At 42.0% G+C, this 72,089-nt stretch overlaps 2 protein-coding genes and 1 long non-coding RNA gene across 4 annotated transcripts in view; 1 reads left to right on the top strand and 2 right to left on the bottom strand.

Annotated features, from left to right (window-relative positions):
* The window catches only part of LOC120791071, a 1,644-nt gene extending 431 nt beyond the window's left edge, over positions 1-1,213 (bottom strand). Inside the window, exons 1-2 of the long non-coding RNA XR_005707600.1 lie at positions 1,166-1,213; positions 848-1,073 (exon numbers count right to left, since the gene is read on the bottom strand). This is a non-coding gene — a long non-coding RNA (uncharacterized LOC120791071). The remainder of the gene's footprint in view (positions 1-847; positions 1,074-1,165) is intronic.
* Positions 1,214-16,367: 15,154 nt separating this feature from the next.
* On the bottom strand, positions 16,368-47,034 carry plpp3 (phospholipid phosphatase 3). Of its 2 annotated transcripts, none has more exons than XM_040128591.1 (7): positions 46,401-47,034; positions 32,493-32,647; positions 29,325-29,417; positions 28,103-28,290; positions 27,930-27,987; positions 23,920-24,096; positions 16,368-18,734 (listed from the first exon to the last, which is right to left on the bottom strand). In XM_040128591.1, the coding sequence occupies exons 1-7, from the start codon at positions 46,537-46,539 to the stop codon at positions 18,606-18,608; spliced, it is 939 nt and encodes a 312-aa protein (XP_039984525.1). In that variant the 5' UTR covers positions 46,540-47,034; the 3' UTR covers positions 16,368-18,605. The 2 variants fall into 2 exon arrangements, with proteins under 2 accessions (XP_039984525.1, XP_039984523.1); XM_040128589.1 differs by lacking the exon at positions 32,493-32,647 and adding an exon at positions 31,941-32,098.
* A 1,753-nt stretch (positions 47,035-48,787) lies between these two features.
* prkaa2 (protein kinase, AMP-activated, alpha 2 catalytic subunit) lies at positions 48,788-62,906 on the top strand. Its single transcript, XM_040128588.1, has 10 exons — positions 48,788-49,058; positions 50,296-50,437; positions 51,647-51,740; positions 52,744-52,888; positions 53,872-53,959; positions 55,346-55,570; positions 56,235-56,397; positions 57,584-57,922; positions 58,019-58,145; positions 58,838-62,906. The coding sequence occupies exons 1-10, from the start codon at positions 48,959-48,961 to the stop codon at positions 59,086-59,088; spliced, it is 1,674 nt and encodes a 557-aa protein (XP_039984522.1). The 5' UTR covers positions 48,788-48,958; the 3' UTR covers positions 59,089-62,906.
* The last annotated feature ends 9,183 nt before the right edge of the window (positions 62,907-72,089 follow it).

Below are 72,089 nucleotides of genomic sequence, written 5' to 3'. Positions count from 1 at the left end.
TGGAAGGAGCTTAAACGGACTTAACAGATGGCGTTAAGTCTGCTTTTTAAAAATGTAGCCATAAAATGAAAGCTGTGTGCTAGTCTTAGACATCTAACTGACTGAAGCAAACTGTGGTATAGAGGTTTAGCAAATTTGGGCTTTGAGTGATTCCACAGAGTTTTCCTGGTAGTTTGATACTGTTCACCAAAGACAAGGTCAGGAGAGGGGCACAGCTCTTTCACTAAAATACTTTAGATGTGAAACACACAAGAGGCTTATTAAATGTAGTGTTACAGTAGCTAAAGCTATGAGAGGATTCTGTCCTCTGTGTTTTTGCATGGGGATGATTATATGAAGATTTATATTTGTACTATTGTGCAGTGTTGCAAGAAGTACTCAGGTCCTTCACTGAAGTAAAACTAATGCTACTACTACTTCTGCAGTAGCAGTTTTGGGCCTATTTCGACCTGATTTTGTCTACCTCTATTTAAAAAATGAGTAACTTTCCATATATACATAACAGAAGCATGGTTAATGGCTTAAATTGAAAGAAACTTGTAACAAAAATATGCACAAATTCCTTATTTATTGCTATGAAAATGTTGGCTTTTTGTCTGCCAGACCTCTCCCAAATGGCTAAAATGTGTTTTTCCAATATGTCAGAAAATAATGTTTATTTTTTTTTTTTTTTTAAACATAACGGCTTGGAATAAATGACGAACATATTTACACCCCTAGATACCTCTTGAAAATAACAAAGCAAGTACCCAGGAAAGGGAACTGCTCAAGGTTGTCAGTTTCAGGATCAGCAAACACTGTGTTAGCACAGGCCAATACCTCAGAGATGACTGAAACTTTCATTTACCAATGTTTAGAAGTGACCTGGTGGATGGCTAATGCCAGAGCTGCATCCTTTAGTTCCAAGCTGAAGGTTTTTTGGCAGTAAGTTAGGAGGCACTCTACAGCATTTGTCACCTCGTTTAACTCCCCACTGAAGGTCTGCCGGGTCCATTATAGTCAGATCATAGTATCAGGGCTGGCGTTAGCAGTTCAGGCAGGGAGGACCGGAGAGCAGGCACACGGGCAGGCAGCTGCAGTGAAGGAACATTAATAGGTAAAATGAAGAGGACATAGCTTATAGACAGATGGAGAAACAGGCAGACAGGTTCAGACAATGGGTTACTTCAAACAGGTAGCAGGGATATAGCGAACCACATGAAGACATAACCATATGATCTGACAACTGACTTGGAAAAACGGCTGGCATAAATACCAGGGAGGAGATCGTGGAAATGAGGAACAGGTGTGTAAATGGGCAGCGAAGCTCAGGTGATTGAAAATAGGAGACAGGTGAGCAGGTGGATCCGGCAGTCAGGTGACTGGGATAGGGAGGAAAAATTAAGGACATCTGGTGGGCGGATGGAGGGCGGCAGGAGACGGAGGCCAAATAAACATGGCTGAGACTGAAATTGTGACAGTAGGGATGGTAGGTCCAGAGGAGGGAGTGAGAGAGCCCAAAGACGAATCATGACACCTTTGATTTGGACATGGTACACTTGATTGGCAGATACTTTTATTAATTACAATACAACAGTAGCACTTATAAACTTCTACTTTCACATATTCGTAGCTTATAAGTTGCTAATATGTTTGAGACTGGCTGAGACTGATACATGTTAATGGGCAACTTGTTTCACGTGTAAACAATTTGTAAACACCGGCGTACACACACCAGGAGGCATTGCAGAAAGGTGTTAAAAATCCTCCATTACAAGTAAAAGCCCAAATTCAAAATCTTACTTGAGTAAATATAGTGAAGTATTAAAAGCAAAATGTACTTAAAGTAACAAAAGTTAAAGTACTGGCAGAACAGCCACTTTCATTTTAATACATTTTAGGATTATTATCACTGAGACATTCATGTGTGAGCTGCATTTTTGTTGTGGTTGGTAGAAGTGGAGCTGATTTTAACTACTTTATAGTGTTGGTCCATTAAATCTTCACAAATCTGATCAAGATATTTCGGTCAAAAACTTTGTCTTAAAAATTATAATGATTTATTTTGCGGTGCAGTAAGAATATTTCAAACTGTTTTTAATTTATATCAACTTGTTTAAAAATGTTCTAGAAAAGGGTGTCTGTATCTTGAAAGGCGAGAGAATAAGACAGATTGCTGCACGAGAATTTTAAAAAACTTTATTTTAACAAAATTGTTGAAAAAAAGTTGATTTAGACTGAAAACAGGTTTTTTACTTTTTTGCCTCTTTTTGGACAGTCAGTGAGGATAGAAAAAGAAAACACAGGGAGACATGGGTATGACATGCAACTGTCAGATAAATACAGTGGAGTAAAACACAAAATTTCCCTGTAAAATGTAACAGAGTTGAAGTATAAAGTAGCATAAAATGGAAATACTAACGTTTAAGTACCTAAAAACTGTGTTAAGTACAATACTTGAGTAAATGTACAGGATAGTGATGTGTGAATTTTCAGCCTTCCAAGAGTTTGGCTTTCATTTAAATTACAAGTTTCTATTGTGTGAAAAAAGATGCAATGTCAATGACATTCCAGTGTGTGTGTGTGTGTGTGTGTGTGTGTGTGTGTGTGTGTGTGTGTTTGTGTGTGTGTGTGTGTGTGTGTGTGTGTGTGTTTTTGTGGGAGACAGAGAAACAGAGGGGTGGTTCTTTTTTTTAGTTTCAGTAGAAAACATCATAGGGTTAGTCTGCAAGTGCCAACTCCCTGAAATGCCCCCAAAATTGACCAGTCCAGCAGCTGGAATACTGTCACTGTCTGCTACACTCCTCCTCATATCTGCTTAATTTCTTGGTCCAAGCAGCTCCATGTGTTGATGAGCTGTTACTACTCACTACTCACTAAAGGGCAAAATATATCAGCATGATGACATTTGCTGTGAGTACGAGCAGCAGGCTGAACGTGTTGCTAGATAATGAAAACATGCCAGACTATAACAGTCGCTCTGCTTTTTTGGATGACCTCCATCAGACAGGAAAACTCTCAGTCCAGACAATAGCTAAAACTAACCTTGTGTGAATTTATGTTTCTGTGTTCACATTCTTATAGTCATAACTTTAGCTGAGACTCTTCCAGAAAGCTGCACAAAACATGTCTTTCTGGCCTTACTTTACCTCCTGATTTACACTTTGGGTTCACAAAATGACCAGGGCAGTACTGCTGTTGTTGCATATCCAAGTTCATCCCAGGGTGTTCATTTGCCTGTCTGGTCTTCATTAAGACGCACTTGCTTTGGCCTGTACTGTTCATTATATTGTTGTGTTCTAGACAAATCTAGAGTGGCTTTAAGTGAACTGGGAATAGCTGACATCTGTATGACTGTGTGTATGTTGGACCACAACCAGAAGCCCTTCTCTGTCCCCCGACATTCGTCTCTCAGAGCTCTCAGAGAAACCCATCTTCTCTTCATCATTAATAACGACAGACAATCCTCTGAAACTGAAGAACCACATCTCTCTCTCTCTCACTCCCTCTCCCATCTCATCTATTCTTTCTCTACCTCCTTTTAACTATGTGAAAGGGCGCCTGAGTTAAGTTTCAGTGTTGGGAAAGCATGTTTATGCCAGCTCTAATTTACCACTGAGAGAACCTAGCAAGCTCAGAGAGGGAGCAGTGAGGTGAGTGTCTGAAAATTACCATGAAAACTTAACATAATGCAAAAAGACTTACAGTAAGTGAATCCAGAGAAGCACAGAGGGGTAAACATGGACATGGTTTTCCCAGGCTCTGAGTCCTAGAAAAAACAATGTTCTGGTCTCTATCATACACACAGGCATGCACACACTAAAAGAAATACATGCACACACAAATAGCGCAAAAGAAAATAACAAGTAAAATACAGTAAATGTGTTTAATGCTGAAATATCACTTTATGTGTATTGTGTTCTGCAGAGGATTGGAGTGCAAACGTCTCCTTATGTGAAGAACCATTGGTCACAGGAATGGTGAACTCATGGGGTCCGGACACAGGGACTACAGTTTCATCTAAAGCCTGAGTGATTCGGCCTCCTGCTGAGTGAAAGATAAGAAAAGCTTGTGTGTGTTTTCTTGAGTGTACATATCAACAGGAACCATCAAGTAAGCTCTTAATGGACTAATTACAAGAACGCACCAATGCTGCATTCGAAAAAATCTCAATGAGGCAGTCCTACACAACAGCCTCACACGGTTCAGAGGAATGTGTACTGACAGCCCCTCCTACTATAATAAGGCCATAAGAAGAAGGATAACCAGACCCAATTAAGAGTAAACCTCAGTCTCTGTCCGCACATTCTCCAGCTGCTCTGTGGCAAGCCGCGATTCAGACGGGAAACACTTAGTGTACGAATACTTACAGCCAAGTGGTTTCATGTGTCAGTTACAGATGGGCACATAGATGAAGAGCTCATTTTCAAAACACTATCTACAGTGTGAAAAACGGGTTTATCACGCCATAGAAATGTCCAGGATTAATTCTATTCTGGTCTCTTTTGTCACATTATTGTTAAATTTTGGTTTATTTGTCATTTTTAAAATTTAATTGTGCAGATCTGTACAGTATTCATGCCTTTGGATTCCAGGCACAGTAATCACCCATTGTGCCTGGATCAAGGTCTGAACGTAACTTAAAGAGGAAAAGGGCTCATGAGCTCATTAATTCATCTCATCATAATGTTACGTTTGCCAAGTGACTTGCCAGACGTGGGCTGATAAGCTGGATTGTGCATAGGGAATGGGACCACTTTTAACGGTGATGTGATCACTTGCGATCTAAAACAAATGAAGCCTTCGTCATCATTTTGGGGCTCCACCTCTCAGTTAGTATCCAATGATTTCACTGGATTTGTTTTTGTGCGTTCCTACTTTCTTTCTCTCCGGGGTCCTCACCAAAGTTTTAATAAAGCATCTAAGTTCTTGTTAACTTGGGTTGTCTTTCATGATTGAAACAGAAAAGGGCACATTTTTTTACAAGGTTGGCCTGACAATGGCACCATGGAGCACAACCATGTCGGTGTGAAAAATATTCTCACATGCTAATCCAAGATGTGCAAAGACCGATGTTTTCTGTAGAAAACATTCGTAAATGCTTATTGTGAACATTGTATGATTAATATAATTGAATTTTTTTAGTTAAACAAATGATTTATTAAACATTAGTTGTGAATATATTAATCATTTGCAAAAGTTTTTTCAACTGATACTCTAAACTACCTCAGCCATGATTCAATTTATTTGTGGGCCTTAAAGTATTCTACAGAAACCCATTACAAATGATCTATGCATTTATTAATGAAGCATTTACAAAACTGTCTGTAGCCTCTTAGATTGCAACAAATAACATATGTTATTTATAAATGTAAAAAAAGTTCAAAAAGAAAATCAAAAGTTTCAAATCACAGAAAACAGTCAAGAAAACCCACAGCGTTTGTATTTGGACAAATAATTATTACTTCTACATACAACACATGTTGGGAGCGGGTATATTTTTGAAACATGTGTGCCACAATGTTCTGCCACAGCCAACAGGAAGTAACAGTAAAGAAAAATGTGATTATAAAAAACGATTTTGGATGAAGCCTTACATGGCCCGTCATACAATACACGTTGTACTCATACTACTACACTACTACACTACTACTATGTGTCACTAACACACAAACAGACACAGATGGATTTCTTCTACAGTTGAAGCATTTACAAATGTCAGTGGAACTGTCTGGAGATGCGTTCTGCTCAGACAATCCGTTGCTATCTTGTTTTATGGCAGCTGTAACAAACAGGCAGTGACACTGAGGTGTTTATAAATCACTCTGAGCCACGAGACTCAACAGGCTTACTGCAGATCACATTCCTATTTCACATCAGCAGGCATGCTGTATAAATGGTGCTTCTGTGAATGTTAAATATAAAAAAATCAAACACACACTGTCTCTCCTGGGAACTTGGCCTACATTCTACAAGAGTTTAGGGCCTCTTGGAGTCAGTGGTACATTTCCCAGCTCCACGGCCCCGTCTCAGTCTCTCCATCTCTCTCTCTCTCTCTCTCTGTCTTTGCCTCTCTCCTTTTAGGTGAGAGACATAGGAGCTTTGGCTGAGATATGCATATAGAAACTGAATGTTTGTATGTGAATGACGGACTGTGGGTTGGTGAACAAAGCTGCTGCCAGAGGGGACAGAAACAGGACAGTACCCAGCTGGACCTGAGCCCACACAGACTCTGAACCTTTCCCCCCGTCAGTGTCAGTATAAACCCTGGGACCCCTGGAAGTGGTAACATGCCCCCCTTTTTCTCTCCTTACCCGAATGAAGAGACCCTATCTCTCTGACTTCAGGGTCCACATCATTTTAACCATAACCACATTTTAATTTATTCACTTTATTTTGGCCAGGGAGATAAGCCACCAAAGCAGCATGTGCATCATGTAAACGGAAGTACCTAATATCAACATTCTTATCTGGCTACAGGGTCACACAAACATGTGCACAGGCGCACTCTGCAGACACACAATCAGTGGATATGTTGCTAGCTAGTACAGCTATAATCTCCACAGTCACTAAAATGAGCTGTTTGTGGAAAATAAAGTACTGATTCTACACATGCACCTCAGTTTATTTGTCATGGTAGGTACTACTCAACATGTGAAAACAGTTGTATAAAGTCTTCTGTGGCTCTGGAGGAGCTTTACAAAATTTGCAAAAAAAACCCCCAATGAAGTCGTCAGTCATCTTGGCTTGGGCCGGAGACATACATTTTTTACAAAATGAGGTGTGGGGTTTGAAAGGTATTTAGGAGGCAGGGAAGGTCTAATAAAAGACATTATTGAGTTGCATTATGAGACATGTAGGGTCCAGTGTTTTGGAGCTTGATCCATACTATGAATTAAAAGTCAGGATATTTGGACTCTGCTTCGATTTTCTGCTGAGATAGACACCCAAGCCCACTCCTAAATACAAGGCATAAAAAAATGTCTGTCTCTCTTCATCCATGTATCTTGAAGATACAAACACAAAGGGGGAGGCACACACAGACAAACAGACAAACAGCAGATAAAAGACAGAGACCAAAGAGGAGGAGCTGGGTCACAGCAGGAGGCTGAGACAGACAGATTACCCCTGCCAGATAGAAGGACTGCCCTTTCTGTGTCCTCCGCTGCAGCAGCAGCCATAAACAACCTTTTTACCTTTCATCCCCCAGCTCTCTGTGCTACCTGTTAACCCCGACCTCTAACTCATGACCTCCTGCATCCTGACATCTAACCTTTCACCTCTGGAGGTCATGGTCAGTGTCCTGCTGTTTTTCACCTAGAATCTTTGCTTTGTTTCTTCAACTTTTTCCTTGATGCTCAGGGGGAATACCTATAAGAAATTAATTAGTTTATGAGTCAGTTTGATTTAAAAAAAAAAAAAAAAACCCCAAGTCTCCTTTCTTACTAAACCAAATCAGTCATTCAGGATTGCTTGGAAATCAGCAACACAACGTAGTGGGGGTGGGGGGGGGGGTGAGAGAGGGGATTGTTGTTGATGCTGTGCTTACGTCTGTAATCTCAGTTTGATTGAAACCAGATGTCGGGATGACGAGAAATGGGGGGCAGGAAGAAGAGGAGTTAAAGGAACCACGTTGAAGGTAGATGAAGGGTAGGAGGAAAATAACAATGTGTAACCCCTGAGTGCCCTGCTTTAAGTCTTGAATACCATTCACATCTTTCCCTGAAGAGAGGGAAGGGGATTGAAGGAGATCTTCCACACCTCGTAAATCTGCCCATTTTCCTGCCTAAAAGTTCCATAACATGAAACTTAAGATCCTTTGAAGAGGTGATGCCACACCACCATTTGTTTACCTTTTGTCGTCCCTCCTTTTTAATATGTTCTTTCCTTCCTTTCCCTTACATCAGCTCTTCTTCCGCTTTTTTACTCTGCCCTTTCCTTTCTTCTTACCTTCTTTTCCTTCTCCAAAAAACCCGCATTACCCTCCTACTGAAGACAGCAAGCATGTAAGGGCACTGATATCCATTCAGTGATACAGCCTACTCTGATAAAATCATCATACATCCTGATCACGCAACTGCCTTTGTTTAGTTGGCTTGGATTTCCATGGAAAAAACATCTGATGAGTGAGTGCTACCTCGAGGAAATACAGCAGAATAGTTTGATGATGCATGACCAAGGGGGAGAGAGTGAGGCATTTTAATCATGGAGTAATAAGAGTATTAGCAGAATTAGAATTAGCTTACGTCGAAGTGGATTCACTGTTGGCATTCCAGTAAATGGGATTGTCTGGAGGATAAGTTGCCTCGAGCTGTTCGCCTCAGGCAGAGATGAGGAGCTGGCTACAGAGGTGTCTCCACACCTCCAGATTTTTTCATCTCCAAACTTGCAGTCTTTATCCCTGTCCTACGCTGACTCAAGTGACATCACTTGAGGCAAGTCATCAGACTTCCCACAGCTCCCTCTGGAGCCACAAAGGCTTCATACAACCTTTTTCAGATATGCAGTAGTATCCTTTAAAACTTGTAAACAGAATTTAATAAATGTAAAACTGGTGGAGTTTCCCTTCAAATTAAATGTTTGTACAAACTGCCCTCTATGCACGCTGGGTCCCTAATGTACAAACAAGGAATAGCTGTGCACGCAGGTGATGAGCAGCTCACTGAGGGAGCTTTAAGGGCAGATATTGCATGACTGGGTCTGAAAGTAATTCAATACTTAGTAAGAGAGAGTGAAAAAGAAAGAGAAAGAGAGAGATTGTTATTGCTCCAGCACAAAAAGAGCAATTAACAACATCCTGTTTGTGACAGAAAGAAACTGTCCGTTCTTATTCTTAGAAAACCACTTGAACTGCATGTGGTATTTTCAGTACATGTGGTCTTATTTGTTTACAGTAATTACTAGTATATCATCGTGTCAATCAATTTGACAGTAATTATGTTTGAAAATTAAATAAAATACATATATCTTAAACATTAATAGTTGAACACAGCAGATTTGGAAAGCATGTGTCCTGAAATAGCTAATAACATACTTGTTTTCCCCCTGCACGTAAGCATGTCAGCTGCTATGTTGTCAGAGCAGCAGACTTTCCTTCTCATTTAGGAATGAAGCTCTTCAAATGTGAGGGCAATAAAGTCATCATTGACATTGTCTTGTGGAGAAGCCGTAAAACATTAATTGAGCGTTATTGTTCAGACTCTCTAAGCAGGCATTATCTTGTTGATCTCCAGGCCTCAGAAAGACAACAAACAAGCATCTGGCTGAGGACAGTTTACAGCACTGCGCCACACCTCAGCTTCTTTAGCCATGCTCAGTCAAAGTCTTCTGCAGGGGGTTGAGTCTGCCGTGAAAATGGTCTCTGTATCCATTCTCTCCGTGTTTGACTCACTTCCTTTCACAATGTTTAGCATCTGTACACACCAGGGGGGAAATGAAAGTGTCCTGTGAGGAGTCAGTGATGAAAGGTTTGTGGTGAGAGCAATTCCTCTAACTCAAAATGTGTGAGTTGTGGTTAGATAGTTTTGTTACTGGGTCATAGATTGGAGTAAAACACATACACACATGGACACGCACATACACAGTGAGTGTGAGAATGGAATGGCCTTCCGGGGGGAACCAACAGGCAGAACAGAGACAATTGTGAAATCTACCGTGAAAGCCTTCTCTCAGTGTGTGTCACCCCATCCCCCTCTCTGTATTCCCTCATCCCTCATCCCTCACTATCTATCAATCTATCTATCCATTTTAAAGAACTGTCAATTGGGACAAATTGCAGTGTCGCTGAAGCCTCGTAGACCCCACAGTTCTGGAACTATTCAATCTCACAGCTAATGCAATCCTGGATGTATGTGCATGCATGAGCATATACATAAAAATACTATAGGTCAGAGACACTATGAGCCCCTCTGAGAACACTGTGGTGAAGATAAGACTAAGTTCAAATCACGTGTTTGGGGAAAGTCATCACAAAAATATTTCAACATCCTCCAGAGAAATTTGAGGATGAGTGTTTACTTAGGCCGGAATGGAGACATGCACATACGCAGACATACATCCACACATGATGTATATGCATATACATAAACTTGGACCAGATGTTTGTAGATGATGGATGAGTTTTGAGAAACTGCACCCTCCTCCATCGCTCTCAGTCTCCCACAGAGACAAACTGATATCAGAACTGAATCATGCCCTTCACAATCAATAATTCCTGCTTTACTGTAAATGGTCAAAGTACAGCAGATGACCTGAAGACGCACATATTCCAGTAAATTCCTCGGAGCGAACATCACAGCTTTACGAGTATGGGCAAAATTTCTGGAGGAGGTATCCAGCTCAATGTCAGCGAGGCAGATGCATGGTCCCTGAGTGCAGAGCTCAGAGCTGGCTCCCTGCAGGATGACACAAAAGATACACAAACGATGCGCAGACACACACTCACATGAATGACCAGTAAATCAGGCAGCAAACTCTGGATCACTGCCAGAAGCTCTGAGCCGTATTCTGACTCCTAATAATTACCCTGTGGCTGTGCACTGTCGGAGAATTTGTCTGTGTGTATTTGTTCTGTTTTTGCGTGCATGTGAGAGCAACATTTGTTTATATGGGTTTGAGTGCAGTGTTGCGTGAGCAGGTGGACCATGGGGGGGTTAAGCAGCTTTGGCTGTATGACCGAGTTTCCTCTGCCAGCCTTGAAGAGAAAAAAGGCAGAGAAAGCAGAGAGAGAGAGAGATGCTTGCCTAACTCTACTTTGTACGGACAGAGGATCACAGAGTCCTGCGTCTCAGTCGTCTAACCTCATTTCCTCCTCACATCTCACTGCTCTCCTTCAACCCCTCGGCCCTTTCTTCTCCCTCTCTCTCAGCCTTCATCTGCTCTAAAGGAACCAGACAGCTGATTCCCAGTAGAAATTCTCCCTCTGCATTCATTTTACCTGTCTAACTGCATCAATAGAGACGATGAGTGGAGGAGTAAGTATGTGTTTGTTTGTGTTTGTGTGTGTCATTGGGTTTTTCCCCTTGAAGTTTCTGTATTAACCACAATGTTTGGTCCAATGATCTGTGTCTCAGTGCTAAAAAATGAAAATAACCCCCAATAAAACTTTTTTTTTTTTTTGCATCTGTAAAAATCATGTCTAGTAAAACCTTCAGAGCAACCAAATCCCTGTGCTCCTTTTCTGACCTGTCAATTCCTCCATATGGACCGGGGGGGGGGGGGCGGTTTTCCATACAGGGAGTCACGGAATGAGGTGAAATGTAATGTAGGAAGCTTTTGTGTCATTCAAACTGGAAGAGGATTTAGGTTAGTGAATGAAACCAAAGTCTTAAGAACAGCTCTACAGAGAAGGTGGTAAATGGGTCTTAATTTGTAGAGCATGCTGGGGAAAAATTTGGATTAGAGGAAAACAGGGAGCAAGAGAGTATGCAGACACAGGGGCCATTTATGTGAAGATGACATAATCACCTGTTGCCCCCATGTCCAGCCAACATCTGCGAAATTCATCGACTTTCTATCCTTGACTATACTCTGCCTCTTTTTTCATCCAGCTCACCACCCGTGCACAGGCACTATGTCACACAGGGATAATGTAGTTATGTGTGAAGTGGGCAATTAATTTTTATATTCATGAAGTAGTCACATTTCAGAGAAAAAAGACTCTCCAACTGCATATCCTGCCGTTTTAGATTGCTCAACTCAATAGTTGTTAAGCTTTAAATAGAGCTATAGTTGTGGCCATGTTCCAGGGCGAGAACATGGTAACTCTCCCTAATGAGAATGCAATGTGATTGCAATGTGAGTCATTCTACAAGCAGCAGATCGATCATTTTTTATTTCCCTTTCCTCTGACAACTGCGGGATATAACTGCGGAAAACGATCGATACCAATGCTATAATTGAAACCAGCATTAGGTTTCAACCATAACCCTAACCCCCAAACCCTACCCCTAAACCCTTACCGCAAACCCTAACCCCCGTGTCTGATATGAGAAACCTGGTGTCTAGCTAGCGGTAGCTTGTCCATGTTTGGTCTTAAACTGTTGACAAGAGAAGTAGGCTATCCACCTGCTTTACAGATCTCTTCTTCCGCTTTTTTACTCTGCCCTTTCCTTTCTTCTTACCTTCTTTTCCTTCTCCAAAAGACCCGCATTACCCTCCTACTGAAGACAGCAAGCATGTAAGGGCACTGATATCCATTCAGTGATACAGCCTACTCTGATAAAATCATCATACATCCTGATCACGCAACTGCCTTTGTTTAGTTGGCTTGGATTTCCATGGAAAAAACATCTGATGAGTGAGTGCTACCTCGAGGAAATACAGCAGAATAGTTTGATGATGCATGACCATGGGGGAGAGAGTGAGGCATTTTAATCATGGAGTAATAAGAGTTTTAGCAGAATTAGAACTAGCTTACGTCGTTACCATGTTCTCAGGTACCGTGTTCTTGGCAACTGACATAACTCTTAAAATGTATAGGTACAGTAGGCTAACTGATGATGTTTTCAGCTGTTTCACTTCTTTGAAGCCCTTTGGACTGGATGTTGTTTAATCAAAACATTTCAGAAACACATTTATTAAAATTTAAATCATAAATACAAAGAGCGTACAGCATTAAATTTACGCGTCTGCGAGAACACCAATAGAAAAACAAGACCTACAGTCTACAGCCGTGCTAGCATCTCTTTAAGGCTGTACTTATGCACAGGGATGCAATGAGCTAACATCAACATGCTAGCATGTCCACAATTCTAATGCTAACTTGCAACATGCTGATATTTAAGGGTATAATGTATCATGGTATAATTTTAACCACATTTATCTATTTATCTATAATATTGGCCAATTAGCACTGAACACCAAGTACATGCTGAGGCTGATGGGAAGGTTATTAGTTTTGTAGTATTTGTCCAGTACAACTACAATATTACAGTATTTATGGGATGAGTTGATATTTTGACTGATGGCATGGCTAAAAACCTGCCAAATACTTAAAAACTGAATATTTGTCATTGCAATTACTTACTTTCATTACACCTAGTGCATATTCCTCACAGAGATATGAAACCTGGAACACAAGAAATAGGTTAATCCATTCTTCCTGTCTGTCACAGTTAACATGAGATTCATGTCTATCTCCATTTTATGCTCATTGGATTGAGGTTTCAATCATATCATAAAGTACTAAAATATCTCCCTCTGTGAGACAAAGACGTAGTGTTGTCATGCGGGATCACCAATATAAAAACAGGACATTAATCCTAGATATTAATCCTCCTGCTGCCTACACAGGTCTATTCATCCAACACCCCACCGTGTCCTTCTTTTAATCACCGATACCCATATAATAAACTAGGTTTATGAAAAACTGGGTTAATACATAACAAAATCAGTCTTCTATTCATTCTTTTAAAGGCTGCTCCATTTTCACAACATGTGTATGTTGGTGGTCAAAGAGGCTGTTGCTATTCTTTATTACTAATTTCAACCATGTATTCTCCTTTTTTGTCTAGCTGGAAAACATTTAAATCGGAAATTAGAACGTGAACTAAAACTTCTTCTTTTACTCATTTTCTTTCTTTCTTACAAACCAGTTTCCCTTTTTGCCCACTCTATGTCCTGTGGGCTGGACATATTACGACTACACAGCTCTTGTGTGCTCAATACCTGTAAAACAGACACTGACAGACTGTAAACAGTTGACTGCTGGGAGTCTCTGCTCCCATTTCCCTAAAGGAGCTGCACAGCCCTGCCCAGACTGCTCTCCTCTGGCTCTCCTCTAGCCATGCAGCCCTGTGTGCTTCCCCGAACCTAGCTGCCTCTCTGCTCCATGGACTGTGCTGCATAGAAAAGGCCCTCAGAGCTCCAGGCCTCTTGACAGCTCTCCTGGAGGTGCCGCCCACACCACAGCCCAGCTCCATCTCTTTCACACACATACTTGCAAGCCAAACCAGAGCCACCTACAGTAGCACTCTTGTTATGCAGTTACGCTTTTTATATCATGTGTGCCAGTGGGCCATTTCACATTGGGATTTTTGACTACAACCACTACATGGCAAGAAAAGACGTCTGTTAGTCAGCCTTGTTTTGGATCGCCAGCTGACAGCCACTATAACCACTTTAACACATGCTGATTCAGAGCCACCAGTTAAATATAAACTGAAACTAGCCTTCCACATGTCCATACTCTGACTTCTGCATTATTTACTATTAGTGCATTCTTGCAAGTGACATAACTGATGCAAACCTGTTGATTTCAGAGTGTGAAATTCATTTATGTCCTATTCAGTCATTCAGAATATGGCATGTGGACATATGTTATCAATCTGTCAGCCTCTCTTCTCAGAAAGGAAAGGTTTTGCATGGCAATTATACTGGAATCTCTAACAAAGTCCAGTAGAGCAGAACAGGGTTAACTTGCTGCTGACACTTACCAGCTGTCAAATTACTTCATTTTCCACAATCAAGTGAATCAAAATTTTGTGAAATTAGCTGTATTACTTAACTGTGTTTCATATTCTATTGTCATGTTTGTATAATTCCATGTATCACTGGTGTGTGGTGAAATTTGTCTGTCTCCAAAACATAAACAATTCCAATACCAAGAAAAACAGCCCGGTTTTACATGACTGTTGTGCATGTTTGAGTTTATCCAAGGGGGTTTTGAATAGGTTTTATAAGACCAAGGGTGGGGGAATGTCTCAGTCCACGGAGGAGGATGTAATCCAACCAACTTGTGTTAAAATGTCAACATCACCAACACTAGAGTGACAAGGTCTTCACATCCCAACAGTGAATATGAACTTTTGCACGTTTGGACATTAAGATCCAGGCAACATGTAAAGTAATAAATGAGAGTAAACAGGACGAGTGGATGTACTGTACACTACGTGATGATGAGGGACACACACAACCAGCACACTGAAAGAGAGGTACAGTAGTACATCATGCCTTGGCCTCCCTGTGGCGGCCTGGTGCCAGCTCTGCTCTGCTCTGCTGCTGCCAAACAAGACCACAACATGGGCCTCTCTCTGCCTCAGCAGCAGGCCCTCTACTATTACAGCCATGCATGGCTGACCCCAGGCCTACCAGCTGTTCACAGGCACCGTAAATCTCAGTTTGGTGCTGGGTTTTTTTCACAACTGACCTCAGACCAGCTGTACTGTCACTGTCAATAAAAGACTGCACTTTACAGGACACTGAGAGGAAACTTGCATGTCACTATAATGATAACATCAGTCAAATATTTGCCTTTTTACTCATTTAGCTCAAATAGCAAGTACCTGTCGTTCGCTGGTGGAGGCACTTTCTTTCTTTCTTTCTTTCTTTCTTTCTTTCTTTCTTTCTTTCTTTTTAAATTCTTCCTTTGTTTTTTCTTCGTTATGTCACACCTCTATGACAACAACTCAGAAAAAGACATCAGTTCCTTGTTGGCCATGTTACAGATCTGCTTAGAATAGTAGATTTTTATAGATTGTATTTTACGCTGTGGTGTGCTGTGCATATTTACCATGTAGCTTTAGGATTAAACACAGTAATTTTAAGGAAGCTGATAAACAGAAAACAGAAAGTGTCATTCAGGCTTTTCACTCCTTTGATAAAACATGATGTGGTGGAGAAAATGACACTTGTTTAGATCAGAGTCATGAACTATAATGGCAGTTCTGCTCTTTTTTTGGCGACGCGCGCACATGCACACTCAATGACGCCAGCTCCTCGAGTCTGGTGACTGCCAGAGTGTGAAATCACATTCACTTCTGAGGCCTTTTCTAAGCGTGAGTCATTACAGCCGTATTTTATGTGACATTTTTGACAAAAGGAACCAAGGCCATGGTGTGGCCACTGCAAAAAGAAGAAAAAGTCAGTTATAGTGTTTCTCCTGCAGCTTCTTTATGAAGTTAGTTCTCAGAACCCTTTCTCACAGCACATAAAAGCAGCAATGTCACAATATAAAAATACTAAATTACAAGTTGAAGAGCTACATTAAAGTTTTATTTAAGAAAATGTATAGATGTATTATCAGCAAAATGGAAGTATTATGCATTATTATCATATAATTTTTCATTATTATTGTTTATTTATTGTTGCGGCTGGTCCCTCTGAAATATAGTGGAGTATAAGGTTCCCCAAATTGTACTTTGGTAATGTACCTGCTTACATTCCACCACTGACTTATGGTCTTTTATTTACTGTATACATTTTTATATTTTATTGTGCAAGGGGAGAGCAAATGGGTAATGTCCAGGAATTAAAAATTACAACAAAAATCCATCCACCAAGCCACAGGACAGTAAAATTTTCAAAACCGTTTGGTCAAAATGTAAAATTAACAGTCAAGACAAACCCAATTTTGTGTTCATAATGAGCTTTTTATTTAAAAGCACATGTATTAGAGCTAAGTACATTTAGCAGAAAAAACAGCATTGCTACTATTTCTTTTGTACAAAAAAACGAGACAATACAAAAATACTAATATTGAATTTAATACAATTGTGGATGTATTTTTTTAATGAATATTACAAACAAAACTATTACAATCTACAATAGTTTAGTTGTCTAGATACAAAAATCTGTCAATTGATGCTTTTTAAGCAGCATTTTGTAAAGAACACAGGTCTGAAATCATAGTGGATATATCTAAACATGTTAAACAAATATCTTACAGAGTTAATTTTAGTGATCTATACATTATTTATATATTTATAAAAAGAGAATGAAAACGGCTTTGTGAAATGATAGGACGGACTATACGATGAGAAAGATGTGCAACATGGCGGAGTGTGTTGTTGGAGGAGGATATCTGAGTAGGCTGTAAATAAAAAAGGGCTTCTGTATCTGGTTCTGTACAACTGTTAGTGATTATACAGGACAGCTATAAACATACAAGGTTAAAGATGCTTCTTAGCAGAGAATAAAAATATTAGATCCACAGTTTTTATAACGTTCACCTGCTCTTTCATTCACAAAAACACACACACACACACACACACACACACACACACACACACACACACACACACACACACACACACACACACACACACACGCACTTGGCACAGCTGACAGTGTGTGTGTTTAATCTGACACACACATAGTTTATCAAGAGGGGGTTCCTTTTCACAGGGCACAGCGTTCATACATATGTACACACAATTACAAACACAAGATGTACATGTACATGTACAAGCACAAGCGCACCCACACAAGCACAAGAATGTACAGGACACACACACACACACACACACACACACACACACACACACACACACACACACACACACACACACACACACACACACACACACACACACACACCCACATTGAGAGACAAACATCCATTGCCAATGAGTGATTGGGTGGGTGAAAGGCCCCTCCCTGCCAGCGGAAAGAGCCCAAATCATCCCAAAATAATGTGCCAGCTTAGCTGTAAATCATCACCCTCTTTCCATGGTGACAGACCGCACCCCTTCACTCTGCCCACCCGTTCTCCTTCCTGTTTAGGAAGCTAAACAGATGGCCCCAACACCAGAGAGGGGCATGGCACAGCCACGCCTTTTGTACAGGTGCTGGGTGGCTGGGAGATCTGTCTCCCTCTTTCCACAGAAAATATCCCCTCTTTTCTACATCTAACCCTCAAGAAATGCAACATCCCGGGTTTGGGCAGCACTGACAGTCCACTACAAAAAAGCCTGACGTGCTCAATCTGGAGACAGAGGTATATGAGGTTGGAGGGCTTCGCATTCCAATGCTAAAGGTTTGAAAGACACCCAAAGGACTGCTCTGAAATCTGTTGTAGAGGCCTAAAAAGATCAGTGTATGATCCTTACAGGGGCCTACTGGTACAGGGTTATTGTTGTTAAAGCCATGCTAAGCTAACTTTATCCTGCCTGAGTATGAAGTCTTGTGAGATGACCACACCAGGCTCAGTCGGCTTCTAGGAGTCAGTATTTCTGTCTCGTGGACGTCAGCATCATCAAACTTTCTTTCAGTCAGACATCTCAGGCAGCAGTGGTGATAATGGACTTAAAAACAGTGCTATAAGTTATATTTTTCTATACTGTTAATATTTCTATGCTGCTAGTTATTGCAGTAATATCCTTCCCATAGCTAAGGAAGTTGTTGTCCTACGGCGTTCCAAGGCCACAGAGATATCAGAGAGGAAGCATCACTGAAAACCCCTCTCTCCCTAGGCAGAGGGGTTTGTCTTTTAGTTCATTTTGTCTCTTTTCTTCATTTTCTTCACAAGTGTTTTCCCTTTATGTGGTTACACTTCTATCAAACTTCTACACCCTCAGCTCTGCCTTTCAAGTCATAAATTTCTTAATTCATTTTGTCTTCTAGCTTCCAATTCTTTTCTGTTTGTGCTCAAAACGATGGGCTCAAATGTTGTTTAGTAGTTAACGTAATGGTAAATAACAAGTCTGGATAGTGCGAGTGGACTCTGCTGTGCAAATCTCAAATCTGACACCCTAGTCCACAAAGCACCTGGCTGGGCACTGCAAAAGGGGAGGAGGATGCCATTTGAGAAGCAGCTACAGTCTCTCGTCGCTACATTCTACTGTCCGATGGGAGGTGAGCAGCGCTGTGATTGGCTCCTCAGTCACAGGAAAGAGATGTGGCCTCTCTCACACCATGTTGTGGTGGTTGTTCCTCTCGATGATGTCAGATGAAGGGAGCAGCTCCTTCTTGATCGGGGAGGGCGGGGGCGTGGCTGGCTTCACCCTGGGCTTGAACAGGTCTGACACGTAGAACACCTGGTGGACACACAGACGGAGAGCAAGGTCACGAAACAGACAAGTAAAATTCAGTGTATTATACCGCGTTTGGGGATGGTTATTTGGACATTCTACTGTCCAGTTTTTTAGTTCAGTTTAAATGTAAATGCACCATAGTACCGGAAAGCCAAGGTACTGCTGTAATTTGCATAGAGCCTGTTGAACCTGTCTCATTTGATTTGCCTGTGCGAGAAACAAAAAGCAAATGGCATGTCTGAACAGGGCTAATGGGAATAGGCACCAACATGTGCCCGCCCTGGTGAGAAAGTTGGATTACTTTATAATGCCATAATGAGAAAACTCTTTAGAAACTCCCTCTGCCACATTTTGTGCAATCTCGAACTAGCAACACTGAGTAATCTGGTCGACGGAAGTGATCTTAGTATAACTCACCCTATAATGACAATCAAATTTAGTGAACCCTGTCTAATGCTTTATTAAATTATGCCAGGGGTGAATTTGCCATTTACATGAACTCTGAGGTCAGGCTGCCTGGCACTGGTGGTGAACGACGGAAAAGAGGGGAAAAAAAGGCAGAGAAGAAATCACTTCCTGAGATCCTGATGACATCATACAGTATTGCAACAGGAAAATGGGCAAGAGTGGACAGGAAGTGGGACCATGGAAACTACTGTCCACTGTAACAGTGGATTACCATTTCCACTTACAGGGGGTTGGGGTCACACATAAGCAGCAGCAGCAGCTTCAGTTGTGAACTAATACACACACAAACACACACACACACACACACACACACACACACACACACACACACACACACACACACACACACACACACACACACACACACACACACACGCACACACACACACACACACACATAATTGGTATGTGCAGCAGCTTTTCCGTCTGTTCTGCCAGCTGAGGACGAGCAGAGATGCCTGTGCCAGTGAGATGAGGAGGGAGGGCCGAGGGAATAAGCTGCCATTCCATCTCATAGAAAAATGTCCTCAGGGAAAAACATATACTACTGCGCAGCTCAGTGTTCATCTTTGGTTTTCCGGAAAAAAGTCTGACATATAGTCACTGATCTATTTATGTAACAAAGACTGTCTCAATCTGAGTGGTGGACTCAGCACAAACACAATCTCTTCTATTACAGCTTGACATTTACTGACCATAAAATGACCTTTACTGGTGACCCCTGCTGATGGATGATATCATATGTACATTGATACCTCCATAACACACAGCTGCTTGCGGACTTAAATGGGCTCTTTGTCTATACAGTCATTAGTTTGTGTAGTGTGTTCAGCGCATCATATATGGTATATTACAGTATACATGATATAATTAGGGGAGTGTAGAGAGATGTGAGATGGAGTCATATCTCTGGGAATTGCCCAAGTTGTCATGGGAAACATTCTGGGCTCATTTCCTGTCCGGATGCTTTTGTCCAATCAAAGCACACCCTGTTGCTGCGTCACCAGACCTCCAACCCATCTCCCCTGAACCTGCCATGGTGGAAAGTTTATCACAACTCACCATTTCCTGCGTGTGCTATAGACAAAACCGTCACAAATTCTCCAGGCCTATTATGTTGAGTGATGCAGACTGATGTATATATATATATATATACATACACACAAACATACATACATACATGTATATACATATACATACATACATATATATACATACACACACACACACACACACACACACACACACACACACACACACACACACACATATATATATAAATATATATATATATATATATATATGCATATATAATTTAGAGACAAACTCGCCCACGCACGCACACACACACACACACACACACACACGTTTATATATGTGTGGGTGTGTGAGTTTGTGTCTTCAATTGTTCATCCATAACCATTATTAAAATGTCATGTGTGACACAAAGAAGCTGAGTCACACGGGAAGTGGTTGTGCGAACTGTGGATGTCTATAATAACCAGCACATTACTCATCAGACCCCCTTTTGATATACCAAAAAAAAAAAAAAAAATGAAACTGTTGAAAAACCAACTATGAATATACTGTATATGCAGCCTAACCACACAATATATCGGTAACTGCATTTACACCATTTGATTTAGGTCAAAAGATGCCGCTCTTAATACATTTACATTTTTATACTACTGAGAAAATAGAGGGCTCTTCAGCTCTCACTAATCACATACTAGCACACACACCAATGTCACATTATTAATTGTCTAATTGTATATGTGCATACGTTTAAACAAAACTGTGTAAGTGTTAACTTGTGGTGTGCAAAATGGATTTCCAAATTTAGAGACTTGAGTTGTTTCTGGTGAGTGATAAAGATGACTTCCTGCTTCTACACAAGTTCACTAACCACACAGACAGTGCTTCAGTATTTGAGACCCCCACTATGTGCAGTATGTCCCTATGTGTTTAAACCTGAGAGAGGGAGAGAGCATCCTCTTGCCTCTTCCTCCTTTTAACGGATGACCCTACTCCTCTCCACTCTGAGAATGAACCTTGAAAAACAAATGAGCGCCACACCAGCTTTCTCTCTGACAGGTGCTTCCTGCAGCTTTCGACCCCCTTGAACTTTATTAAGGCACATGTTGAAAATTAGGTCAGCGTGTCTGATAGGAAGTGCCAGGTAGGACAGATGGACCGATTCCTGTTGTGGTTCTCCCAGTTCTCTGGATTACAGCCCCACAGACAAAGTCTGGAGTGTATGACCCAAAACAGACATTCATCTACATATTTTTCCAAAAAACTAATGTTTCCGACTCAGACACCATCGACCGTCAAATGTGCGGACAGACAATGGGGTTTAACGCAGCATTTACTAACAACAAAGGCTTAAAAATCTCCAGACTAACACGTCACTACATACAGTATGAAGGTGTCCATACTTGCCCCTGGCTTGTATTGTTCATTTACTGGCACTCAGTTGAGGTGCACTTGGATTAAAGAGGTAACTGTAGTCTGGAGAAACCTGGAATAGCAGACACAATATGGACCAACTCACTTCTTTACAGACAATTACTGAATTGTGTTTGGAATGGAAGATGCTTTTCCACAAGGTCATATAACTCATCGTGTGATATTCAGAGCAATTGTTCACAATCTCACACTTGGGACTGATGTGCAAATCCAGGAATTCCTCCAATGTGTTCTTTTGTTCTTTGCATCAGACTTTTTGTATCTATGACAAGTGTGTGGTCAGTGTTTGGAAACTGCTCCTTTCTTGCATACACACAAGGTCAGGCTGGATTAATGGACCACATTACCCAGGCTGCCACGGAGCTCTCGAATATCAACGGTTTCTGCTTCATGAAAACATCTTATGAGACTGACTGGTGGCGGACAACGTTTTCCCGCTGGTTAAAACTCCTGCTATAACCAGTGGAATACAGACTACGCCAAGTATCCAGTGTCCTCAAAACCCTTGTCATGTTGTCGCAGTTTTTTCTCAGTGACCTTCAAAGTCATACATAGAATATAAACAACAATCATCGCACTTCAAAAGTTCATGTAGTAGCTCTAAGCAGAGACATTTAAAGGACTGTTTTTAGTGCTTGAAACATCCCAGAGTGGCGTAAATGATTTCAAAGTGTGAACTCATGCTTTTATTCTTACATTTCAAACATTACATTTAAAAGAATAATGAACCTGTGCACTTGTTAACTTAGGATTTAAAGATGTTCACACTTTGATTTAGCACTTGCTGTTGGCAGTTCAGAGGCTTACTACCTCCTCTATCGTGCTTCCACTCATCTCCTGTCAGGTCCTATCTGCTCCGCTGCTTACTGAGAGGCTGAAACAGCTGAGTAGAAGTACTCACAGATGTGTGTTTCTACTGAGACGGAGGAAATCAGAGGGGGCGTCAAGGATTGTAAAACTAGCCTCACTACCTTGATCGGCAGGGGTTTGACTATGTATGCATGTGGATGTGAACAGTGTGACTGTGTGTGTTTAGCTGTTTCTGTGAGGGTTATGGAATAGTCGAGTGGATTAAACCCACACTTGTCTCGAGCCAAGATGCAGACAAGGCTCCTCTCTCCTGTCACTTCCCTCCGTTCACTCCTCCTGCCAGATCTGCCCATTCAGAGGTCAAGCTCATATGCTGAGCATATTTCTGAAAACATTCTTTTTCTTTCTTGTCAAAGCTGATGTCGTCCAAGACCTAGGCCCAGCTGGAGGAGTACTGATTTTGCCAGAGCATTACTGTCCTATACTATCCTGGCATTCAAGGACCCTGCTGTGCTGTGTGTGATTGTGTGTGTGAGTGTGCACACGCATTTCAGCTGTGCAAAGATCGGCCTAGGCGCCACTACTAAGGTCTTGCTGAAGTTTATGAATCTAATCCTTTCCACGTTCATGATTTGGATCCTGTAGAAAGGTAAAGGTTTCTTGTGTGTGTGTGTGTGTGTGTGTGTGTGTGTGTGTGTGTGTGTGTGCGCGCGAGTGTGTATTAGTGTGTCTTTCCATACTTTTCCCAGAGGCAGCAGAGTTTAGCCGGAGCCTGCTGAGCTGATAGAACCAGAGCCACCAAATAAAAAAACCCAAAATAATTAACAACCTCATTCCTGTTTCAAAGGGTAATCCTCTCTCTCTCTCTGTCTCTCCTACTCCCTCTCTCTCTTTTTACACTCCCTCTATTTTCCTCTCAACCCGAATTCAATTTTCCTTGGCTCCATCTAGCTTAGTGTAATGATGAGGGTTACAAAAATCATCTGGCAACTGCTGTGACCGTATGTCAGTGAAGTAGTGCAGAAGGTTGCAGTGTAAGAATTCACACTAACGCACAGTTACACAAAAACACACACACACACACACACACACACACACACACACACACACACACACACACACACACACACACACACACACACACACACACACACACACACACACTCCTGAAGGGCCTGGCTCCAAGCAATGTGTTATTCATTAAAGGGAATCAGATTCTCTTCACTTCACTGCCTGCTCCATTTCTCCATTTCACCAAAAGCAGAGAGGAAAAAAAGTGAAGAAAGAGAACTATGTGGAGGCAAACTTTATTTGAAGTTTGATCTGTAGGATCCCCAATGGTCAGTTATAGAGAAGATTAAAAGTGCAGACGGTCTGTGTGTCTAATTAAGCTACCATTTGCATGTATTGTGTGTTTTGCGCATGTATTGTGTGCACTCACTATGCAGTAGGCCACCAGGGCTCCCTGCACAAAGCCTGCAAGGACATCAGTCGGGTGGTGCTTATGGTCAGAGACACGTGATAGGCCGGTGTAAAATGCCATCATCAACAGGGTGAACTGGAGCAAGGGGCGCAGGAGTCGAGCGCCGCGCCATGTAAACCTGGACTGGAGATAGAACTGAAGAAAAAGAGGGAAGAAGAGGAGAACAGACAGATGATGTTATTTATTTTCTCCATACAGCGGTAATATGCACACTTACTTTGTAAATGCTCTGACAGGAAAACCCTTTTTGTTTCTTTTTTGGTGTAAATCACATAATCCATATTACGGTATTGATGGCAGTATCAGTGTTGATGTCACTGTCTGGAAATTTTCGTTAAAGTCATTTAGTTTAACATATGTTGTATTGACTTTTTAACCGAGCACCTGCAGTGTGTGTGTGTGTGTGTGTGTATGTGTGTGTGTGTGTGTGTGTGTGTGTGTGTGTGTGTGTGTGTGTGTGTGTGTGTGTGTGTGTGTATGTGTGTGTGTATTATTACTGTCTAAGAGGTCTAGACGGAATCAAAGTGGGCAGGCTTGCCCGATCCGCAGTGAAACACATCTTTTCTACAAACACACACACACTCCAGAGACCCGGACATGACTGATTCATGGTTCAACATCCCAGCTGTAAAAACAGAACGACCACAGAGAGCCACTGGAATATACACACACACACACACACACACATATGTATATATACATATACAGTATATACATGTAATCTGCTATGCACGTTTCAATACTTTGTTGGGATGAACTCTCTACCCTCTATTAGAATAAATAGAAGATAAAGCGAATGTACCCCCCGCTCTGGCTATAGCAAAAAAACGTATTCTGGGTCATGATGAAGACTGAGGAGAACCAAAAGAGGAACAACTAAATCCAAGGCTGCTTGAAGTCACTTGCAAAAGTGCAAATATATGCACAGGCCCCCCCGTTTTTTATCCACGCAGAGTGGTGAGGTCAGCCCAGGTTCCTCAGACATCCTGTGTTTCTGCTCCACTCATACCCTTAACTTCCTGTCTCTCACACCCAGAGGCAGAGGGCCTGGGAGGGCTGGCCTCTGCCAAGGTCTACCCAGCCCAAACCTCCAGACTTGTGTCTTATAATCAGCTAGGCTAACAATACCTACAAATGGCCGCAGCGCCTCCCAGCAACCACTACGAGCCCCTGTAGGTGTGGACGTAAAGCTTCCTGGCACTTCCTCTACGACACTCTATCATTGTTCTTCTCCTTACGGAAGCAAAGGAAGTGATCCCTCCCATCCCTTCCAGTCTTGTTCTCATCTCCCTGGCAGGGATGTTTAGACTTCAGACTTCCTCCGGAGTGGTTCTCAGGTAGCGGGCAAGGATTACTAATAAATACTTTGTCTGACGTCTTGTAGCCATGAATGCAAGATTCTAAACCTCTCAATTTTGACAAAGCTTTGATGGAGGTTGTAGTAGTGAAAATAGGCACTTGAACTTAGTCAAAACAAGGAGTTACAGTGACCTGCCAATCAACTTGGCCCTATCTAATTGTAGGGCAGTGAGTAAACCCAAATAACCTGTCTGACCCTGATTCAGCAGAGTCAAAGTCATGATAAGCAATGGAGAGGGTTAATGACCTTCTAAAATCTCAGAGTGCAACGTGTCCTCTTTAAATCTTACATAGACTCTGGCATCTTCCCCTCTGACCTGAGCCATCTTCCCTTAAATCTGCTGTGTGTTTTAAATTGTTAGATCTGAGGAAAACAACATTAAAACCCAACAACAAAAGGAGTGCCAGCAGATTCCCATGACAGAGGGAGACAAGAGTGACACAAAGTCTGGTGGTTTCTGAAGGAATCCAGCTCATTCGAGTGAAATCTTATCCATCCGTCTCTCTCACTTTGACTCAAAGTCAGTGTTAAATAAAAGAAAAAACACACAGACACAACAAAGTGAGAAAGAATGAGAACAAGGGCTCTTTTATACGCCTGCCCCCTTCCCCTCCACTCCTCTGGTTCACACCATGCCGTGAGACAAAGGCATAGCTGTGGTTAAGACAATTTATATCACAAACAAACATGTTGGTTTTTATTTCACCAACAACATGCTATCTTCCTTTGATTGTGAGCTCTGTAGAATGAATAACCCACAGAATCATCCCAGGTCTTTTCTACTGCATAGACATGTTACATGTTGTGTGGACATTAGACAAAAGACGAGGTAGTACAGTACGGCACATGAATGCACACATGTGCTTGTTCTTTGTGGCTGCAGGGTAGTTGCACAGCCTGCTGTGAGGTCTGTGCATGTTATCTGTGTGCCACCTCTGAAGGCTGTTAAGTCTCATTTCAAACCACAACAGTCACAGACACAGTGCTCAGACATGCTCTGCAGGAAATGAAGTGCTCCAAAATCACAGAGTGCCAATTAGCAGATGACTGGAGGCTGTGGGAGGGAGGACGAGGTGACAGCCACACTGTGGAAATGAAACTTTAACATTGGCGAGCAACAAGGGGAGCCAAAACACAGGCCCAGGTTGAAGGGAAGGACCTGAGGAAGAAAGGAGCCTATTTCTTTATGCTTGTTGGGACGTTTGCGGTTTTATTGAGGACAAAAAAACCTCTTAAGAACCTGTTTTTTACCAGAACTGTTCTGCATAAATGTGATGTTTAGGTGTAAGGTGATGTGTAGTGCAGAAATGAATTATTTGATTGAGAGAAAATTAATAATTTTACTGAAGACTTTGTAATTTGAAGGAATAGTTTGACATTTTGGGAAATGTAATTATTCACTTTCTTGTTGAGAGTTAGAAGAGAAGATCTCAACCACTCTTCCTTTAAATTCCTATTAAAATATAAATCTGGAGGTCTAGATGCATCGTCTTTGCATGTCATGCACCCATAGCTAGCAATTAAAGTAGCATTTTTTATCCATCTTCTGATTCTTTTGATTTTAATTTAGATTTTGAGTGTTAGTAACATCTGGAGGACACAGGAGGAAAAATAAGAATATAAGAAACATAAGAATACTTCTATGTGTGGTGGGAGGCTTTGTGAGTAAAAACATGATGTCACATGACTGGTTTTCAGCTGGTAAAAACACAACATGCCACAGTTTCCTTTTTCCACTAGGAATACCGCCACTGTGGGCTTTGTTTCAGGCTGGTTTTGTATTCCAAAACATCAGCTACAAACTGCTCCTCCTCTCCTTCACTCATTCTGCTCTCCACTCTCTTTCTGCACCAGCCTGCTCTGGCTATGGTCCGAAGCTTGCCGCAGCTGGAACACTGGTCTCTGACTAGTGTGTCACTCTGTGGTCTGGATGCAGCACATCTCCGTTCCCTCTCTGCTTTCCCCCTGCTTTTTATTCATCTCTTTTCCTTGGTCTGACCAGAGTACAGCTGTGGGTTCAACCAGAGGCTGGGAAATACCCACAGCAAGCTCTCACTGCATTACAATATAAAACAATACACCAGAACTTTAACTGTCAGCCCATTGTGAGAACCAAGACAACCTTGAAACCAAACCTGGGCTAGACATCCCAAAACACTGACTCTCTTCTCTTCTCATCCCCTGACTCTGAATGTAGCCCGCAAAGTGAGGTGAAAACTTGTGGTTTGTAAACAGAGGAGGATGGGGGAAGAGATGACTAGGGAGCTATGAGCTGGCAATTGTCTGTGTGTGTGCGTAATTAGACCGTTTGGACCCAAAACAGTTGGAGTGTATCCATCCATCTCTCCGAGGAGTAAAAAGAAGAATAAAACTCTTCATAAACTGACTGAGGAGATAGAGCAGAGGAGGAGGAGAAGGAGAAAAAGTGGATAAGAACAATGTTTTGTTTTTTCGTCAGGCAGTGAATCCCAAATTAAAGCCGAACCTTATTACCATGACTCCCTCTACAATCTGTAAACCATTGTTTCTGTGGCTCTCAGCATGTGTGCATTTGCATGAATGTGAGTGTGTTGTGATGTGTGTGCAAGAGGATTTAATGGTTACTTACAGCCAGGTAGAGCATGGCATACATTGAAAAAGAGGCATGTCCTGAGAAGAAGGATTTCCTGTGGACCGAAAGATTATCTTCAGTCAGTTTTTCAATTTAAGGAGTATTTTTTTAATACAGCATCACATTCACTATATACACAGTATAGTGTATGTAATAGTGTTTACACAAACCTGGCCTCCTGAACATCACTCTCTTCGCCAGCACAGGTATAGTTGGTGATGTATCCCAGTGAACAGTTGATGGTGGAGAAATTTGGTCTACACACATCTAAAAAGTGGGGTCTCATACGTCCCACCGACACCTTGGCAATGTCTGTGAATGACTGGCTGATGGCACAACCAAAGAGAAACACACCCATCTGCAAGATGACACACATTAAAAATTAGACATAAATTCAGTGTAGATGTCTATAATTGTCTGTTAATTAAGCCCCGTCCCCCTTATTTACTGTTGCTATGCCAGTCAAGCTTTGTGATCTTGCATGGCACAGATGTGGTTTAAAACGATAACGGTTGCAGATTTACCATTCCAAATTCTTGGTTAATTTTTCAAAACAACTGGACTTTGATTTTAGCAGCGGTAGTCAGAAGCAGGCATCTCATTTCAAGCAGTATTGCTGTGTAAAGCTAGTTATTGCTAGCGTTATTAGTACGATTAGACAAAATTTAAGACCAGAGTTTTTTAATATAACATTTTCCACTTTAGCTGCTTAGCTTACATACTTGGACAAGCAAGATAAAAGCTGGGTTTTTGCTTTATTTTCGTTTTTTCAAACAGTAGGTTACACTTTCAATGTTACAAAAGAAAAAGCATTTAGGATAAGGACTAACCGATTTGCTTGGTAAATGTAAAGCTATCTCAGATAACATACTGGACGCGTTAGAAGGAATGTAAATATCCCCAAATCCAACAGAGCAGGAGAGAGCTCCTAATGTTAGCCCACAGTAGCATGGAGGACTCGATACACACAAAACAGAAACACTACACATTGGATGTGCTACTCCTGAAGGGGGCTTTTTTTTCAACCTAACCTGTAACCCCACAAAATAATGTAGTATGAAATGCCTTTGGCCTAGGAAATAATGCAGGTTACAATTGTAGGTAGTAAGCTAGTTAGGCTGACATGCTAATGTTTGGGGCTTACAGAGTAGAAAACCACACTGTCTAATCCATTCCATACACTTCTGCTCTTGTATTTTTGGTTTTGGAAAAGGTAAAAAAACTTCTTCTTCAAGAAGTGGAAAACATCATGTGGAAAAATCAAAAGCCAGACAGGCCTTCTGTGCCTAATTACAGCTGAAAAGCTTTGTTTGGACAATCACTGTTCAGGGAAGGGTTTTAGCAAGTCAGGTCAGCTTTGTATAATCTGAAAAGCACTAATGGATAGCTGACCTGTTTGTAGAGGGCTGCGACATAGGGATTCCCGACGAAAGACTTGGTTCCTTCGTGTAGCTGATGAATCCTGAAGCATTCCCCAATCACAATCTTAAAGAAAAGATTTGTTTTTTAAAATAAATGCAGATCACAAATATAAGACAAAATCTAGATATGTGATGCTATTGAATCCTACAGTCGTACAGTACGTTTAGATACAGATGCATGCAGTACAATAGTAACACCTGAGTGTGTATCATGCAGGAAATCTAATTTAATTCCAGGCCCAGGTCACAGATGGAGTAGAGATGATGTGTAAAGGACAGACAGGAGAGGCAGAATGGGAGACTGACACACAGACAAACATATAGAATGAGCATGGCCTGCCTTTCCGTCAGGCAGTTTGGATGTGAAATTAGATTACTGAGGAGTGGTGATGCTCTGCTCAATGATATGATGGTTTTTTATGTGGGATATGAAGGATAATGAGAGTAAAGGCAGTGGAAAAAGGAAAACATGAAATCAACGAAAAAAATCTAGATTGGGTCAGTATCTAAATCATGAATTACTTGACTTTGATTTATGTAGGATTTGCATTAGAGTAAAGGTCTGCTATGAAGTTTAAATCGAGTGGGCTAACCCTGATTTCTCTGGTATTGCAGATAGGTGGTTTTAAGTAGTGTTGGGCCCCATGAAAAGACCTCATCTACGCTGTGGGGGCTTATGCCAATCATGATGTCAATCATGTCTCTACCACCTGGGGTATGTGACTGACAGACCAGCTGCTCTCCATCACTGACCACATCTCCCTTTCCTTCCTCTGTCCACACACGGCTTCACTCTTTGGCCTGCCTTCTCACCCAATCTCACAGGAAAATGTTTACCTGCCCATCTCTGAGCCAGTGGACACTCTGTAATGTGAATGAGACTCTAAATATATACACATATGAAGGTTTAGTATTTCCCAGACATCCTATTGTTGCAGAAGTTTACTGTTTGTATAAGTACATGTATTCTGTGTGTGTATTGTTAGGCTTGATAAACACATCTATCTTGCCTATTGGGTGGTCAGCTGGCAGGCTCACAGCCAGAAGAAACAAACATGGTAGTGTATTAGTTTGTGCGTGTGTGTGTATGCTATTGTCAATGAATTGTTCTGATCTATGTGGGAGATTAGAACCACAGGAGGCTAATACAGGCAAGAGAAGTTTATTTGGGTTGTCAGTATTTGCATTCAAACCTCTCCTCCCCTTCTTTATCTCCCTGCCTGAGTGCACACAGGCCCTGCCATAGATACAACAGGTATCTCTGATTAAACCACAAGGCTCAATAGGTGCCTGATTGGATTATTTGCATCATCAGTGTGTATGCTTATGGAACTCTATCTCGGTATTGCAAACGGTATTTCTCACAGTGGAAACATGGTCTGAAAAGTGGGACTGTTGGGATTTCCCGTGCAGTGGAGATGAACAAGAAGCTCGACTGGAATATGCTACCAGTGCACATATATATATTTATATGTGTGAGTGTGTGTTTGTGTGTGCGTGTGTGTCTGCATGAGTGAGCATGCGCGCGTGTTCTTTAAAGGAATGGTGTCAGCATGGCAGTAGACGCCACTAATGGAACACAGCTGTGTGAGACCGCAGCAGTAGACGCCACTAATGGAACACAGCTGTGTGAGACACGCCAGCTTTGCCCACACATGAACATGTGAGGGAACTAACTAACACAAGCACAGTCTCCTGGTTCCAATAAGCAGAAGAGTTGAGCTGGTACAGTGTGTGTGTGCGGTGTGTGTGCGTGTGTGCCCACCAAGCTCATAGCAAGGAGATGGCGGTGAAGCAACGTCTCAGTCTGGGAAATTGTGAGGGGGCTGTGCCACCGAATGTCTGGGGTCTGTAAAGATCGTCTATCCTGATCACGTGGCACAAACTGACATACACATGCCCCACCAAATGTCAGAATAACATGTTTCCTCTAACCCTGACCCCCCTCTAATCTGCTGGCATAACATTTGATCCATTCCCTCTCTGGAGCAAGAGTCAAGTCATGGGAATGATGGCTTCGGCTTCATGCTTTTGCTAATTGGTGAGACTCCTCATGCTATCAGCGGGGCACTGCGGGCATGGGAGAGAGCACTGACACATTCACCCAAAGTAATGTGCAGTGTACAGAGTGGAGTCAGAGTGCAGGGATACAAGTAGGAGGCATGAGAATGGACCTAGAGCTCATAAAATCTCTTTGGTCTGTGGCATGCATGCGTCAGCACACATACACACAAACACATGCTGGTACATAATGGTACTTGGGGGGCCTTTGACTGCCACTGACTAGCTTAGCCAAGTAATAAAAAAAAAGGGGCATTACAAATGGCTTGGATGACTCAAAGTAAGTACGGAAGAATAAAGCATGACGAAGAGAACATTATAGAATGGAGGGGGAAGACATATAGAGCACATTTATAGCAAAAGACTGGAGTATTTTAGAAAATTCTGCATGATAAAAAAATCACTCAAACTTTTTGATTAAGGCGCTATGTTAGCTATTGGACTATGACGTATCTCAGAGTCAAAAGAAATGACTTTTAATTTGAGTAACAGCAGTAAACAAAGGGAGGTGTGAAGGTTGACTTACAGAGAAGATGGCAATAAGAATGCCAACACCACAAAGCACAGCATCACTAATGGTGTCTCCCTCTTTTCGGGGGTACCGGATGGACTCGTCCGAACAGTAAAACCCGCGCTGGTACGGCTTTATGGTGCTAGTCTCAATGATCAGGAAAGGCAGGCTAGCTATAAAAGACACAAAGAAAGGGGGGAGCAAAGACAGAGGAAGAAAGGAAGAGGGAGAAAAGAAAGAAAGCATAAAAGCACCTGGTCAGTGACACAGACATGAACAGGAAAGAAGCACAAGGAGCATGCTGGCACCAGGGGATCATGGGGTATAGCAGAAGTGGGTGGGGCTTAAGGATGTCATGTATGAGCAGCTTAGAGCAAAGGAGTAACAGATTTTCAAAATGACATAATAATAATAATATATATCAACTTTTCTAAACTGAATTAGCTCTACTGTAGCGTCATCACTCCTTCACAGCCACTGCCATGAACCTCCAGCCCACCCTGTTTCTGCCTTCAGTGTTCCCCAAGGCCGACACTCTTTGTGTTTGGGGGGGGGGGGGGGACTTACGGACACCGTGGGCAGTGTCAACCCAACAGAAGTAAGCACTGAGGAGGGGACGGTGCTTTTCTTGTAGGGGTATTTAAGGCTGGAGTCACTGCAGTACAGACCCCTCTGGTATGGACGAATAGAGGTGCGGTGCAGAACCAGGCTGGGCAGCATAGCTACACACACACACACGCACACACACAAACACAAACAAACACACACACACACACACACACACACACAAACACACACACACACACACACACACACACATGGATGGATGAACCCACGCACACACACATACATAAGCCATATAACTAACTCCACTTACCTGTAAGCTGAGGAAAAAATATAACATTAAAACACACATTAACAGATTCACAGGTGTGTGTGAGGTCATGTTAACATTAAACAGGCTGTTTACTGAGTAAACTCCCCTGACAGAGCAAATAAACACTGCCATCTAGGACTAGGGGTCCATTATTGGAGACAAAAGAAACAAATCAACATAGGGACTATGTCAATACATTGTGAGGAGTTCAGTGTTATGGATTGCAGGGGAAGAGAGTGCCATTCCATATAAGAGTGTTGATACAAATACAGCCGTGCAAACTCTGGCTAGGACTTTCAAAGTTTTCCTGGAGGGATTTTAAAATGTGTGAATACCAAGAAAAATAAAACTAAGCCCACCCAACTCTGGAACAATTTTCGTATGAGTGCGTGTGTACGTATGACTGTAGTAGCTCATAAAAAAAGACTCAAGACACAAAGGCGTCCTGAAGACCCACAAAAAGCCACACCAACATATACATTCAATGTCAGACTGCACAGAAAATATTCCCGCATGCGGTTCATGTGGCTAGCTCACATCACAGGGATTTTTTACATTTGGGTCAAAGTCAGAGATCTACTCATGAATGTTCCTAATGTGGCGGAGAACCACGGCTGTCGTCACACCAGTGATGGGAGATGGAGATTGTGTTACTTGTCTGTCCTGAAAAACACAGCGCTCACCAGCCGCATGAACTTGTACACTCTTAAAAACCTCAAAACACACTTTCTTATGCATGCTTGTCAGGCATGCACTCGCAGCTCTCAGACTCATTAACATCTACTCCCACTTGAAAGAGGAAAGTGTCGTCTCAGATGTCTGCTCGATCAATGAGTAGACATTCAGGCCATGCCCACACTAATATGGCTAAATTCGAAAAATATTTTTCATTAATCTATGTGGTAGTTGTGGTCTTTGACCGCAGAAAATAAATATTACGAAATTTGTCTCTTAAACGTGAAGCTTTTTGAAAAAAATGTTGTCAATTTTGAGGTCAAGAATGGACTTTGAAGCTCAACTTTCAATACTAACATCAACCAGTCCTTCAATTGCTCAGAAAAAATGTAAGTTTTGCATAGGTACATGTCTATGACAACTGGGCAACTTCCATCTGTTGATGACGATCCTGCTGTTTCATGGAAACAAAGCTAACTGTCTCGCTCTTCACTGTCTCTTTCTCCAGTGGTTAGCGGAGGGTAGCAGATGGAATGACAGAGGCAGACACCTGCACAAACAGGGTGCAGTGCCAGGGCTCAACAGGCTGCTGGTGGGCCCACACAGGGCCAGGGCGGGCTTTGGTGGTGTCTGAGAACCACGCTGTCTACAGAACAGGCAGGGTTAGCCTTGGGTGAGCCAGGGCAGGTCAGTCAGCAGAACTTCAGATTCAGGGTGGACTCTGGTGCAGATATGGGTTTGCTGTTCTTGTGAGTCTTTTAGCTTAATGGCCCACTGAACTTGGCCACAGTTTAATACCTTAAAGTGACAACACCAATGGATTAAGTTCGTGCACAAACTGAGTTCAATGGGTAAACACTCAGCTGGGTAAAAAAAAACTTTTTCAGAAAGGCTTTCTCTCACGCCAGTCTCAACTCTCCTTTTCCATTTTTTCCTCCTTCTCTCTCCCTCTCTTTCTCCATCCCTCCACTCTGGCCTACTTGTGGGTGGGGGGTAGGGGGATTCATATGCTAATGAGGAGAAGTGAAAGGAGGTCATGGGCTTAACAGACATGGGAAACATACACACACTGACAAACACACACATGCAAAATGGTGCTTAAAGGCTAAACTGATCAGAAAACACGATGGGAAACTCAAACGCTGACCAGCTGAACGACTGAAAAGGGAAAGCGAGAGCAAGCGACTGAGCATCTCAACGCTAACTATTGAGAATTTATGAAAGCCTCTCTGTCTGCACACTGTCCAGCCTTCAGATGCCGAGCTGTTTTGTGCTGCCCCCTCCCATGCCATCTCCGTGAAAACAGCCTGGTATGTGGGCATTCTCCTCATACCACAGACAGTCCAGGAACTTCTCAGCAAAAAATAAAACACACTCGAGCACTAACCCTACAGCCCATCCGAGCCTCATCTGCAAACAGCGGTGTGAAGAAATATGACCTCTTTTATGGCGACAGGATAAAGAGAGCGTGACCTTCACAGGGCCTGCTGACCCGGAGAGTGAGGAAAAGGGCGATGGGGGAGTGTCAGAGGGAGAGATAAAAACAGAAAGGGGAGAAAAAGAAAGAGGTGGGCTGGGCTGTTGTCCAAGGCCCATGGTCCGTCAGTGATTTAAAAAACAATTATTTTACTAGTTCTGTCATGAGGTCAGTAACATTCAGTAACGCCAGGGATTCTTAAATCCTTACTAAAGAAGGGGAGAAGCAGTTTTGCTGCTTGCAAACAGTCCTACCTTAATTCTACTGCTGACACAGAGGTTGTTTTTTGCCTTGCTGGAGAAGTTGTGTGTTCTGTGCTTTTAGAGTCAATGAGCCTTAAGAGCTATCTAGCCACTGAGCTGCCTTTAAACAGCACAAACAGGCGTCTGGCAGTAACTGGAGCCTAAAAAACTCTCAACGGAGAGAAAGTGAAAGAGAAATACAGGTACAGAAAGTATGGCAAATGCAGCAGGAGAAAAAAAAAACATATCCTAAGTGGGTGGCTTGGTGAGATTGGGAACAGTTCTATTTGTCTTATCAGATCCCGTCATGCACTTCTCTCTTTCAGGTTGACAGGAGGACCACTGCAGACAACTTACCAAAGGTCAGATAGAGAGTGAGAGAGAGAGAGAGAGAGAGAGAGGCATTTCTTTGGCTGCCGGAATCGGTGTTTATATGCAGAGGTCATGGCAAGGCCTTTGTGTGTGTGTGTGTGTGTGTGTGTGTGTGTGTGTGTGTGTGTGTGTGTGTGTGTGTGTGTGTGTGTGTCAGCATGTGCACTTGTGTGTGCTGTACTTATTTTCCATCTGTAAATCCACTCACATGTTCACGCTCCACTGCCTGCTAAAAATCACTGCACAAAAGTATGTGCATGTGTGTATACATGGTGTGTGTGCATATGTTTGTGCACTTTGAGTTTAGGTATTTAACTTCCTATGCGTGTATGTGTGTGTGTGTGTGTGTGTGTGTGTGCGCACACAATTGTTTGTGTGACAGAGATTATCCAGCCAGTAATGTTTGATTGGCTTCGGAGTTATATTTAGTACAGGGAGTGAGGGGTTAGATTAGCAGGACTAACAGGACTAAGTCCGACTTTTACATTTTCCACAGACGTAAAGGAAAAAATGTGTTTCTTTTATCCGCACACTACACTGTTAAAACTTTGCATTTTGCTGTAGTTCAATAGCGGTCATTAATATCCAGTACAAAGTTCCTCAGTCCTGCAGGGTAAAGATCAGCAATGTTCTATTATTTTCTCTCATCTTAAGACAGACTGTACTTGCCAGAACAGGAAACAATAGCTATTCTTATGCCAGCTAAAGCTCTGCAGTGCTCAAAAGGTTAATTCCCCTTGACATGGCACTAATTTCCCTAGAGAAACACCTGCGTGTCTGCTGAGACTATAGTGGCAAGCTTCGCCTTCTCCCACTCTCATGACTCTCACCACTCTATTGACATTTTAATGGACTTTCGTGGCTTTCAGGAGCAGAATTAGAATGATATCATGATTATAGTGATCGAGCTGGAGTGTCAGCAGTGAGTGTGAGAGATGAATGGGAGGCGGACCAGGGCAGAGGAAGAGGCATTGTGGTCTGGTCTAATGGAGGATTTCCTCCTCCTGTCTCTCAAACACACCATGTGACCCGTCCTGAGAAGGAGTGGGACCGAGACAGGACTATTCAGAAGAAGGTTACAGAGGGCGGATGCTGAGGGGGTCTTGACTCCATAGACTGGCCAGATAATCAGTCAAACTTCTCTGATTTCTCACACTGCTCGACAACAGATCAGACGGCTGTTAGGGAACTAAGCTGATCAGCTCAGTCAAGGGCTTTATACCAAACCTCAATGCTTTTTGGTACCAACTTAAATGTGTCCAAAGCACAGAGAATCAAAAACTGTCAAGTCCTGAAAACTGGCATAAAATGTCTGGTAATTTTTCTTACTTATTAACTGATCACGTAGTTCCTGATTTAAGTTCAAATTTAGCCAATTTAGCTTTAGGCAAAGTTGTTGTTTGGCAGCCTCTGCTTAAAACATCTAACATTTAAAAACTTTGACTTCTTTAGTTATAAGAAAAAAAAAATTTTTTTTTGAAAGAAACAACCAGAGTGTGTTTTATATTAGTGATTAGTGTTGAAAGGATTTTAATAATTGAATAATCCTTTCAGTCATTTACTAAGAAAATATTGCTGAACATTTTTGGTTTCAACTTCTCAGATGTGGAAATTTGTTTCTTTTCTCAGTTTTATGTAGTTGTAAATTGAACATCTTTTGGTTCTGGACTGTTACTTGGAAAAATAAACTAATCTGAGACATTGCATTCATCTCCAGAAAATTATGAAAGGCATTTTCTACTATTTTTAAACATTTTAGAGACTAAATAGTCAGTCCATGAAAGAAGTGATCTAATTTAGTAATCTGATAAAAATCCAATTTTTAACACATTCCGGCTCTAACCCTGCAGTCTGCTTATCTAACAAATATATTTTAATATATAAAAAGCCGTATTTGTGATGTACTGAGTTAAACATAAAAAGTATGTATAAAAATGTTTTCAAGCCTTTTAAATCCCTTTACACAACATGTCATCTCAAGGAACATACACTTCTCACCCCAAACCTGGAAACAACCCGATCTGAGCATGTGTCTCACTCTGTGTGTTGTTATGACAGAGAGACATGACTTATGTGTACAGATCCATTACATCTGTTTGTCTATATCAGACCAATCCCAGTCTTTTGAGGACACTTTTGACATACTTCTATCTTTCAGATCTTGACATATACACACACACACACCCTGCAACATAATATACGTTGCTAAACGACACCCTAAAGTGACCTACATCGCTTAAAAGAAGTGTGCATAGATATTATGTTGTGGTTATTTGCTATGTGTGTGTCGGGAGATAGACAGAGAGAGGATGTTTTTGTTCAATTACTTGCATTAGCAAGACCCTCTAGTCCATTCATTTGGATAAATGCACTCTTCTAGCAACAAGTCACAGTGCAAGTGCAGTGTTTGTGTGCAATCTCAAGGGAATGTATATATCTTTTTGTGTGGCAAAGATTAGCCTTGTGTGTGCGAACAGTGAGATCGCGCGCGTGTGTGTGTGTATCTGATAAGGACAAGGGATCAGAGAGAATGAGTGGCCCAGTGCCAGGTCCACGTGTTGGTGGACATTGTTCTACCAAAATGCAGGCAGGTGAGCAGGAAGCAGGCTCAGTTGCAACAGTTTATGGACATAATCATTTTGGAAGTTTTCTATGGAGAAATGCATTAATGCATTATATCAACAGTAACTCCTCCAAATAAGCATGTAATTTCATCCTCGCCCAGGTCCTAATATATATATCTTAACATTTATAGACGGCGCGCACACGCTCAGCTAAAACAGTGCTGTGACCTCTGGGGTTTTAAATACGGCCTGCCAAGCAGATGCCTTGGATGTGATGAAATTTGTCACATATCCACACTATAATACCACACAGACCTGAAAGACCACACAGTTAACTTTATCTTTAGGTCACTAAAGCCAGAAGCATGAGTATGTGTGGCCTCCCAGACATTTGGGAATAGAGTGCATAGGTTAGCTGAGGTTCATGACAGACCCCGGAAGTAGCTACAGGGCCAAGGGTCGAAGTTGAGGGATGTGACATAGCTCTAGGATTATACTGTAGCATACAAGAGCAGGGTACAACTGTCATTGTAACACTGCCATTATACATTTGTGTGTGAGACCGTGTGTGTGACTTATGCGTGTGGCTATGTGGGTGTTAAAGTGGATTACTGTGGTTCCATTGGCAACTTCAGCAAAGCCTTTCTCAAACATTTTTAAGTTGTCGACCACAAAGGGCTTTAAAAATGCTTTTGCAATCCAAATAAACAAACTTGGCTCCATAAAACCACCCAGGCTTCATCCATACGCATAATCACTGTATAAACAAATGCTCGAACATGCACACATGTACACCGATACAGATGTGTGGCTCCAGATATCAGTTCTTTGTTTCCACAAGCTGCTGATGTGTCTCACACATGTACAAAGCTCACAAATACACAAACACAGACAGACAGACACACAAACACACACACACACACACAGGAGTGGCTGAGGTCAGCAGAGTGGCGTACAGAGTGAATCCCTGTCCTTTTTCTCCCTCTGTGTGAATGCTGCAGCAACTGGGGGGCCGCTGGCTGAAGCATGTGCTTACTCAGAGAGATTTTATTCACAGGAATAAATGCCTTTTACACACAGGCATCTGTTGGGACACTCTCTTGGGGACTTTTACCAGCAGGCACCTGTGAGGGCAGCCTCTGAATGATGCTGCCGGCCCCATGTTGCTGTTGGCTTCTAGGCACATTTGAAGAGAAGTTGGATTCAACACTGTTTTGTGGGAAATAAATTCTGGTCCAAATTAGCAAGAAGGGAAGGCAAGATGATATTTATTATGTGTTTTAAAAAGATCAGTTACAACTCATCAAGACATTCCTAATGCTTGGCTCCACTGTCAGTTGAAATAGGAAGACGAACGCACAGCTGCTCCAATGAAGGGAAACTTGAGCAGTGCCCAGGGGCTAGATCAGGCTATTTGGCCACTTGGTTGGGTGGCTGGATGGGCGTTTCTCTGTTGTTGCCATAATGGCATTATTACCCCCTGGGACAAAAGCCTGGCTGTGGAGAAGAGGGCTGTGGAGTCTTTGAAACCCGACACCTCCGTCTGGATAATGCTCTCCTAAACTTCACTCACTACTTTCCTGCTTTTCTTGCAGTCCTTCCCCTTAATATTCTACTCACCTCCACACATATCGTGAACTGTAATTATCTTGAGACAATAGGTGTTAAATTGGAGCGACAGTGTGAATGTTCTGCATGACGTTTTCTAGTATTGCAGGGAGCCTTGTCAGCCAAGCTTCTTCTCTGTATGTAAACAGGATAAGGCTCAGTGGCTGCACCACAGATAAGGCCTGCGCCAATAAAGATGCTGAGCTGATTACTACACAGTGCTGGCCACAGCTGAGCAGATAAGCGCTACAGCTCACAATCCAGTCAACAATACAGCTAGAAGCAGCAACAGCCATAAACTACTGACAGATAATCAAGCAGACCTTGAGTGCCAAGCAAGGATGGTCTCTCATCTCTACCTCACTCACTTTTTCCCTCCCTCCATTTCATCCTCCTTATGTCTGCGACCGGCCTATTGGTCCTCGTTAACGAAACAAAGAGCCCTGAGATGCATCAAAAGGGGTATTGTTCTCACTGAAACAGTGCAATCTCCCTGACCCCCAACCCCCCATCTCTGGATGCGCACAGCATGTCCACAAGCACACAAGCACACACACACACACACACACACACACACACACACAGACACGCACACACACACAAATACAGAGGATTGTTGTGGGCAATGTAGTAGGAGAAAGTGACAGACAGAGGGGCCTGTGTAACAGTAGGGAGGAGGCCAGACGAGGACAGTGTGGTCTAACAGAGAGATGTAATGAGGCCTGCAGCTCTCAGTCAGTTGGCTATAATGAAGCACGGCTGTATAAGATCATCTGCTACCTCTGCTGTCATTTACATTAAAGGGCTAGTATTACCATTACCATTACTATCATTATTGTTGGTTTATTTAATCTCCTGGTCCTATCAGGTTAACTGGTAGAAATGAAATAGAATTCTATAAAGATAGAGAGTTAAATAAAGAAAACAAGACAACTGTGCAAGAGGTAGAAAACCTCAGAGTTCTTATTTTCATGGGTATATAGGACAATCAGATGTTTTTGAATGAGTGCATTGCCTACACACAGAATTCCACGTAATATTCACTTACAACAACAACTCAAAGTCAAACACAAGCTTAAACACATGCAAGAATTACTGCTAACAAAAGTTTATGGTAGGGTCCTGCCCAGTAATCCAAAATTATCTAAACAAGCAGGTTGAGGGTGTTTACCTGCAAGGGTTATAATCATAGATGAGAACTTGGACAGAGACAGGAGAGACAGAGGCTTTACTACACTATTGTTGTCAAAGAATAAACGACAAGCTGTCGTTCATGCTTTGTCTTTGTTTTACTGTGCAATGTAATTGTTTGCCAGGATGGAAACAGTGAAAAAGTGTTAAAGAGATGAGTGTGTCTGGTTTCTGTACCAGCATAAAGAGTCACAGTCACATCAGTAAACCTGATGTCTCGCTTGCCCATGGGAATCACATGGGGCACACACACACAAACACACACACACACACACACACACACACACATACAGATCGAGCCACAGATGTCTCACACATGCTATCCATACACACACACACACACACACACACACACACACACACACATTGCAGATATATAAATGCACACATCCACAGACTGTTTCACCCTTCAGACCACGGAGTCCATCTAATGACAGCTCTAGGCGCTCCCTCTCCCTCATAAACCTCACAGAACACACATGCACACACTCACACCCACACACCTTTGATTGCAGCCCTGTGCACACACAAACCCCAGGGGTTTGTCATTTAACTCCTGCACCAGAAGAAACCAGCCACATGTCACAATGACGGGCTGAAAATGCCATACACACAAACACACACACACACACACACACACACGTCGGGCCACAATCCCACCACTACTTTCCATCACAACACATACAAAAATATACATCTACACAAAAATGCCCACTAAAATTTACATCCATTCTTGAGGGACTAATAGCCCTGTGGCCATGGTTGTCTGCTGATCTTTATCTTATTGCATAATACAATGATGCTCTGCTGCCAGAGGACGCTCTTCACATTCTGAAGAGCCCGAACCTCGCCTTGTCCTCCAGTCGTGACATAAACACACATCACAACCCACCACAGGCCACCCCCTACAGCCAGAGATTGCACAAAGACATACATACAGTGATGTAATCACATTGTAAATACCATACACATATCAACTATTGTCAGAACTCAATCTCGAGATTGATGTTACATATTGCTCTGTGCGTGTCTATTGAATGTCTGCATCGAGCCCTCGGCTGTGTGTGAGTGCAGGAAATGTCATACAGAGAGCACTGCAGGCACTTGTCCTATTTGAGTCTATTTTCTGCGGGACCTTTAACCTTATCTGCCAAACAGAAGAATAGACTGACAAGGAGCATCAAGAGTGGGACTTAAACACACAGAAAATGCAAACAGCTTCCATACTTCTCTTGAATAGACACACATTGTATCTCTAGGAGCTTGTGACATCCAAGTTAATGGCAGCTAGTAAAAAGTGATTTACTTTGTTGACTGCTAAACACCCAAATTAGGGATGTTTGACATGGCAGACTTCATGGAGAAATGAATATTGTTTTCCAATTAGCCCCATCTCTCTCTCCTTCCTTGTGCATCTCTATCTAGTCAGGTAGTCTGGAACAACTCTCTTCTCAGCTCCTGCCTCTGCACAGACAGACTCATGCAGAACTCCTGAGAATATCTGCTCTTAGATTTAGGTCAGCAGCTTTGGATGGGAGCCTGTGTTTGGGTTTGTGTGTGAGGGCCTCGCACTTGCTATTTGATTACAGTTTTCCACTAGACACTTGGCAAAAACCACTTATCTGCTGTTAGAAAGATAAGGTCCTTGGAGGTACATCCTATGGATTTAAATGTGATTATTTTAAATTTATACTAAATTTTGCACTGAACTTATCTTAAGTATAACCACACATACGCCATGTTTATGTCTTTCACTACCAATTCTATTTCATGCCATTTCTCTTCGTTAGTGCAAAACCAGTTAAGAAGAGGGAAGACCAGCTCAAGTGGACAGCGAGCAGGGAGGGAAGGAAGGGGGGGGGGGGGCGGAAATGGACTGTGAGGTAAAAAAAAATAGACAGGATTTCATTTCACAACCACACCTACCTCCGACCGACACTACCTTTCCGTTTCCCACCCTTTCCTGAGCACAACTCTCTACACACACACACTGCATGCCCCCTGGTTCACTCATTCCCAAAATTACACCAGATGTCACATCAAGAGTCTTTGACCACGGCACTACAGCCAGTCGAAGAATTTGAGAAATTCTGGAAAATATTTGTAGAGCGGCTCAGGATTGAAGTGGCTAAGGGCTGGAAAGGTAGAGGTTAAACCTCTCCGGCTTTAATGAGGGGCTGTGTGACTGAGTGCTGTAATGCTATAGTAGTTAATGGGGAGGCAGGAGTTGGGTAGAGACATATAGGGTTAATGCTCTAGGGCCGGTTATGACGCTGATCCCCCGCAGCCAAAAGGTCACACTCCTCTCTGTTGTTAACAATCTCCCCGTCTATTGCTTGTGGAAAATCACGTCACTAAACACCCGACTGTATCACCGATCAGAACAGATAGCAAGAATTGTGAGATGCTGATGGAAAAAGACTTTCCCTAAACTTAGATCATATTCACAGACTTATAATAATATATATGAGTGGCTGGTCAGTATAGCAACACACAGACAGACCCTGCAGAGCTTTTAATATTATGCTACGGGACTGAAAGTCAGTGGAGCCACTTCTGGACGATCCATGTTTATACTCAGAAAAAAAGCCCCTGCAGCTCAATCTATGACCCTATGTTTGAGCAAGAGCAAACAGATGATATATTATCTTCTTTGCATTGTGTAAAACTTAATTAGGGTTTACACAAGGATACTTTTAGAGGTATGGTTTCGAAGGAGGGTTCAAGTGGATGAGTCTGCAAAAAGTGTTTTCACAATAAACATCCATTTTAAACTGCATGAAAGGAGGCTATCAGACAGTGTGTATCCATGTCCATGTGCACATATGAGACGGAGAAAGAGAGGACAATGAAATTCCATAGTCTGTGGTGGCGATTGAGTATTTATAGTGAGTTTATGGTGTTTGTGTGTGTGCTCCTTATAGTGCTGCTAAACCAACTCTGCTGCTCAGTAAGAGTTGAACTCGAGCCAACGTGAAATCTGCAGATGATGCTTGTGCTCAGCTGCCAGAATCGTGCGCTGTATATGTGGTCTCAGCAGCTGAGTGCTGGGTGAGAGTGTGTATATACGTTTATTCATCAGCATTCTGATCCGGCTTTATTTATGCATCATTACCCATGATTACCAGAAGCAAAATAGGGAAGGAACCCCTTTTTTAGTTTGCACACATGTGTTAGAGCGTGTTCTCGTGTGTGTGTGTGATTATAGATGGCCTCAGATGTTCTTAATGAAAACAGAATCATTAGCTGTGCCTGAGGGTGTATGACTGTCGGGCAGACTGACAACTTATAGAAAGGTGTCACTGCGCAGACTGTGTGCGTGCAGCACCAGCTGGCAGATAGGAACTAATTGAAGGAAATTAAATATTTATGCATTAACTAGCTGCATAGTGTACAATACCTCTTTCTGATACACACACACACACACACATAATGAAACCCATTTGAGATCTCATTCTTCTGAGCCATCTACACACCCCACATTCCTTGTTTCTTATTCAGGACCCCCCTGATAACCCCCCTTTCTCCTGGTCTTTCTCCTTCTCTCTTTTAACCCCCCTTTGTCCCTCTATCCCCATGTATAACCCCTCCCAAAACCACTAAAGTGGGCCAACCAATCATCACTGGGCAGCCAGACTGTGTTTAGCATGACAAAGGAGAACCTGTGTGACCATTTCTGTCTGTGTGTATCTGTGAGCTTACATGCATTGTGTGTATCCGTGTTTGTTGTTACATGCATACGTGTGTGTGTGTATCTACATGGCAAAGAGGAGCCGACCATAGATCTTTTACCAGTGAAGGAAGTTGGTTTATGCATGAAATTCACTCCACATGCGCTCAAAGCTCATTTACATTTTTATGAGTACAGATGAAACAGTGTATCTCTGTCTGAGGTTCTTTAATGAGCAAACCAATGTAGACCTACTGGAAAAACTGTGTGTCTGTCAGGCAGATCTGCTTTTACTACACAGCACTTGATAACTGGAGTTAATCTGCACCATTTGTCACATCCTGGGTAACAAAATCGTACTCCTGTGTGGCGATTTCGCATATTTCATTTCTACCGTTGATGCCTCAGTTCTCCATTCAGAGCTGTTGATGCCACCTGCTCCTCTAATGCCTGGTCAGCCATGGGTCCGCTTCTCCATATCTCTCTGTTAGATTGGAGAGGCATTCCCCTGCCACAACACATGCTTAAGCAATTATTCCATGCATTCCCCTGGACAGAGAGGGAGAAAGAGGGCTGGGGAGAGAGAGCTAGAGAGGGAGAAAGTAATTTGAAGTGGAGTGATCAGGGGCAGCTGGCCAGGGATTTGCGGGGTTCTGGGAGAGAATGTGTAGAAGTTAAGCACAACTCCCATAATCCTTTTCTAAAAGAGAGAAAGGAGAGACGGAGGGATTGAAAAGAGAGAGAAGAGAAAGGGGGGCCACTGGAGCTGGAGACTCAAAGGACTGGGCTACAGTGAACAACAGCCAAAAACAAACCACCTATCAAAGCTACACACACATAAACACAGCACAATGCATCTGGACGGGACGCTTGTGGAATAACAAGTTGGGACTAATGCGCAAAAAACTCCACATCACAAACAAGTTGCCTGTTGGAGCATATCAGAGCAGTAGAGACTACTGGCATCGCCTGGGCGTCAGTGACAGTTTCATCAGTTATGAATCAAAACCTTGATAACACTTCAGTTTTTACTTGAGTCATGTTGCATCTGTATGTATGGACAGCTCTAGTTGGAATGGCACCTCTGGAGGTTTAGGGTCAGATGAGCAAGGTTATAGGTACACAGAGGGGGTGTCACGGGCTATTTAAAGGGCAGTAAAAGGGCAGGTTACAACACTTCTAAACATTTGTGCCCCAGGCGTGTTGGCAGGCGGCAGAAACATCAACTGATAGGTCCCAGTGATGCTCTGTGGACTTTGAAATGATCAATATACGATGTGATGACAAACGTTTCTATCGTGCTGCCCCAGCTGAGAAAAACCACACACGTGTTAGTCAGCTAACAGAATGTCAGAGTTCCTCTTGTATTGATGTACAAACCGCCTTATTATACATCTATGAACGTGTCCGTGCGTGCCATGTCTGGGTTGTTTCATTGTGAGATCGCACGGTATAACCAGTGCACTTTTTGAACAATGTGGAAGCCTGACATACTGCGTGTAGCCAGTGTTTTGTTCCGCGCTTCCACGGCATGGGCTGGTGTGTTGGAACTGGATGATGCAGATTAAGTTGTCTACTGGTCGCAGATAACGGACAACCCTTTTCAAACGATAAAAGCTTTTATTGCCAACCATTAGAAAGCGCGGGTCCTGTTGGACATGTTTATTATTCAGCCTTTTTAGTGTGAATACAGTGTGCAAAGTATCTGGCTTTTTTTTGTTGCGTGTAATTAAAATCAGCTGATGTGAGATAAATTTATAGAGTAGGCATATATAGACTAAAGTTATTAATAAACTTACCAAGTAGAAGACAGAAGATGTCGAGCGCTATTAACAGTTTCTTCTTACTGTTGTCAACACCATTGTTGTTATTTAACGTAGAGGTTCCTCCGTTCCTTGTCTCTTGGGCCATCGCTTTCTCATACATGTACTTTTGCATTTGAAAACTCCCCGTTTCAGCTCAAAATCCCACACCACGCTGTAGGTGAAGAAACTCTGACAGGCTCTCAAGTCCTTTAAAGAAGTGTCATGCAGTTGTACGGGAAACAAACTTCCCAACTCGGAGGTCTCGTAAAGTTGCAGATGTGCTGATGTCTTGTTGTCTCGTATTTCAGTTTATTTGTTTTTTGTTTTTTTTGTTTTTTTAAAAACTAAAAAAATATAGGAGTACTTTCTGGTGAACGGACCCGCGCCACGGACTCAAGAAAAGAAAAGTTGCCTGCGCTCGAAATGAATGGAAAGCCCGCTCCCGTTTATCGGTCTTGGTTCAAACACTTGGAGTGCGTAAGAATTGCGCTGCGCATCGACAGCCGCTCTTGTTATATCAATCCTTCTTCTCCTCCTCCCCCTGCTCTCCTCAAGTTCCCCCGGCAGCTTGCAAGGCTCAGCCCTCTTCCCTCTGCTAGCGGTGGGTAATCACCTCCATCCCTGCATGGAAAACTTTCTCAGACTGGGACCAGTAGTGGCGCAGAGCGGCGCGGAGACACGGCGCCCCCAGTGCTCGCGCACGGCACGACAGGCGCACCGGGGGGACACGGCGTGTCTGATATTACCGGAGACGGTAATATCACCGGGATTTCGAGGAAATGTTGTAACAGTACGATTTGTCGATTTCTGTGGAAATATTACTGACAAAATCTGTGAACAAAAACTAAAATATTTGCCCAACGGATAGTATTACAAGGACATAAGTGTTTACTTGTAATACTAAACTAAACGCTTGTTTATTTTGGCGATACAATAATACAGTTTTGTATATAGCTACTCTACCAGCGCCCATACAAAGAATATTTAGATGTTTATACTTAATTATTTTTAATGGGATTCGTTCCTTTTCTGGGGCAATGCGTTATGGGGATCTGATGAACAGGGAAAGATCGTAGACAAACCTTTTCATCTGTTGAGTCTAAGTTTTGCATTTCAAAAACCCCGATTTGCCAGTGGAGATTCTAATTTGATTGTTCTGGTCAGAGCATAGCCAACACTATCCGGGAAAACATGTGGTAAAGGGCAGGGGATTCATTCCTCTTTTCTAACTTTGATAAGATCCTCAAACGTTTTCCAATTTTAAGAGAGGACTCCTGCCTCGTGCACACACTAGGAGCAGAAGGGGTTCCGAGAGTGGTTATTAATAAATTAAACGTATACTGCCATCTAGTGGTTAACTATAACAACTCGCTTCAATTTTGTTTGCAAATCATCTCTCCATTGATTTCCCTCTTTCAACTTAAAAAAACAAAGGAAAAAAGAAATCAGCCTATTCTATTCCGGAAATTTAATGAAGATTATCAACCGTTCGACGCTTTGAAGTACAATCTGGTTCGGCTGTTTGTTTGTTGTTGTTTTTTTAAACCTCTAGGGCAGACACGGTACGGACAGGGGCCCACGATATAAGATACATATGAAGGGGTGTGTGATATGACCCCCGGGAGGACGGACACAATATGGGATGGCCCTATTTGCGAGCATAGCAATGAAACTATGGCTGACAGCTGACAGCCCAGCTTGATAGCCAAGAAAGAGACGGTGAACAGTCGCCACTGCACTGATGGCCTCGTCCGATGTGCAACATCCAGAGACAGAAACACGACAGAAGCTCAAGTCACGCACTGGTCCCAATTCATCCCGCATTATTCTAATGGGGGCTTCTATCTTTCAGAGCGGCCCGATGACCTATAGCAGAGACGTTTATTATTTATGAGCAAAATGATCAGTAAAAGCACTAGATGTGTTGTTTACAGCATGAACGGCTACTCCATTATATTATTATTATTATTATTATTATTATTATTATTATTATTGTCGTTTTTGTTGTATTTTGTCACTGGGGGTGAATGGTGCATGGCGCAAAAAGGAAAGCTACACCGTTTTACGTTAAAAGAAATACTCCACACAGCAGGTGACCCGAATGATCACTAAAGGCACACAGGTCTTTCTGGCACTTTTACCAAGCTATCTAGCAGACCTGTCGTAGGTAACTTCTTTATTGGACCAGGTCACTGACCGGGGTGCAAAAGTCAACACAACACCGGGCCGGTGCGAGATGCACATTCGGGCTAGTTGGCAGACAGAGCCTGCTGGGCTTCTGGAGGGGTAATCCCGGTTCTGCCAGCCAGGCTGTGCCTTTAGGACGGATGCCACCCGGGCCTCAGAGCAGCAATTGCGCTTTTCTCCTACAGTCTTCGGCGTGAACCCGGCAGTGTGCGTTTAACGGGGTCGAGCCGTCGGTGGCTCTCGCCTTCCCGGCAGTGAGGAGAGGTGATGTGCCCCGCCCCTCCGTGCGCCCCGCGAGCGAGCAGCCAGCACACGCACCGCCACCGCACCGCACCGAGCGAGCCCAGCCGTCGGCAAAGGAGAAGATGGCAGAGCGGCAACAACAGAAACACGAAGGCAGGGTAAAGATCGGCCACTACATCCTCGGCGACACGCTCGGAGTGGGAACCTTCGGGAAAGTGAAGAGTTAAGTCATGTTTCTGTGTCAAGCCGAGCTTAGCGTGTACGTTTGTGCGTCTCGGTTGGAGTAATATGAAGTAGTCGCCGTGTCTCTCCCCGTTGAACTTGCCGGCGGCCAGTGAGCAATTTGCGTAGCGAGATGCTCGAAAGGCAGCAGCAGAAGGGATTTCGAGCGTAAATCTGTTCGGAGAATCCAGCCGCTTGAAAGTCAAATTCTTTCCCCGAAGCCCCTATGTGTAGCTACTGTTGTCGGCTGCGGCAGGTGTCATCACCTGGAGGACAATAGCTAGAAGGAGATGCACAGTCATACCCACGTTATTACCATCGTATAATGTTATACAGTGAGGGGTTTATGCTGAAGTCGGTCTCTTTGCCCTGCCTTGCGGTAAAGGACACCCGTGAAGCTTACGGTTTGCCCGAAACCTCACCATGTGAGCTTGATGTTGATAACTGACAAAATGTTTATTCACCGTGCGGCTAGTCCGATATGTTATCCCATGGCTAGCTTGTTAAGCGCGTTCTTAGTCGGGAAACCCCTCTACAGGCGTTGCGTTTTTTACTGGACAAGCGTATCACAGGATATTATTTCAGTTTTCTGAGCAGGATTCCGGCCACTCTGCATGACCTTGTGAGCTTTAAACCCCCTGCTCACACCGCCTGTTTCTTGTGTGCGCAGTTTCAGGGATGTATCGGCGCAGCGTGGCTGCGTTTCAAAACGAGCCTAGACGCTGTCTGTACGAGGGACAGCATGTTATGCACATTAGCAAGGAGTTGAAACCATGAGAAGATTCAGTCTAAATTTACATGGTTTTATTACCGAATTTTATGAAATGCTGCCAGTGATAATAGTTATTTGTGTCAGGGCTATTCCTAGGTGGGAGCTAGAGCCTTTGCATTAATGGTTTATAACTGTGTTTGTGGTCAACCTGTGAGCAGGGGTCGACAGCTCCAAAAGCAACGTGGCCACAGAGCCTCAGGCAGACCGAGCTCCAGCACCCCGAGCAAAGACATGGCTTGCAAATAAAGGCTACAGCAGGGCCTAAAACTTAATCCAAAAAAAAACAACAACACAATTCTTTCACTGGTATGTTGCAGCCTATAGTGTAACAGGTCTCCATATTAACCCTTAACCCTCTAGTACGTCTCTCTGCCTCTATGTGTTGTGTGATCGGACTAACCTTGTATGTGATTTTTATCATCTCTGTTCTGTAGCGACTTCATATCTGTATTCTGTTGTTTTTAGTTGGAGAGCATCAGCTGACAGGCCACAAAGTGGCTGTAAAGATCCTGAACAGACAGAAGATCCGTAGTCTCGATGTCGTGGGGAAGATCAAAAGAGAGATCCAGAATCTCAAATTGTTCAGACACCCACACATCATCAAGCTGTAAGTGGAGAAAGATGACACATCCCTCTATCAGATTTAGGATCGTCAGTACTGACAGACTACGTAGAGAGATAGCTGAGATCTGTTAAATTAGTGGCTGTTGTAATGTGGGCCTTTTGCTGTGTTGTGTTCCTTCTGTGTTTTGGCTTGTCCCTGTTTGTTTACTATAGCTACGCTGTACTGAGCATGCCCATTGGGCCACACAGATGTACCAATACACACACACACACAGGCTTGGAACAAGATAAAGAAATCTGTTCTGGTCAGTAGCTGAAATGATAGACGTTGCTGTAATTCCTACGTGGTTAAATCTTTGTCCTCATCCAAGTGTCTTGGCTTCTCTAGTGTTTTTTCTTTGACCGTGACTTCCTTCCTTCTGTTTTCTTCTGTCTCCCTGGCCTCCTCATCAGTCCACGTCTCTCTGTCTATCTCAACAATCTCTGTGTTATTTTTAGGCCAGGGTAAGGGTTAGTCCACCGTCACTCTGTAAGCTATGGCAGATATGTGAGCTCTCTGGTCATGAGCTGGTGTGTTGTGGAGCACTCTGTCACAGACATATACATTCATAAACACAGAGACAAACATGTATATTTTAGGTACACACCCATTCTGCTTGTAATGCTTCAGAGCGCTTCAGGCTTGGATGCAGAACTGAGAGAAGCAGACTCTGTTTGATGTATTGGCCCTGTTTGTAAGACCAGCATGAAATGAATTAGACCAAATGTCATAAACATTTCCCTCAAGTGTTTCCACTGTTTCATAGGAACTCTCTCTGTGTATGTAAGACAGAAAAAAACAAAAACAAAATTGTGATTTGGTTTGGTTTGTTTGTTTATTTCTCCCCCAGTGCCAGCCGTGTTGTGCTGCACCCAGCTTGACAGGAATGAATTAGATTGTGATGAACTGCAGAATCTCCCACAAGCCACCATTCATGAGATTGTGCCTGCATTTTAATATACCTGACCTTTAGGAAAATAATGCCTACAGTCAATCACTCAGCCACATCACAGCTTAGCCTTACCTTTCAGTGTATTCGTTTCTGTGTATTTATGCTGTGCATGTTTTGAAGTAAATAAAATGGGTTTAGAGAATTTAGAGATGAGATGATATTTGTATAGTAATGGTTAAATGTTGGGATAGGATGTGAAAGGGGATCAATGTTAATGTACAGTGAGTCCATGTCAGCACAAATGTATGTTTGTGTTTTAGGTACCAGGTGATAAGTACACCCACAGATTTCTTCATGGTCATGGAGTATGTGTCTGGAGGGGAGCTGTTTGACTACATCTGCAAACATGGACGGGTAAGACGTTTCATTATTAAGTCCTTAACTAGAGTCCCCATCTACTGGGTGGACTGGTCATTGAATCCTCAGAAATTGTTAGCTCACTACTAACCACAGCTCAGACTGGTTAAACAGTAATAGAGTTGTGAAGCAGTGGCTCAGGTAATGCGTATTACTACCTTTTATTGAACACCAATTAAGGGATTCTTTTTGTAATTGAATGCAGGGCAGTTGTTGTGGTGACCAAGTAAGACTGTATTGTTGGTGTTTCCTTGACTTTAGCAGTCATATACAGACTGTTATGTGCTACTTTGTAGCTTTCCTTTTTGTATTTTTTGATGTTACTTAATAAATAGTTTTATTAGGGAAAGTTGCCTGAGCCCTTTCTTTCTGAGCTCATTTATTCTTACTCTCTAGAGGCATCAAAATACTTTCTTTATGCATATTGTTTAAACTGCAGCTTTCGCCATCACTTACACATATCTTGGATCAAAAATATTTAATTTTTCCTGATAAAACTACTGTTGGAAACTAACAAGTAATATGATTTAGAGTCACGAAAATTTATTTGACAGCAGTGTCACTGCTTTGCCATTGCGACAGCTGTAAATGATTATTTTTAACTCCCACTTTACTCACCTCCAAATGTTCATTTCCATTTTTTGAGACACAGACACACACAAACACACATACATTCAAGACAGATACTGACATCGATGTAAAGATGACAATCTTTTTAGGCCTGTCTTTATTATCATTATTATTAGAATAATCCTACTTGAACTTTACCTGGGCCCTGACCCTTAGAAACCTCATGACCAACCCCGAACATAATAAATTTGTTCTAAACAGGACAGCACATGACTTCATTATCCACTGTTCTTTCCACACATGTGCTATTGGTTTGGTTCTGCATTTTTTCTATAATGCTCTGTCTCGCATATAGTTACACACTTTTGTATCAAAGAAACACCCAGTAAAGCTGCAGTCCAGTCTTGTCTGTTCATATGGCATCTTTCAGGTGGAGGACACAGAAGCTCGCCGTCTTTTCCAGCAGATTATCTCAGCCGTAGACTACTGCCACAGGCACATGGTGGTCCACAGAGACCTCAAACCTGAGAATGTCCTGCTGGACGCCAGCAAGAACGCCAAGATTGCTGACTTTGGTAGGGTTCCCAACAAATAAAGTTATAGCTAGAGGGAGGAACAAAAGGATTGGGTTGTCAGAAGCTGAGGATTGTTAGGGAATTTAAGAAAGCATAACAGAACATAACTGAATATGTTGAAGGGGGAATAAGAAACAGAAAGAGGCAGAGTTTGTGCCAGAGCTGATTTGAATTAACCAAGTAATTGGACAGTTTGATTAGAGTCAAGTGAGAGTTTGTTGCAGAGTTATAACAAACAGCATAATTGTGTACTTATTTATACACTTGTAGAAAAGAGTTAAATTATCATCATGCGCTTGCTAACCTCATCATTAGATGAGATTGAATTTCTTTCTATCATCTTGCTTTTGGCATAATGGTTCTTGCTGATTGTCTGAGAGACTGTGTCTGATGCAATCATGAAAGAGAGAAATATTTAAAAAAAACAAATCATGAATGTCCTTGCACCCAGCAGGGTGTGTTGGGTGCAAAGAGGTCCCCTAGCAACGACCAGGTCTCATATCAAGTCTGGCAGGAAGCCTTGAGGCCCAGTGTCATCTGATAGGGAAGGAATCGTTGGGGTGCGGCAGGATTGTACAGCAGGAGAAGTGTTTTGGCTGAGAGCAACAGCCACTGGTGAGCAGAGAGAGGGAGTGTTAAGGGAACAGGGATAAAAGATAAAGAGAAGGTCAGCACATCACAGAGCGTCTGGTGTTTACCGTTTAGCTGAGGCCCTGGCAGGCAGAGAGAAGCTCATCCAATTAGATGAGCTTCATGTTCAGAGCTTATAGTCTTGGCGGGTAAAGGAAGATAAAGTAATCAGTGGTGTCCACAGTGTATAATTCTTACCCTCCCTGTGGCAGGCTTTGCTCAGTTTAACCTATGTGTATCAAAGGATCAATAGCAATGATATGATAATAGAGGTTTGCTTCTTTAGTGTGTGTTAGTGTCAGAGTGAAGACAGAAAGGTGTTAAGGTGTGCTTATCTTGTGATTGGCCAACAGGTCTGTCAAACATGATGTCAGATGGGGAGTTTTTACGGACAAGCTGTGGGTCCCCCAACTATGCTGCTCCAGAGGTCATCTCAGGAAGGTGTGTGTGTGTGTACGTGTGTAATCACATGTATGATCATGGCAACTATGATATTCACACTTAAGGCTGCAACTAATGATTATTTTCATTAATGAATCTTCTGAGGATTATTTTCATGCGTCCACGCCAGAGGCAGCTGTGGCCACAGGCAGCCATTGCCGGAGGAACGCCTTGAGGGAATTTCTTCAGATTTGCCATAAACGTTTACTTGGACTTCGATTAATCGTTAGTCTATAAAAAAAATCAAAAAAGTCTAGGTGGTGTCTTAAAATGGTTTGTTTGACCAACAGTCCTAAACCCAAAATTATTCACGTTACAATGATTTGTCACAAGCGCCTGTAATTAACGAATGTTTAGCATTTTTTTTCACTATTACTGCTTGAAAAATGATAAATCAGTTATCATATTAGTTTCTGATTTCTTTTTAAAACAACTAACTGATTAATTGACTAATTGTTTCAGCACTAATCACAATTATCTATGTCTAGAGTACAATCATTTAACAACCATTACTTAAATGGCATTAGGAACAAAATAATTTTTGTCTTGGACACTGACTGAAACCCAGCCTGACAGAAAACAACCCTAACAAACAAATGTTTATATTCACTGTTAATCATCAAAACGCAGTGTGTGTATCCTTGATGTCAAAAAAACGTGTTGAATAAATTTCTCATCAAAAATTTGCGAACCTAATGTTTTAAAGTATTTTAAATTGCGCGATGCGCATGGTTTACATCCATGTTTATTAGCTTGAGGTCTTCTTACTGCCTTTGTTGGCACATTGCTGTGTGTCTTGGCGCATTACCATCTCCTGTGGCTGAGTAAAATACTGCGCAACCATTGGCAGGAATGTGTATCACACTCATCAATGCTCAATTAATCTGATTGATTGCACATTGGTGTAATTGTGTGCGTGCTTGATACAAACAAAACAAGACCCACATGTCAAGATTTCTGCTCCATAGCACTACTAGAGGTCAAGAAGTCCACAGGGTACCAAACCCATAAATAGAACCTGCCTCAAATGCACAGATCAAAGTTAGTCTTTCTTAGCTTGAGCTAAACAAAAAAACTCTATTAGGTAATAATGTCACAACATCATGCAAGCAGTTTATCCCTACATGGATACGTCACAGTATTAGTCTTGGAGGTGTGTGTGTTTGCATAACTCAGAGACACACAGGGCCATGAAAGTGGCTTTATATCCTCTTACAGCTACATCATAGTGTATTACAAACTATTTATTCAATGTTTATGTATGAATGCTGAATAACCCAGGTTAAAATAAAATGTTACATTTTTTTGCAGTGCCCCTATAAGACTTAAACATTGTGTTTGGGTCTTATGCTTGTTACCTGTCACATCCTCCCATCTCTCTGTCAGGCTCTATGCCGGCCCAGAAGTGGACATCTGGAGCTGTGGGGTAATCCTGTACGCCCTGCTGTGCGGCACTCTGCCCTTTGATGACGAGCACGTCCCCACGCTGTTCAAGAAGATCAGAGGAGGCGTCTTCTACATCCCAGAGTACCTGACCCGCTCTGTGGCCTCGCTGCTGATGCTCATGCTACAGGTTGACCCTCTGAAGAGAGCCACCATCAAAGACATCAGGTGCTCACCCCGCTCTATAAGGTCAAGTGGCCTCATCATAAACCTCCTTTATCTTCTGGGGGTTTATTTTTGTTCTTATAATCTTTCTTTATTCTTATTTTTCTCTATGTTTCTATACTCTGAATTCTATATTGTAATGTCATTTGGGCTTGGCACATGTAGAAACTGTAGTTCATTGGAAATGAAATCATATCTTTTCATGGTCACACATTCAAAATCATAGTTATATTACTAAAATAAAGTGTTGAGTTGGCTTCAGTGTCTGTACTGTGCTCAGGCTCAGTTTAATTTTTCACAAGTTTCCTTACTCCCCTCAATACAGGATTGCATACAAACCATCAAAACTGTCAGATGATTGGTTGTCTTTTCTATTATTTGTTTTATTTTCCTTACATCACATTAAACTTTTCAAAATAAATCCACTTTAGATATGACTCTTTAGATTTGATATATATTCAGTAGTTTCTCCTGTTAGCCCTGTAGCTTTAATGGTTCTGAATCTGGCATGTCGGTATACAAACGGACTACTGTGTTTGACAACAGCTTGACTTCATGCAAGTTTAAATGTCAGATATTGTGACATTTTGAAATGAATTAAAAGCAACATAAGGTAACTTGACAACAGCTGTATTTTGCATTGACTGATGATCCTGTCCTCTGTCAGGGAACATGAGTGGTTTAAGCAGGACCTACCAGGCTACCTGTTCCCTGAAGACCCTTCATATGATGCCACAGTCCTGGATGAGGAGGCTGTCAGAGAAGTTTGTGAGAAGTTTGAATGCACTGAGTCAGAGGTTGTGTCCAGCCTTTACAGTGGAGATCCACAGGTACACTCAAGAAGACACATTCATAATCCTAGGGGGGGCAGAGTGTTTTCTCTGTTTATTAAACTATAATTGTTGTACTAATAAACTTCTACTCCACAAGTTTATGTATGTATATATAGTATGTAGGTTTTAAATATTTCACGGACATCTTTGGGGTCACAGTCAAACAATGTTAAAAGATAGGTTTGGGATTTTTCAAGTCTGTCTTAAAACAACACAAATGTGCCCATATGTAGATGTGAATAGGTCTTGGTCACTGTAACTATTCCAACTCTCCACACCAGCCCTGGACCTTATCACCTGGAACGCAAATACGCAGTAAGAAATGAGGGACAAAATGCACAGCCCTCCTTCTTTGCAAAACTCCACTCCAAAGTACGGCTGAGGCTCATATGTAACTTCAGCAGTCCCAGTAAGCTAAATTGAGTTGGTATTTTTGAAAGTTAGAGTCTTATATTTTTGTTTTCCCTGCGGAGCTATAGCGTGAAGGATACCTTCAGATACCTGTAACACTCGTGGCACAAACAGAGTGAAATGCAGTAAAAATTATTTCTTATTTTATTTATATATTGGGAGATATCTTTGCATATACATTTGTTTCTACAAAGCTGAGGCAAATAATGTCACAAATAGACTGTTACTTTGATCATTTCTTATAGCGTAGTCACATTCAGGTGAAAAGTTTCAGGGCCGGTGTAGAGAGTAGGGATAGTTACAGCAAACAAGACCTATTTTCGTGTACATATTGGCACATCAATATTGTTTTAAGACAGACTTGAAAAATCCTGAACCTATCCTTTACAATAATATTATATTAGAGTTTGTTGAAGAAATTGAATTTTCTTAAGTTACTGCTGACCTTGATCGCTCTGCTGTTGTGGCTATAATTAGTCATGCTACCATGACTGCCCTGCTCTTCTGTTTATTTAAACAAACCACTGCTGTTGCTGCAAAAAAAAAAAAAACTGTACAACTGACAGATTGAGTAGGAGCGTTTTCCCCTGTAATCAAGCTCAACTTGTGCTTCCTTTTGACTGTCAAGACTAAAAAATGTCTCTTGGTAGAAAATAAGCAGTTATGTGTGGGTTTCACTACTATTAGAGTGTTTGTAGCTTTGTGTAATCTTATGGGCTGTCCTTAGCTTCAGTGAATGATCTCCCTGGTCTTCACTATACTTTCCATACAGGATCAGCTAGCAGTGGCCTATCACCTTATCATAGACAACCGGCGCATCATGACCCAGGCCAGCGAGTTCTACTTGGCCTCCAGTCCTCCCCAGGGCTCCTTCATAGAAGAGGGCATGCCGCTACCCCCCGGAGTCAAACCCCACCCAGAGAGAATGCCTCCGCTCCTGGTTGACAGCCCCAAGTCTCGTTGTCCTCTGGATGCGCTCAACACCACACGGCCCAAACCTCTGGCAGTGAAGAAGGCCAAGTGGCACCTCGGTATCAGGAGTCAGAGCAGACCCTATGATATCATGGCTGAAGTGTACAGGGCTATGAAACAGCTCAACTTTGACTGGAAGGTAATAGGATATGTCTTATACGTGCAAATTTACGTACAGTAAACACATAATGTATGTCTCCATACAAATTAAATCCTGTGATATTTTATGTTGTAGGTGGTGAACCCATACCATCTGCGAGTGCGGAGGAAGAATCCAGTGACGGGCAACCTGGTGAAAATGAGCCTGCAGCTCTACCAGGTGGACAACAGATCCTACCTCCTCGACTTCAAGAGCATTGATGGTTAGTGATAGACAAAATTATCATGATATACAATATCATTTGGTTTTCAATGCAGTCCGCATATAGAGTTGATACATACAGAACTGTAATTACCTGGAATGGAAATTTCTGCCTCGACACTGTGGTGTTATGAGTCTCTATCTGGTCGCCTGCCTCTGGTGGAATACTTGTGACTAGGGCTTACCAGCCTGATGGAGTTAGCAGCATTTGGAACGCTTCTGCAGTTTGTTTACCAGCCTTCGGTATGGGCTTCGTCCATCAGGTCCTGATACTTGGCTTCCCTGAGCTGGTGGGAAATGTCAAGAGATGAGCATTTAGCTCAAAACACAGCTGTGCATAAGTACAGTCTCGCAGAGCCACTAGCATGGCTATAGACTCTAAATATTATATTAAAGTGAAATTTAAAGTATTTAAATTTCTATAAACATTGCAGTAACTTCAACACTTTTTTTGTCAATGTTTTCAAACAGTTTTTTCTTTAAACCAAAGGTACTGCGTTCAGTGACTGCATTTACTAATGCGCATGCGCAAAACATGAAATTCATCTTTACAAGTTAAAAAGCAAAGTTAGAACAAATCCAGATTCATTCTATAATTCTAACTGCATGAAGAAGTGTATGTGTTAACTTTATAAAACATATAAAAGTACTCCTCTGTTGAATGCTGATGCTATTTTCCGCCAATGCCCCCAGATGACATCATTGAGGCGGTGGGCTTTAAATCGGGTTCGTCCACTCCTCAGAGGTCGGGCTCAACAGCCGGTCTCCACAGACCCAGACTGAGCATCGACTCTGCAAGCCCTGCCATTGATCTGCCCCAGCTCAGCTCCTCTCTCCCAGGATCCCTGTCCGGTAGCTCCCCTCTACTCACCCCACGTCAGGGATCACACACCATGGACTTCTTTGAAATGTGTGCCAGTCTGATCACCACACTCGCACGCTGAAGCCTGACGACTCCAAACCTTGCTGTATCCTGGATGTCAGTGGGGTTTTAAGCCATTTGCAGATCTGGGATGTAGAGAGTGTAGATGTTTGGAGAAAGACTTCCTCTTTCTGTCTCCTTTCCATCTCTGTTCCAGTTCCCTTGGACTGGAAGGGTGAAGAGCAATACCTGCGTAGTGTTCCCCACAGATGAAGGAGAAAGAAAGAGGAGGCCTTTGGTAGAAGGGCAGATTAATCACTTTTTTTCTTGTTTTGACACAGTCCTTGGGTCAGATTCTTGGTTTTTTAAAACAGTGGGCCACAGCTGATCCTGGGACTGGATCTTCGAGCTGGTGGAGGCCAGCAAAGTGAGAGGCGAGAGGTCACAGTTCACAGCCGTGTCGGAGTCAGCAAAGGTCAAGTTCACTGTCACTCATCTCACAAACACCTTCAATCTATTATCAACTGCTGAAATGTCATCATTCACCATAATACTTAATGGTGGGGCATCCTGCTGAGTTTGGCACAGACACTGATCGGAGGTCAGTTTTGCTTCTTGTTTAATATTTTGATTAGGGGACTGGTTGTTAAAATTGACATTAAATCTGTGTCTGCGGGAACGTTACCACTTGTAAAATTTTGTTTCAGGTTGTATATTATATGGTTTCTAAAGAACAGCTTTTGTTATCCATGTATATTATATTTATATTGCAATCATATTACGTAGCTAAAGGTTGACAAAGGTATACCAAATATTAGACTTATACATCGAAAAAAAAATTATTATTTAGATATCAGATCCATATTTATTTTTTAGAAATGGTTTTTTTAGGCACTGTAGTTATATTATTTAAGCACTGCATCATTGCAGAGTTTTATCCTGATTTTGAGTAGATTGTAGATGATTAATGAACCTAGAGAGACAGCAGGATGGTAGAACGATAATACTCAGCATGGTACTGAGTGTGTGTTGCATTTGGTCTTGAAGACAGGCGCACACCATCTCACATGAGTTTTTGACGAGCAATGGGCTATCTCATTGTATTTCAAAGATACATATCACTGCTAAAGACTCCTTTACACTTGAGTTGAGTCCTTAACAAATGACAAGTTGAGAAACTGTTATGCTACTCACCCAGGCCTGTACAGAATGTAATTAAAAAAGGCCTGTGACATCAGGAGGACAAGCATGGCAGACAGTCACATATGCAGTAAGCTGAAATAAGACAGAAGCCATGTGAAGTTTATATTGGAGAAGGCCACAGTTCATATATAACTATTTTCCTTAATCCTTCTCCTTTCAGCCTTCAGCATTTAATTGTGAAAAAATGTCTAATCTAATAAAAAAAATCCCCACATATATTACTTTACATTTAAATTGAAGAGCAACCAAATTTACAGCAAATGTTTAGTTCAATAATCAGTTTTCACAATTGCCACTGATCGTATCAACAGTAATAAACAAATTGTGACTAGTTAACTGGCTCTGTGACCCTACTGTATATGAATAATTAATGAGATGATGATGATAGAGCAGGAGGAAAAGATTAAGATTACAAATCCACGTGAGATGGTGTGTTATCTGCTGTAGTATTGTAGACAGTCTAAGCTACAGAAACCTTTCTCCAGTTGCCTTAAAGAATGCAACACAGTGATTCTTTGCATATGTACTGGTATGTGGAGAGTGTGTGTATGAGGCAGTGTCTGTAATGGAGATAAGATGGGTGGAGCGTGTCACATGATTGTCATGTTTTCGTACTGGCATAACACTGGTGTGTTTGTGGTGGTTTGTGAGATGAGCAGAGTTGGTAGAAAGTGCAAAACAGAACAAAATGGCGAGAATCAAAACATGATGCTTTGGTGTGTTGTAGCTGTCGGAGCTGCTTTCTACGTGTGTGTATCTTCTGTTTAGCTGTTGTTGTCTGTTCAGTCTGCACTTTAAAACTCATGTGCTGAGGCCAGCAGTTTGCAGATTTACTGTTTATTGCACCACACACTTTATGTGAAAGCACAAACTTTACTGTACCTGTTGTTTGTGGTTCTACATATTGATGAATGCCACGGCGTGATTACTTTCATAAATGTTCTGCATTGTCCTGTCACTCGTACCGTAGCGGTGTTGTGTATTGCTGTTGTCATTGGATATTTTTTCAAAATCTCTTCTGACTGAATGTAAAGTGAAAGCTGGTGCTGCTCAGATGAGTTCTCTCCGTGTATGTTCCTTTGGTTAGTGTTGTTTTGATGGAGAGCACTGGACTGTTGCCTTTCTACTGTTCTCAGTATAACACAGAGGATGGAGGGGTAGTACCTCACTTTAGACTGCTTTCTATGAATAAAACTATATGTAATAAATACTGTAAATAAGACATGAGGAAATAAACAATCATCTGAATAAGCACAGTAAAATACTGTATATAAATGAAGCAATATATTTTGAAATAATTGAAGAACTTGCTTAACCTCAGCCCACTATTATGAAATTTAATTGATTTTTACTTTCACGGACTGGGGGTATGCGAATGGCTAAAGGACAAGGAGGCAGTGACTGGAGACAACACTGTCATTAAAGTTTTATGAAATGAAAATATATAATGCAAAAATATCTGTATTTCTGCTTTCATAAAGTTACTATGAAATAAGAACAATTAAATAACATTTCATAATAATGGGCTGAGATATAATCATGAAATTATTTCAGTTTGTTTATACATGTAGATCATTTTTTCTGTATTTATTCTTGATTATTTATTTCATGTCTTATTTATTATTTAACTGAGACCAAGTTAATATTAGCCACACAACAGTCTAGACTGCAACTATTCATCCAAAAGACTGAGTACTTTGTTGGACCTACAATAATGGGATGTGAAGTGAGGTTTGAGAACTCTGTACTGTTGAAACAGCTTTTGATTTTTGCCTTATGAAAACATCGTGAAGGCTTTTGGCTGAGACAGCGAAAGCCACATTACTCGTTACTTTGCTGAAACCCTTTATTACGCATCATCTGTTTTTGTATCCTGTGTAGAGTTGTCTGTTCTGTCTGGCACGGCACATAGACCACTGAGTGTACTTCGATGTCAGAGGGAGGAAACCTGCTCCCTGCAGCAAGATACACGAAACTGCACGCACACACCCCTTTGTAAACACTAATCCATGCTCTTCTGTCAGTCTTCTATATTACACTCTATTGCAGTGTCTTAATAACTTGTCCTCTGTATGGTGAGCTACGGTCACATCAGGATCACATCTGGCCCATTATGCATTAATTCCTGATACTGCTGCTCGTGGCAACAATACAAAATATTGATCAATGAAGTGCACTATCCTGGAGAGGTCATGGGTCAGATTTAAAAACTCCTCTGATATAACCAGTATTTACTGTCAGATGTAGTACTGTTCCATTACAACTGTATGCAACTACCAGTGGCATGTTAGTCATGTAAACTCTAATCTGTGTTTAGAGCTGGAAACACATGCCAGATGGCCTAATCAAATACAGACTTTCCGTGTTGTACCAAAGTGAGTATTTTCCACAGCAAAGCTGTGCTGTCTGTTTATCTGTGGTGGGGTTCTTATTATTAGTGTAACCTTAAATACCCCAATGTATGTGTGCGTGCGATATGTGTGCGTGAATGCACACTGGTTAATGTGAAAGAATGTGTACACGGGTGTGTTTCTGCACATCTGTTTGTGTGAATGTGACAGTGTGTTTTTCAACTGTCTCTCCCTGTCTCTCTGTCTGATTGGGGTTTGGATTTTTCTTGTTATGCACTGCATGATATTGCTGTTATGATTTGCACTTTAATGAGTATTTATTGAAAAACAATAAACAAATATATAAAAAGGAAACAGTTTTTGTCCTGAAGTCTTGTCGGTTTAGAAATTTTACACATTAACACACACACCCATCACGGAGGATTATTTTTGTGTTTTTTCCAGACAAAAATGCACCCTTAGATGTCAACAAAAATATTTAACATGAACATGACCTCAGGTGATCATCAGTACTTTACTTCCTCCTCTTTCTGTAATACTTCTTATTCATTAGCTTGAGGGAAAGACCTAGAAAAGTAGGAGGCACATAAAAGTGACACCTGCCAGACATCCGCTCCATAAAAGGCAAAGAACATAAAGTTATGGATGATGTCCCCCTCTAGAAGGTGCGGCTATGACCAATACATAGCAACTGGTGCCAGCAGAACTCTTTAGTTGTATATTTTAGATTACACACCATTAATAATTCTATTAATCTATACTCCATTATATGTGTTCATGAAATAATGAGAGTAAATAAAATTACAAAGTAGAAAAAGATGTCCATGTACAAAAAAAGCACAATAATAAAACTAGATTTTGAAGGTGCTCGTAAAAACAATGTTTCTCAGAGACCCACAGATGCACATATAGAAGAGGACACTGCATAGAACTAATCAAAATAGATCACATCACTTGCGGGGCTTAATTATTGCTGATGACCAAACCAAAAAAATCTATTACATCGTTGTAAGTTTCTTAGCTAACTCTCTATTTTTCCTTCGTTACCAACACTGTAAACTGGTAATATGTGCGTAGGACACTAATTTCATCCAACCCTTTACACTGCTGTATGTAGGGTAAGATCAATATTCAAACACTGAAAACTTGGGCTCTTTGGACTGTGCTCTGACCCTTAACTGTGGATTATTATTTGATCCTGGTAAAAAACCAGGTTGAAGAAGGACTACTGATTACTGGAAACCTAGGTAAAAAAGATAAGTAAACAAGTTCTGCATGTTTTTCACTTGTGTTTCCTCAAGATGGTGACTTGACATGAAAAATACATTAGTCTGAGAAAAATCAACATTTTCCATTGTCCCCCAATTATTTCGACCAGTTTAAATAAATTTGGTTTTCTGGTATTTACACATGAAAAGTGTGTAATTTTCCCTAAAAGAGCTTCCAGGGTCACAGTACCCAGAAAACCTGTGTGTGTCTGCAACAGTTTGTGGGTCCCTCCCTGGGATCAGCAGCCCAGCTTGGTCCTTAGTTCAAAGCCACTCAGAGCCACCAGCTCTGAAAGATTTCCGGCTGCTGTCAGATCACTTGTCGAAAAATCCCCCTTTCCTATCGCTCTTGTTAATCATCATACTCATCCGTTAACACGATCATCAGATAAATAAGGTCATAGTCGAGAGGATGAAGTTACTGTCACAGTATTAGGCGACTGACGCAGGTCACAGTGTGAAGAATAACACAACAAAGGAATCCTGGTTCTTCTGACCGGCTGCTTTTTGTTGTGCTGTGACAAACAGAAAAATAAACATCATGTCAACATGTGAAATGCGCAGTGATGGACAGTGGAGAGTCCAGGTGATTTGTCCTTACCTTGTTTTTTGATAATTACTCTGAAGTCGAGTCAGCATAAAGGGCAGGAGGAGGTAAAATGAGCATATCAGGGGTATCAAAATCCACCTCCTGTGTTGCACTCGCCTCAGGCCTGTGGAAAGCAGATTTGAAAATAACTCATACTTTCCTCCACCACCTCCCATTCTTCTATGTTCTGGTGTACAGCATGTTGGTGTTGCTATGTTGCCTGCTGTACAGTGTACAGTGAGAGAGGAGGGTGACATCCTTGGGGCCATGAATATGACAACATCATAAAGGTTAAAGCACTTTACTGGGAATCACCAACTCATTCTCCAACTTAACTCCCTTGTAGGAGAAGAGTGGTTCGCCTGTCCGTCTCGCTTTCTCACACGACAAGAATAAAACACTCATTCTTTGCATGCTCAGCAATCCATTCCAGGCAAAAAGGAAGGAAACTTGCTTGTCTACAGGTTGCACAACATGTTCGGCACTTTTCTTTGTTTGTGTCTCTGTGTTTTTTCTTTACTCTACTTACGGGTGAACTGCTTCTTCCTTCACAAGCACTGGACCTGAAATGGAACCAGAAAGTATTTTGGCATCAGATGCTTAAGAAATGGGATGACGGATAAATGCCATGATTGAACTAATGCTAATAAGAATTCACAATACATATCATAAGATGGAATATTAATCTTGCACACCATTATTGAAAAGTAATCTATATCACAGAACATAGTTTTACATATGGAACATATCTTGTGTATTTCCATAAATGGAGGATTTTTCAAGTATCACTTACTTGTCTCCAGTTCAGTGCTACTGTAAAAAGAAAAGGAAAAACAAAAGTTAAAAACTCATTTGTGTGTCCGTACATGTTTTTATGTATATGTGTGTGTGTGTGTGTAATCATGATGCCTGCCTGGAAGCTGGCTCCACAGGTTTGGGTGAGCGGAAAAACGTCGCCAACTTCTGAAGTGCTTCATGTCTTGCTCTGAAAAAAAAAAAAGATGCGCATATGCTGTACAGTATAACCACACTCTGCTTGTATGTTTGTGTTTGCATCCACAACAAAGCGTAATAGAGAAACAGGTGAACTCACTGGATATGGGACCCGTCTGCACTGATGTCACTGTGACTGTACTGGTGGTTTATGCTAAGATCTTTGTTTCCTAATAAAATAGAAAAGAAAGACAGATAAATATATTGCACTTTCTTAACACACACGTACCGCATTAATTAAACCGTACTCATACTAGGTAATCATTGCTGTATGATTGCTGTTCCACGATTGTTGTGGGGGATGTAAACAGGAAGTATAATGTTACCATTGGGTCAGTTAGTTAGCTGTGGGCGACTGTTATTCGCGCTTTGGCACCATTAAAAGTATGTCGAATTAGCTATTAGCCGTTCCTGTTTTCAATGTATCCACAGATGTACATACAATTACTACTGGATTCATTTGATACTGAAGGAAATCTTAAAAATGTGATGATTCTCAAGCAAGGTCTTTTGTCTATGATTCCCAAGTACATTCGTGGATGTTTCTTCGTGATGGACGTTGGAGATAATAATACTCTCGGAAAGCGTCAGTCAGTCTGAACCTACAAATATGTGTATCATGTCTGTATGGTCAGATTTGACAGAGCAATGACTCCGAGGAGTGTACTTTTTGACACTAACTGTGGCGCTAAGGGTTTTAAAGTACCTTTACAGCCTCCATGAGCTGTGTGTCACAGCCACTGCTGCAGCTCAAACTGCTGACTGTGTTAATGAGTTGGCCAAATCAGCCAAACGAACGACAATAACTAACTTCCAGTTGTTTTTAGAACACCGGCATGCACCTGTCCCTTTAACCTTGCACAGTATAATTTTCTTCATTTGAGCTCAGCCCTACACTCTTGTGCTGATTTGAGAGAAAATAACCTGTGACAATTTCACATGCGTGGAAATTCTATTCTCTCGGTGCTTTGATCAGCAAAGCCAAACAACTAACGAGAAAAAATGAGACAGTCGGATCATTTTTTCCGTTCTGACCTACAGATAGCAAGGTACAAATTTGATGTCAACAATAATATTGCTAATGGGATGTTATTTGCAGCATAACTCACGAAAAACTTTGCAAGAACTGCATGATATTATTGAATCCAAGGCACAGAATCATAGATGGTTAAAGTTTTCCACCACCTCTGAATCTGTGCCTTTAAAAACCCATTAGTAAATGGATACTTGGGATACTTGTATGAAACAACTGTCAACGTATCTGGTGTAAAAAAAAAAAAATCAAGATTTTTTTAGTATCTCTTGTTTATTGCATCTGCTCTGGTGATCTGGTGAGTTTCTGGTGATAAGCGGTATGAATAGCCAACATACTTTGTTAAACATTTGCTTTTTGTTAGCGAACTTGACTATAAAGCGCTATCAGTACAATTATGCTGAAAAAAGGTTTCTCATGAAGCGCCAAAGTTGGAGTAGTGTTAATACAGAAGTCTGGTTTTGGATTTTTTACCCATGTCTGGCACGGAGAGTGTCCTGGTGTGGCCCCTGCAGAGGAAAAGACATTGACAAGACAAGGCTTTGGTCTCAAGAAAATAAAATCAGAGATAACTGTAGATAATTCTCTATCTAAAAAATAGTGTAAATCAAAACCGAACAGTTCACTTGGCTGGATTCAGGCTGGCATTGACTTACACTGGAGCCGGTGGATCTGCAGTTTCAGGGGCAGGGGAGAGAGTTTCATCATCATCACCAGTCCACTCCTCACTGTCATCTGTGACTGAGCACATCAACATCAACATCAAACTGCTGCTGAATAAGCTCCATACATACTGTCGGTGTGAGTAAGAACATAGAACACTTACAGCTTTCTGCTGATAGTGGATAGTGATTTGACGTCCTGAGGAGATACAAGAGAAAAAACTAGCTATAAATCATCCTTTTAACTTAACAGTGTAATGAGTAATGAGTGAGAAGATGCATATGTTGGTTTTTAATTGTGTTGTCTGTACATGTGCCCCACTGTGCCCACACACCTGCTGCTTGTGCTGGTGGCCTCTCCCTCGGTATTATTGCTGCTGGTCTTGTGGGTGATTGCAGCCTTCTTCCCCAGCTCCAGCATCTCCTTGATGTCGAGCTCCACATGATCCACGGCAACATACCCATCTAGAAAACACACTCACCGAGTCACTGATGGGATCCACAATCAGGGAGTCAAGTACACATTTTACTTTTCCCCACAAGTTTTCTGTGTCATTATTTTTCTGTCCCACGTGGCTCAGAATTTATACAGTTGGTTGTTTGTAAAGGAGGTGCAATAATACATGAGCTTTCCCTGTGTGATTTCTGTTGATTTCCTCTCAACTCCTGCTGCAATGCAGTGTTGTCTACCTTCCTGCTTCTTTATGCATCCTTTTACCCTTGAGATGAACACACTGCTAATGATAAAGTGTGAGATTTTTAAAACTCACAGTTGTTGCTGCTGTCCCTGGCCAGCCATTTCCCTTTGGGGCAGCTGGTTGTTCGGATGATGCTGACGATGTCACCGCTCTTGACGGGCAGATCGTTCTTGCGTCCTTTTGTTGTTACAATTACTTTTGCCTGGTACATGGCATCCTCCTGTCCTGTGATCTAACAAATACACAGTTACAGGTTAAAACCACATCATTTGGCTTCATTAATGTAAATTAAAGGAGCGTGTTGTCAGTTCTTTCACAACTGTAAATGTGTCCCATTCTTTCTGCTTGGCCAGAGACATTAGTCTGGGTGAAGGTGTTTTCTACATAAGCAGGAACAAATGGATCCTGGAGAAATGTTCTTTTGTTATAATGTGGTATTAGTATTTTGTATATTGCCAATAATGAAACAAATGTTTGCACAGATTCCATTTAAGCCGGCGCATGTTGCTCAGCTCAATTCTTCGACTGGAAGGAATGAATCCAGACAGGTTTGCATGCTAAGGCATATGGTATACCCCACCCTCCCCCACTGCTTGTTCACTTTCAATACCTCCCTTCTCTGTCCAAATAACAGCACTCACTTTGAATTTCTTCTTCATCTCATTCTCCCTTTTTCCCCTCTCCTTCTGCTCTTTCTTTTCCCGTTCCTGTTTCTCCTTGAGCTCTTTCTTCTCCTTTTCCAAGCGCTGCTTTTCTCTCTTTTTCTGCTCCTTCTCATCCGGCCCTTCTGCGGCGGCTTTCTTGTCGCTCCTGCAGGAAACAGAATGAGGGATATCATCTTGTTTGAAAGGGACTCCTTGTAGCATGTTTAAATAGCAGAGGAAATTATAAGGAAAACAGAGGCAGAACAAATTGTCTCATCTCTAACAGTGTCTGTGGGATAACTGAGATGAACAGAGAACTGGGTCAAGAAATAAGGCCTTACTTGCCAAACCTGCCAGTCTTGCTTTTCTCTTCATTCTGTAAACACCAACAAAGAGATAAGGTTTGATTCCTTTTACACTAAATCATTAGTTGTACTGATAAGCAACACTTGTCATGAAGAAAAATACGTTTTTAATTCAAAACAGTGACAGTTACTTACTGTTTCCTGTGCTGCCTCAGCATATGGATCTGTGGTAAACACACATTTAGGTAAAAGAGGTGCAAAATATTTATGCCAACTTAGAATACATGAGAGGCTCAAAGAATGAAGAAACATGGTAGGGTTCAGTTTTGTTAACAATCCAGAAGATAGAATCACACAAGAGAGTGAAGTCAGATAGAAGTCAGATTTTTGTCTGACTTTGAGAGCCACTGATGACATCTGTGTGTTATGTATACTTTCTGTGTATGCTGCATCTATAAACAGTATATCTGCCTGAGATGGTAAAACTGAAATAGTTCTGGATGGGTGGGCTAATACTGCCATTTGCCATAATCTTAATAAAATCATACTAAAATCATAATAGGATGCTAATATTCATTCAAATTTCTTTTAAAGGATTTGTGAAATATTCAAGGGAATCCAATAAAAAAAAAATTGCAGGCTTTAGTTTAATGTCACACTTCAGTCACTATGATGTAGTCAAATACAGTGAACATTAACATGATTATTATGATTATACATTTTATCGATATAAATGTTCTGATGTGATGTGTTATCCAGAAACAGTCCTTACTCTTTGGTGGTCCTTTGCGTTTCTTGCCGCCGTCACTCTTTCCTTTCTTTTTGGAGGCAGACGTGAGAATGTCCTCATAGATATTTTCTGTACTCTCATAGATACGGTTGCCAACTTTAGCTTCACGCCTAGTTAGGACAGAGGAGTGAAAGCTCTCAGCGATCAACAAGCATTTCAAGGCAAAGCAACCAGGGTTAAATTCATGTGCCTTACCCCGCCATTGGTGGGGATTCTTGAGAGACAGGGAAAGAAGATTCTGGTAGTGGATTATCTTGGTATTCGTCTCCAGCTCCTGGAACATTTATCCCGTTGCTGTAGAACTTGGGAAGGTTCTTTCCATCTAGAGTATCTGGACCAGTGTACTCCCCATTCCCCCACACTGACACCGGCAGCTCTGGAGAATGGGCATCTGAAGCCACATCGTCAAACTCCGGGACATCTGTCTCTGAGAACTCAAGAGCAGGGATCTCTGCAACTTTGGGGAAGAACAATATTAAACCATTATTAGGAGGGCTGTTAGTGGAAAGGCTAACTTTGGTTTCACAAAGTTGCAAGTGTCAGTGTAATGATGTGATGTTCACACCATTATCTTCAATGGGAGGAGGAAGGATGAATTCACTCAGGTTTACAGACGGAGGTCTGGCAGGCTTCTCTGGGGCAGGACCCAGAGACTCAGGTTCTGGGAGGACCTTCCTGGGTGGAGGAGGGGGAACCAACAACAGCTCTGGGACAGCAGCAGACCCCTCCTCATTGATGCCCTCCAACACTGGAGAGGCTTGTCCTGCAAAGAATTCCATTACATTAGTCTAAATACACGACTCTATAGAAAAACGGGATTTGGACACTAAAAACAGTGAAACAATGTAGCTGGAGGAAGTTTCCAAACACAGAAAGGGAGCGAGTGCAGGAGCAAGTAAAGTGGAAGAATTTAATTTGTGAGGAAACAAAACCAGTCGAACACACTGTGGAAGTCGTTGTGATATAACTCAGCAGAGCAGTGATAATGCAATTATAAGTGAAAGTGCTGGACAGCTTAAATAAGAAAAGCACAGACGTTATGTTAGTCTCCCTGGTACTGTTTCTGTACATCTCTTTAGTTTTCATGTCACTTCTTCTACAGTTCTTAGTAAAGAACTCTGCTTAAGAAAGGTGCAATATAATTACATTTTGCTACTTTTCCTAATTACAATAAAAAAATGATATCTCTTCAAGCTTGCTCTCAAATTGAACTGTCCTATAAAACTCAACTAACCATTTAGTTTGGCACAATAGGTCTTTGAAAACCAGAGGCCATTTAAAGAATCTTTTTAAAATGTCTGTCTATCACAAAATGCTTATCCACCTACACTTAATGTACAGATCCAAGCAAATTACTGTCCTATAATGTGTGACAACAGACATAATGAAGTGATAAATGGTATGAGGTTGTTTAAAATTGTTAAATGCACCGACACCTGCATGCACAATTAATAAACTTTGTGTAAATTAAGTCACAATCAACAGCAGACCCACTGCGCATCCTATGCATTGTCATTTTAACAGACATTAAAGTGTTGTCACTGCAGCTCTCTGTCATTATTATGGACATGCTCCTGTCATTGCTCCTCCTCTCCGTCATTGCTAACATACTTCTGCAGCTCTGCCCTGCCTGCTGCACAAAAGAGGAATGTCAGGACTCCTTTCATTTTGTGTGTTTGTGTGTGTGTGTGTGTCCCCTTAAAGCTGCTTCTCCTAACCAAAACCTGAGGCAACTGTGTGGCATTAATCATACTATGTTCTGTATAGCTGAAACCCCAAACAAATGATGTTCTGCAGCTGTATTGCACATACCTGATGGCCTGATGATGAGATACGTTCTTGTGTACTTCATGTTTAGGCGAAGTTAACAGCAAAAGAAAATCCTAATATACTGAAAGTCAACTGGAAAGCAAAAAGCAGGGATGAGAAGAGAAGCACTCTACTGTGATGAATCCAGACTTACGGTGGAGAATGCCGTTAACTTGCTCTGGTTTCAGTGAGAGGGCGTTTCCTGCCCGATCTTCATAATCAATGGGTGGGAGCTCTGGGAGAGAATGGGTGGGGCTCTGAGGAGGGGAATGTTCCTCAGGTGGAGGGGTGGTGGAGTAAGATGTGGTGGGGTTTGTCAGCTGGCTGAGAACAGATGAGACAGTGTAAGATATTAGTGTTCAACACCTTGCTATAATAATAATACTTAATAGTATAAATACCACTTGCTTCCTCACAACTCCTGAAATAACGCTAAGTGTGTTCCTGAAGTTTGTGTTGTTTACCTGGTGGTCTTCCTACGTGCCTTTTCCAGAGCATTTAAAATTCTCTGGTCAGCCGGGGAAGTCCGTTTCCCCAGGTTCATGTCCTCCGCCCTCTCCAGGGCTGAGAGTGCTGAGATTGAATGCTCAGCTTTGGGAGATGGGAGGATGCAGGGAGGGTCTATGACTGGAGGAGAGGGCTTCTCCACTGCAGCTATATTTACAGCCTCTATAACAGCCTCAGCTGTAATCTCGGGCTCAGGAGGTGATGGAGATGGAGTGGAAGGCACCGGCAGGT

Source organism: Xiphias gladius, chromosome 6 (genome assembly GCF_016859285.1).
Source record: "Xiphias gladius isolate SHS-SW01 ecotype Sanya breed wild chromosome 6, ASM1685928v1, whole genome shotgun sequence".
NCBI lineage: Eukaryota > Metazoa > Chordata > Actinopteri > Istiophoriformes > Xiphiidae > Xiphias > Xiphias gladius.
The sequence above is the reverse complement of the archived record's forward strand: the minus strand, read 5'-3'. Positions and strand labels throughout refer to the sequence as shown.

Bases quoted from the DNA above. Each gene is read 5' to 3' on its own strand.
- plpp3 (XM_040128589.1), bottom strand. From the start codon at position 46,539: ATGCAAAAGTACATGTATGAGAAAGCGATGGCCCAAGAGACAAGGAAC. The intron at 32,099-46,400 runs GTAAGTTTATTA...TGTCTTTTATAG, and splicing joins CATCTTCTGTCTTCTACTTG to CTAGCCTGCCTTTCCTGATC. The intron at 28,291-29,324 runs GTCAGCTATCCA...GTCATCTTGCAG, and splicing joins TCGCAGCCCTCTACAAACAG to ATGGGTGTGTTTCTCTTTGG.
- prkaa2 (XM_040128588.1), top strand. From the start codon at position 48,959: ATGGCAGAGCGGCAACAACAGAAACACGAAGGCAGGGTAAAGATCGGC. The intron at 51,741-52,743 runs GTAAGACGTTTC...GGCATCTTTCAG, and splicing joins ACATCTGCAAACATGGACGG to GTGGAGGACACAGAAGCTCG. The intron at 52,889-53,871 runs GTAGGGTTCCCA...ATTGGCCAACAG, and splicing joins CGCCAAGATTGCTGACTTTG to GTCTGTCAAACATGATGTCA.